This window comes from Macaca thibetana, chromosome 11 (genome assembly GCF_024542745.1).
Source record: "Macaca thibetana thibetana isolate TM-01 chromosome 11, ASM2454274v1, whole genome shotgun sequence".
NCBI classification, from domain to species: Eukaryota; Metazoa; Chordata; class Mammalia; order Primates; family Cercopithecidae; genus Macaca; species Macaca thibetana.
In genome coordinates, this window is record NC_065588.1 from 87,386,499 (window position 1) to 87,458,587 (window position 72,089).

General features: G+C 35.2%; 2 protein-coding genes across 2 annotated transcripts; both read right to left on the minus strand.

Moving 5' to 3' along the window:
• Window positions 1–8,399: 8,399 nt before the first annotated feature.
• On the minus strand, window positions 8,400–15,914 carry KERA (keratocan). The gene is made up of 3 exons (XM_050746567.1): window positions 15,634–15,914; window positions 13,295–14,188; window positions 8,400–9,427 (listed from the first exon to the last, which is right to left on the minus strand). The coding sequence occupies exons 2-3, from the start codon at window positions 14,178–14,180 to the stop codon at window positions 9,255–9,257; spliced, it is 1,059 nt and encodes a 352-aa protein (XP_050602524.1). The 5' UTR covers window positions 14,181–14,188; window positions 15,634–15,914; the 3' UTR covers window positions 8,400–9,254.
• Window positions 15,915–57,513: 41,599 nt separating this feature from the next.
• LUM (lumican) lies at window positions 57,514–65,906 on the minus strand. Its single transcript, XM_050746569.1, has 3 exons — window positions 65,473–65,906; window positions 62,190–63,072; window positions 57,514–58,288 (listed from the first exon to the last, which is right to left on the minus strand). Exons 2-3 carry the CDS (start codon window positions 63,049–63,051, stop codon window positions 58,134–58,136), a joined length of 1,017 nt encoding a protein of 338 aa, XP_050602526.1. The 5' UTR covers window positions 63,052–63,072; window positions 65,473–65,906; the 3' UTR covers window positions 57,514–58,133.
• Between the last annotated feature and the right edge of the window lie 6,183 nt (window positions 65,907–72,089).

Consider the following 72,089-nt stretch of genomic DNA (forward strand, 5'->3'; position numbering starts at 1 on the left):
TATAAGGAATAAATCCATTACTGCAAAGAAAATTGAAGGGGAGGTCAACTGTGGATGACAGATTTCAACATCTCTTTGGATGATAATGGAAACAAGGTGGAAATGTGTTAATTGGTTAATTAGAGAGGACAAGGCTTCAGTTTAATGTCTGCTAAGCGACGAACACAGAAAAGGGATTCAATCTCCTATTGGAACCCAGGGAAAAAAGAATAATATTTAAATACTCATACTGTGACTGTCCTTTTTTAAATCTTTCACATTTTAGAATCAGTTTATAGGATATACATTGCAAGCCTAGTTTATGCTTTAAGACAGTATACATTTGAACAACTTTGACCATGAAAATAAAGGTATATCTGACAAAAGATGATGACAAAGTAGACAGGATGGTTAGAAAATTAACTCCTCTCACAAAGAGAACAATTGAGATGGCCTTGTAGAGTTGTTGCAACTGGAAATAGAAGTATAAGAGTTTTTTTCCTCTCAAAGTTTATTAACTAAGTTAAGAAATTCAAGTATTAACACAGCTATCAAAATATAGGAAGAAGGGAGTATATAAGTATACGAGTGCTAAATGATCTTCCATAACAGAATCAACACAGGTTGCTTAAAGCTGCCAAATCAAGAAAGATAAGAACATATTATTAGCAGTATGTAGATAACTTCACAAAAACAGTAAATACTAAGAACTGTTATTTCTAGGGAGTAAGACCGGGTTAGAAAAGATGGGGCAGTAAATTACTGTTCTCACTGGAAGCTTAGCTATTTGACTTTTACAAAGCTCATGCATCATTTAGAGACAAATTTAACCTTAAATTGGAAATGCTGTACTAATTTCATAGCATTAGGTTGTCAGAATTTATCAATTCCTGTCACTAAAAAGATATGCAAAATATGAATGAATTATTCATGGTAGACTGTTACGATGTAATGACATATACTACAAAATTAACTGGCTTAATAGCCCCCCTCCAACAAAAGTTAATTTCTCTCATGTGGTATGCGTTCTTGTATCAGTCAGCAGAGCAGGTCTGCCTTATGTAATCTCTCAGGCAGCCAGACGAATAGAATGGCAGACCTTCTGCCATCTGTCACCTGAAACGTGCAGACTTTCCCTCTCTCCACAGCAGTGGAAAGGAAAAGAGAGTTGCACCTGAGCAATGCAATTCTTTGACCCGGAAGTAATATCTGTCACTCCTAGTTACTGCACAGTGACCAGAAATATTCTTATGGTTTCTTTGTTTTCTTTCAAGGAGATGAGAAAGTTTAATTCCACTTTGTGTCCTGAAAGAGAGAAAGATGGTCTGTGTAAACACTGGACAGCTTCATTAAAATAAATAATTTTGCATTTAAAGATTTTAGGTAAGTATGGTATCATGATCAGTATTTTGAAACCTGTACAAACCACTAGTATATTATAAGGGAAAATAACTAATACATTATTAAGTCTTTTTCTCCCTCTCTATATATTTTTTTGGCCAAACTTTTATTATAAAACCTTTCAGGCAACAAACTTGAAAGAATTTTGCAATGAATACCTATATACCAAGCACCTAGACTCTAATATTAGCATTTAACTATTCTAACTCTGTCACATGTTGTTCCAGGTATATTGCCATCTAAAATCTCTTTGGTGCATCTTTGTTTAAGAAATTCAAATGATAATAATACCAATAACACTAATGATAATAATCTTGTTTATCAGCACGTAGTATATTTAGGTATCTTAACTACACTATTACTCTAAGAGGACTCTCAGACAAAGCATATTATTCTTTGCCTACTATAATTAAATAACCAATGTTGCAAGCATTTAAGTAACTTGCTCAGTTCCTTTAGCAGATAGAGAATTCAAACTCATTTGTATCTGAGTCAACAGTCTCTATGCTCTTCCTAATATACCTCACCACCCTTGCTTTTTGATACACTGGTGTACTAAGTAACTCAAAACATTTTGTCTTTTTCCTTCTAACTATATAAAGACCTTATATATGATCTTACTATGCAGAAGTAGCTTATCTTGTGTAGAAATCTTGTTTGTTCCATGTCTGTTTCCATTTCTCTGAAGGCAGAGTCTCTACCTTTGAGCCTGAATCATATGCTTGGTTTATACTCCCATTAACCAACAGCTTTGTTATGTCATTTTTAATGCAAGTGAGAGGCCAGAAAATTGAATATATGGCAGAACTCTTGCCCTATTGGAAACAAATCCTGGCACCATAATATACACAATGGATAGCTTTTCAGATGACTTTTGCAAAGCATAGTTCTGCTAGTCGTTTTACGGTTCTGATCTTTTTCCAGGACAACTTTAACTTGTCTTAAGAAACCGTTAAGAACTCGAGACAATGAATCTTTTACTACACTTGAATTTTGTTTGCTCAGCTGAATGTCACAAAGAAAGTAATATTTTTGAGAGGTATAAAAATAAATACAAATTTAAAGATAATAATTCTGTGATTTGCCAAATCATGTTATATTTGCTTCACAGTTTTTTCTACAGTGTGCTCATATATTATTTGCTTTCTTTTCCCAGTATAGAAATATTCTCGGCAAAATGTCCTGAGATCTGTCACAGCTGCATAAAGAACATAAATTTCTTAGAGTTTTTGGTAAATATGACATTTCACTGTTTTTGCTAAGTCATAAATCATGTTCATTATGTGCAGTGCTGCAGACGCTGTGCAAACTATCATTCAATGGGACAAATAATTTTTAAACAAGTGTTTTAATAATCAATTTCTATGTATTTATATGTATTATTCTATAATAATCCTTTAACTTTTTTTTCAGTTATAATGACATATTTTATCATTAGAATTAGTATAACATAGTGGTCAAAAGTAGGGCCTCTGAAGCCAGACTGCTTAGGTATGAAATCCAGTATCTGCCTTTCAGCAGCTATGTGACACTGAACAAGACGTTCAAACTATTTGTTTTCAATAGTTCAAAATTTTCATCATTTTGTTCTCTCTTCTTTCCTGGGTTCTAAAGTAAATCATGATCACTTGCAGCAGAGATTTCTACCAAATCTGAATTCCTTGATCTTTTGACTTGGTGACTTACTTCCTCTTAATTTTGGGAATTCCATCCCCTGACCACACCCAGAATCTTTTCATCTCTCAACATTGAGCCTCTTAAGATATCTTAAGCTGTAGGCTCCCAGGCTCAGGTTACTCTCTTTCTTCCAGCTTATATATGCCCTAATGCCTCTCATACCTGTACTTCAACCTACTGAGCCTTCAGTATTTTTCTCCCAATTGTCTGTCCCCTCCTGATCTTATTATTTTTTTCACTATCCAACTTCAACTTCATAGTTCACTAACCCCATTCAATCACCCTCAACTTCACTTGACTGTTACCCATGCATTGCATGAAAATTTAAAGCCTTTGACGTGGATGAGTTTACCATTTATTTTTCTCAGTTTTTTACTCATAAAATGGTCTGATCTGGTGGAGAAAGTCTATGCAATTGTATGTATCAGAGTCTCTCCTAATAATAAAATTCCAACCTATCATTTATTGGGTATTTTCTATGTGTCAGATGAAAAAAAGTTTTATATCTGTTCTCTCTTAATTCTCACAGTAACTGCGTAAGATAGATGATATTGTTCCTTATTTTACAGATGAGGATCCAATGCTTAGAAATTTTAAGACATTTATCAAAAATCGAAGAGTTAGTAACAGTACAGGGTGAATTTGAAACTTGATCTTTTCCCTCCATAGCACAAGTTCTTAACCACTGTACATGTAATTACCAATATATGTAGGTTGAAATGTACAGTTTTACAATGTGCTTTCTACTTTTTTTTTAACTTTCTCTTCTTCCCTTCTTTTGGATTCCACAAGTAACTTTTCACTCTTTTTTTTCCATTGTATTAGTTTGACAGTTATACATTTTCTACCTACATACTGTGGTTAACTTTGAACAAAAAATGCATCCATCCTTTATAACATATAACCTAACCATAACCAATAAACTTTACACTCCTCCTAGGCAATGCACCATTCTTAGAGCACCGTAAATTTTAAGTATCTTTATCTACCCATCAATCTACCAAATACCCATATTATGATAAGAAATATTAGTGCATGTATGTGTATATGTTTATGTGTTTGTGCATATATATACATATACACACATATATACACACATACACACACACACAATCACAATAATGAATAACATTTAGTACTAACCATGTGTCAGTTGCTGTTCAAGGCATTGCGTATTCCAATTCATTTTATATACACACACACACACATATATATATAGAGAGAGAGATATTAATGTTATTAATGTCATGGCCCTTGGTTTCCAGATATAGAACTTCTAAAACTCTTGTAGATGGGAGCACTAGGCTAATCTTTTGTTCTAATATTTGGTTTTTGATCCCAGTTATTGACACAGCTCTCAAGACTCTGTAATTTTCTTTTGTCTTTCTTTTTTTTTTTTTTTTTTTTTTTTGTTTGAGATGGAGTCTCTCTCTGTCACCCAGGCTGGAGTGCAGTGGCCCAACCTCGGCTCACTGCAAGCTCTGCCTCCCAGATACAGGCCATCCTCCTGCCTCAGCCTCCTGAGTAGCTGGGACTACAGCGCCTGCCACCGTGCCCAGCTAATTTTTTGTATTTTTAGTAGAGACGGGGTTTCACCATGTTAGCCAGGATGGTCTTGATCTCCTGACCTCGTGATCCGCCCGCCTCGGCCTCCCAAAGTGCTGTGATTGCAGGCATGAGCCACCGCACCCAGTCTGTAATTTTCTGAATGATACGAACACCTGATACAGAGCTCCTAAATCCTTTGATATATCCTGGGTGATTGAAGCATCTTTTGTTCTAATGAGGCAACTCCTTGGTAGCCTCTGGATGGAGGCTAGTTGCCCAGGAAACAACTGGTTTGCAAGAGTTTAAACTTTCATCTGCCACGACCATTGGTGAGGAAAGAGAGGCTTAAGGTTGAGTTGACCACTAATGGCCAGTGATGCAATCAATTATGCCAACATAATGAAGACACCATAAAAACCCTTAAGCACGCAGTCCCAGAGCTTCCAGTTTGCTGAGCACCTGGAGGTGTCATGAGGCTCCATGCCCCTTTTTATATACTTATCCTATGCATCTCTCCCATCTGGCTATTCATCTGTATCCTTTGTAATATCTTTTATAATAAATCTATAAAAGTAAGTAAAGTGTTTCCCTTACTCTGTGAGCTACCCTAGCAAATTAATCAAACCTGATGAGGGGCTTGTGGAAACTCCAATTTATAGCTGGTTGGTCAGACGTGTAGGTGAAAATCTATTTGCCTTTGACATCTGAAGTTGGGAACTGGGGCAGCTTTGTGGGACTAAACCCTTAACCTGTGAGATCTGACACTGTCTCCAGGTAGGTAGTTCCAGAGTTGAATTGAATTATGGAACACCTAGTTTCTGTCTTCTAGAGAATTAGTTTTTGGTGGGTGGGGAGAAATTCCCTCACATTTTGGTGACCAGAGGTAAAGTGTTCTTTTGAGTGTGTGAGAGTAGGAGAAACACTTATTTCTTCCCACCTCTTACACACACACACACACATATTTTACGCTCAATTATTTTGATGATTTACTGAATTCTTTGACACCAGTCTTATCAAAGATGTCATCTGGAATTTTTTTCCACCATACCATTTGTCCTATCTAGGTTTTTCTTAAGGGTATTTGGAGAAGTTAAATAAAATGACTCTGTTGCAATACTTTTACCACCAAAAATCTATCTTAATTTTTTAAAATATCTTTTGCAAATAAATTGCTCAGTCTATCCTTGTATATTTCTTTTCTTCTATCTGTGCCCTTTTTGCTTGCTTATGAATTAAATTTATGATATTTACATGGAAAGATTATAGATAATATTTTGTTTTGTTTTGTTTTGTATTTTAAGTAGGTCCATTAAATGATGGATTGAACATTTATGAGAGCCATAATTTACAAAATGGCTCCAACTTAGCTCCTAGTTATTACTCCTGAGTTTTAAGAATGATAGTCACATTGTATGTAACATCAAGAAAGAGAACAGCATATCATTTGAAAGCTTCAGGGAAACTATAGTAGCTTTGTACGTATGTCAAAAAATTGTATGAAGAAAGTGATTCCATTACCCTTAACTTCACTTGTCAATACTCAGAATGATGTCTGTATTCTCCTAATCTGTTCCCTGTCCCTGACCAGTCTTACCTCATGGGAGTATTAATGTTTAAGTGCAACATTCTTCCAAATTATTGAATAGATTAACAAAATCTAGAAAATTGTATCTACATGTTTATATATTCATCCAGATCTCATTCAAGAACTTATATGACATCTTCTTCTGGATGAATCTAAATGCTTTCTAAATGTGTCTCTACTAGAAAGTACACTGCCATCTATTCTGTCATGCAAGCCAGAAACTTTAATACCCTCGTTCCTCTCACTCCCCTTTGTACAATCTGCCACCAAGTCTTGACAATTTTACCTCCTAATACTCTCACATTTGTCCACTTCTCTCTAATTCCACCAGAACCTTGTAATCCAAACTTCCTTTTTATATTTTTCTAGCTTGTACTCTAAGACTGAAATTCTAACCAATCTCTGAACATCTAGTTTTGGTTCCCTCCAAACTGTTCTACTCACAGTGCCAAGGAGAAACATACATATGCACACAACAATAATAATAAATAACACTTACTTAGTATTTACCATGGGTCAAGTGCTGTTCAAGGGACTTTACGTCTTCCAACTCATTTAATCCACACCATATGGTAGGTGCCATTACCTGTCTCCGTTTTACGGACAAGGGAACACTGAAGCATACATAATTTATAGGTTCTGTCCAGGATATGAAGCCAGTAAGTGGCAAAGCTGGGATTTGAACTCAGCAACTTTAGCTTCAGTGTTAGTGTTCTTTACTACAGCATGATGTTACTCTACAATGAAAATAATCCCTTATGATTTAAAACTCTTCAGTGACTTTCAAATTGTTCTTAAGGACTAGAATCTTTAAATTCTGTGTGGAATATTCTTCCCTTCTACCTTGTGCTGCTAAATACTTTTAATCTTTTATATGTTTCCTTAATCATTATTTCTTTAGGGAATCCTTCTCTCACATCACTATTATTAATTCCTTTGTAGCATGCAGCTCTCTGTTAATAATATTTATCACATATGAAATTGTATATTTTTTTTTGTGATTTTCAGTTAATTTGTGTCTCACTGTAGAATAAACCATAAACAGTATTATTTCATCTGTATGTAGTACAGTCATATATATGGTACTCAATAAATACTTAAATTTAAAGAAGGAGGGAATGTAGTAAATTCTTAAGAGTTGAAAATTTCTTGGAGAAACATTTCACGACAATGTTGCTTCCACATTAGGATTCTATTTTATACTCTTCCTCTTGAATTATCACTTATTCACTGTTTGAAGAATTCCAGAGGTGGGTAACTCTACCTCAAGAAAAGTTAATTCCATTGCCGGGTGACTTGGAACAACTATTAGAAAATTCTTTCTTAACTAGAGCCAAAATATGGCTTCTTATCAATTTTACTCCTATGTTCTACTCTTCATTTTGGGACTTCTTGGCATATGTTCTGGGCCCTTTTCAAATGGCATATTCGCAAATATTTAAAGTTATGTTCCCCTTTACATATTTTTTTCTCAGTCTAATGATATCTGCTTACTTCTATTTTATGACATAATTTTTATAATTTTATTTATGTGCTTTGAGGTCATTTAAAACATTTTTCTTTTTGTTAATGTCCATTGAATTGATTTATTACTTTCAGCCAGCATTTTAAAAACTATGTTCAAAGTTTGTTGATTGGTTCTCCTTCCTCACTCTCAATTAAGTTTTGGTGTAAAAATAAGTAATAAGTTTGGTATAAGTCTATAGCAAGGATTGGTTCTTCCTCACCCTCAAATAAGTTTGGTATAAAAACATAGTTGCATATTATATTATTTTCTTGGAAATTTACATTATAAAAGAGCATATTAAGTTTCTGAGAGGCTTTGAAGTAAACTATTGGACATTTTTAACCTAGTGTTTTACAAATATATATAATCATTTTTCTGTGGAAACGTGCCAGATTTGTAGAATTTTTAAGAATATTGTTAGAAAAATATATATAAAGGCATACATTTGTCTTTATATACAGATTGCTTATAGCATGTGCTTGCAAAGTCAGAAGGCTAATGTAAAGAACATGGCACTTTGTTGCTTCAAGAAATTCTGTTTTTTTTTTTTTTTTTTAACTTCACAAAAATCGAAATATTATGTGAAGTGATTAGAATAACATTTTTTTGTGTTTTCTGGAAGAAAAAGAAAATGAAGGTAGGAGTAAACATTTTTGCATATATTTATGCCAGAAAGTGAAAATAATTTTTTACTATAACACATTTTTATTAAAACATGTTCTTCAGTTAAGCTTGCTGTCTTTGAAATATTCTGTTTTGTTAGAAAGCACTCAATATTTTTATTTAGAAAATCCAAAAACCACAATGAAATATGAAGAACAATTTGCAATTTAAATGGATTTCAAATGTTAAAACACTAAGATTCCACAAGAAATGCATTATAATAAACATAGAATTTAGAACTTATAAGAATACAGTGGACTATATCTAAAAACAACAGCTACAAGAAATCGTAATGAACTAGAAATGACTACTGTTTCATTATTTGATATTAAATAACAAGAATTATTTAGTGATTAAGTATTTGATTCATTCCATACCCATCCTCAAGCTAAATATCAAACTTGTACTGCCGAAAGTTACTGAGCAATCTGCAATTATTTTATTATGATTACAATTAAGAAATATCTTATTTTCTCATTTTCTTCAGGTCATTCTCCTCCTGTTTGATTATTAATTTATACTGTAAATTATGGTATCTGCATAAGTAATTTTAAAGATACACAAATATGTCCTTTTTATTATATAAGAATATAATTGTGTTATTTAGTGTTAATAAGCTATGGAAGAGACCAAAATACAACTATCTTTGAGTTGATAAGCTATCTTAACTCTGTGTCTGTTTTATTAATTAAAAGAAAAGCAAATTAATGCAGACTGTGCTGCATGTAACTGGCAAAAGCATCTTTGAATAGAAAAAAATACACTGCACAAATGAAAATGGTGGCCGAGAGCAATGGGGAATATGACTTGTGTCCTAAGCCTACTAATGGTAACCACATTTCATGTCAGAAACATTAGCTCATTAAACTAATTTTAGATTTGGTGAGAATGTGTTTAAATAATGACAGCCTGCAGAAGTCTGAAGCAGGTCATTAAAGCCATTGGGACTGGTGGTTTGATTTCATTTCCATCCAGACGGAGGTAGCGAAGATGAGGTCCATAACTGAAGGAATCTCGTTCTGCAGGCAGTGTGGATGGGCTGGGACATATTACAGAGACATTCACACCTACAGAGACAAAGAGCATAGGTGAATGAATTGGAACACAGGAGAAACTAACAGTGGGAAGACCAAAAAACTAATGCCATGGTCCTATGGAGGGCTTAGTGGCCTAATACTTGAAAATGGTGGTTATACAAAACATTTGCATCAGTGAGAGATTGTGCCTGTTTCATAAAAATAACCCCAAACAAATGTTCAGCAAACTTACAGTCATCTCAGTCCATGTTCTGCTACTTAGTATAGAGCACTAGTAAGGAAATACTGTTAAGATCTGTGATAGAAACAAAGGGGTATAAGACATCACTTGTTTTCTAAACTTGCAGGTAAGATAAAGCACATTTAGATTGCTGTAGGTAGGATTGAGGGCATCAGAGGTGGAGACAACAATTCAGATTTGGGACTGAAAGAATGGGTAAGTACAAAAGTGGATGGATGGATCCTGGATGGGTAAGTAGAAAATCAATCTAATATAAAAGAAAATGCTTGAAAATTACCTTAAAAGATGCAAAATAGTGTACATAACATGATTTTAAAAGTACAATTAACATAACGTTACATAAGCAATACAGAAAACAAACTTGAATCTTCATCTTCAAGTTTACTTAATTGGAAACAAAAATTTTGCCAAGAATTGAATTGACAAAGAAGTCAAGCCAGAAAATATCCCAGCAGCCTTTTCACATGGTTAGGATGGGAGTAATTGTGCACCTGCCTTGGATCAAAGCCCTTGGCACCAATGACTAGGCTGAGAGTTAGGAACATCCAGTAGAGAAGGCCAGTTAAACTAGCAAAATTCAGGGAAGTCTGTAAAAGCTGATTTCAACCATGAATCCATATATTGCCTTTAAATTCCTTTTCAAAACCATTCCAAACAAGAGATCTTCCCTGATTAGACCCACTGAACTTGGGCAATGCCCTTCCTCTATGGTCTATTGTTTTATACAGACTCATATTGTAGTGAAAAATTTTATGTTTCCAGCAAGATTGCTTTGCTTTGAATTTATGCCATTTTGTAAAATGAATTTAATAAAAATAATGACTCATTTGAATAGCAGTTGAGTTGTTAAAAAGTCAGGTTCTCTTTTTTTACATACATTCACGTATTACCTGATCATCTCACAGGCTTTATCAGGCAATAGTATCATTCTCCCTACCTGGGCATTTGTGGGAATTCTGGTTTGGAGAAATAAGGAAATGTACACAATGTACTTCAGCAAGTAAGTGGCAGAGCTGAGACCTGGCCTATTCTTTCTATTTCTACCATGGGTCTCTTGCCCAAGAGAATATGTCACTTTCAATGTGCAATCCCCTTATCCTCATCAAGCTCATGTCCCATAATCAGTGTATGTCTGAACAAATGAATATAAAAAAGAAGTATTCTAAATTTAATTACATTTTCATAAATCACACTGTTTCTCAGGGAACACCAGAAAGCAATGTAGTCGAGTAAATAACATTTTTACCTAATCTTAAATCCCTGAAAGTTTTCAGAAGAATAAATATTTCCATCATATTGCTTGAGACAAGTTCACTGTCTTATAAATTTTGATGACTTTTCATAGAAGAGGTATGTTTCTTGGAGAATACTTTGTTACAGCCAGAGTAGATTATGTGGCAAGAAGAAGCAAGTACTTAAACAGTTTTGACACAGTGTGATTTTATTATGTCAATAATTCCCTCCAGGGAAACTCTTATATTTATATTCTTAAATATTGAAATAACAAAATTTGATATCTACATTAAAAAGTAAATAACTAGATTTCTCTTTGTTGCTGTTCTACTGATAGAATTTTTTTTAATTTTGCATTCCTGACACTGAAGGAAAGTATTGTTATTATACTGTATGAGTGAAAACAAAAAAACACTTTAGGCTCAGGTTTTGGCTATTGCATTTACCCTTTGTCCTTGGGCAAATATCCTCCCCTAGCTGATGTTCAGTTTCTCTTTCTTCAGAAATTCCTAATAATATCACACAAGTTTCTTGCAAGGATTAAATAGTAGTTCTCAAATCGTGAGCCAGCAACATGAATACTATTAATACCTGGGGACTAAACTGTGAGGCCCAATCTCTGACCTAGCAAGTCAGAAATTCTGGGGGTGGGAAACAGCAGCCTGAGTTTACAAGATCTCCAGGTGATTCTGATGCACACTAAGATTTGAGAATGATAGAAATATATGATAAAACACTTTGATAAAACTCTAAAAGGTGGGTCTATACTACAGACGTAACACTCTATAAACTAAAGTCTTATACTTCTCAACTGTGTTTTAAATGTTGCTACCTCACTCTTAAACACCCTAATTCACAAATGCTCAGGATGAAATGCCTAATTCGTAAGCAAGGGCTCTATGTGGAGTCACTTGAAGTTTACTTCCCACATCAATTGTACGTGGGGCTTTTAAGGAACGTACCTGTAATATACCTGTAGAAGCACAGAACACTCGTCAGGAAAAATTATGTATTTAGGATAATATTGTCGTTTTTCTGATTCAGTTAAACAGATTTGTCTCTTAACTTTTTTTTTCTGTTGCATCTTTTGTTTTTGACTACAGGATTAAACAATACATTTCATCACCATGGAAAAATAACCGCTGTGGTGGCAAGCTGCCATTTAATTCCTGGATTGTAGGCTCAAGTACACTGTTATTTAACTCCCCCCACCAAATAAAAAAAAAAGTATTAAATAACTGAGCAGTACCCAGTGGAAAAATAGTCTGTTCCTATAAATTGTATGTTTATGTGATTATTTGCTTAAAAAGCTTTAGTGAGTAATACCCAGGCAGCACAACCTTTTGAGAAACTATCTTTGTTATTCTCTTACAAACTATCCTGACTGAACCTCACTTTTGGAATGCATTTTCTTAGGTTGTCCTGGAGAAATCTCCCCAAAGTTATTTTTAAAGGGTCTACTCTGAAGTTGAAGATGCATAGATAAATGTCAGGCTAGGTATCGTACCCCTGTGGCTGGACCCATTTTTACACCAAATCCAGCCTGGTCTCATGCATAATTGTGAAGAAGCCAAGTTTGTCTCTAATGTGCCCAACATCTGCTTTCTATAATCACTTCTTCTCTTGATGATGCCTCTGCCTCCAAAAACTTTGCATTCATCTGTCACTCTCTTATGAAAAATTCTTTCCAGGAAAGAAGAGAGTATTCCACCTGTCTAATGCCTATAAGTCCTAAGGAGTTGCCAGCTACCAGGGAAATTTCTTTCCATTTTAATTAATAAAGCCTTAAACTATAGTAGTAGTTCTCAATGTGTAGTTCCCAGAATATCAACTGGAAGGCTGTTAGAGATGAAAATTCTCAAGTCTCACTCTAGGTCTACTGAATCAGAAATCCTGGGGGTGGAGTCACCAGCCTTTACACACTTTTTTGAGACTCCCAATGTAATTAGGGGAGTTTAAGTAGAGATTCCAATTAGGAGAGTTTCAGGCATCAGCTGTCATATAGTGTTCAGGACAGAGATGCCTTCCTAATGCCTCTTAAGTCATATTTTCTTTATTACTAGTTGTGAGGTTGTTTGTGCCTGATATGGTTTCTTAAATAAACCTCCCCAATGGGGCAGAAATATTGGAATCTCCTGGAGTAAAAGAAGATAGAGGCATTTGGTTTCTCTAATGGATAAGAGTCCTCTGTAGATGACTCAAGTCCACTTTTTAGTCTTCAGTTTGAAGATTTGGACTTCTTGGTTCATTAAGACTCTCTGTGTATAGACAAAAATTTAATACTGAAAATTGAAAACACACTAAAAATCTAAAGGAACATTAGTGGGGGAGGGGGCAACACACTTGCTCTTTTTAGTGAAGATAAAGATACATTTAATGACCATGAGCCCTTTAGTCAAAGACATACTCTGCAGGTTACTCACTTTTAATTTTGTTATGATCAAGGTGAAGGTGCTGCAGATGAGCACTGATTCGGGGAACTTTTGTGAGTTGATTGTGTGACAGTTGAAGATCTAGAATTGATGATACATCAAATCCTCTTGATGGGAGACCCTTATCTGATAATTTGTTGTGATTTAGTCTCAAAAAGGCCACTTTGGGAATCACATTAAAATAATTTTCTGGTATTCCTTCAATGGAATTGTTGTCTAAAAACAATTGCATTGTATTGGCTGGTAATCTTGGAGGCATATTCCTCAGGGCATTCTTGGCCATGTTTAGCTGCATGAGGTTCTTGAGTCCTTTAAAAGTGTCTCTTTGAAAGGCATTGTCCACTAATTTATTGTTCTGTAGGTCAAGAAGGGTCAGGTTCTCCAGATTGCTAAAAGTCCCTTGAGGAATTCTGGACACCTTATTTCTAGCTAATTGTAATTGCTCTAAACTTCTTGGCAATGGAGAAGGTACCTCCTCTAGCTCATTATCTTCCAGAAATAAGAAGAGCAACTTCTTCAGCTGGCTTAGGGCTCCTTTTTCAATTCCATAGTTGGTTATTTTGTTCTTGTTTAGATTTATCCATCTTAACTGGGTGGCATTCTCAAATGGCTTTTCAGGAATGGTTTCTATCAGGTTGTTTTGAAGATAAAGATACCAAATTCTTGAAGGAATAGCAGGAATTTCTTTGAGCCCTCTATTTTCACAATACAAAGCAGTAGGAAAACTGGGTGGGCAGAAACATTCCACGGGACACTCGAAGTCATGAATAGTCCAATCATCTGAATCGTGTACTTCATAGACCTGCCTCACACTTCTAGTCCACACAGTGTCTGTTACGAATAACACCCACAAGATGAAACAGATTGTGCCTGCCATTATAGCACCTACAGAAAAAGGAACACAACCGTTAGATATTTGACGATCTTGACCTTTAGATAATTTTATACATCAAAATGATCAGGAAACATTGCTTCTTCAGGGAAGAGGTGAAAATACGTCAATATGTCATACACAGATCTTAATTAATATATATTAATTAGTAGGCACCATATGCAAAGCATTTTGCAAACATTGAGAATAATTCACCAACTTGTAGCTTTCTGGTTGTAACCCAATCACAATAAAAGCTGAGAAATGGAAAGAAAATTTTAGCAGCTCTAAGTGTTTTTCCATTTCAAGCTATTCAATTTAAAGAACTGAACTGAAACCAGTAGTTGAATACGAGAGTACAAAAAAGTGATCTTTTTAAAACTCAAACTGGGAATCCGTGTTGTTCCTGAGAGGAAGGCATATGCTTTTACTTTTACTCCTAAATGAGGAGAACATCTGGATGAGATTCCCTAGGCCTTTTGGCCCTTGAACCAAAGGAATGAAGAGATCAAAGAACATTTTAGCACTTTATGGTGAAGGAAGGTTCTAGGATCTGAATAAAAGTGTGATTAATCTGTTATTCTGTAGCTCAACTTCTTAGGTAAGTTTTTTGAGGGTGGGGGCAGATGTCTGTAATTTTAAGCACACAATTAAGCTGTTCAGCCAAGCTACCGAATTATCAATTCTCTCTCTCTCTCCACTCACTCTCAGAGAATATATATATTCTGTCTCTACATGTGTGTACATATGTATATATAGAGATAGAGTTTATTATATAGAGGTGAATACATTGTGATGTATAGCACAAGTACTTGAGTATTGTATTCAACTATGGCATTATTGTGGTTGATAAGAAACAAAAACAACCAAAAAACGTATTTAGGATACAGGTAGAGAATTTCTTTATATTCACATTATCAGTGTGGATAATAGAAAGTAGGTTAGCATTTACTAATATTTGGTACATTTAAAACACATAAACCCTCCCCACTGATCATCAAAGATTATTGGTACAAATAATTATTTTTAACAGGAAATATACATATATAATATATTTTAACCATTTATTTATAGCATAAATATGTTACATATATATATTTTTATATATATATCAGTAACATTCTGACCAATGTACATTTATTGAACTGATTGATAATAGGACAAAATAAATTTTACTGATTCCTTAGGAAAAGATAAAGTCAACTTCATTTATGAAATGCTGATCATTCAATTTTGCCATTAAATTGCACAAAACAAGTGCAGAGCTGCTTCTGCAAGCTGTCAAATTTTCTAGGATTGCAGAACGCTGCTCTGGCCATGTTCCAACAAAGAAACATTATTTTTTTTCTTTTTCAGAATAGGGTTTTGGTTTAGTTATTGAAATTGTAACCCTGCATCTGTTGAATAAGTACTTTGCATGCTTAACTTTAAGAGTTTTGAAAAGTGCAAAATAGTTTACCTTGCCTTCCAGGAATACACCGTTGAGTCCTGTGTCTGAGTCTGAAGTTTGCTAAAAATCACTTAAGAGAAAAAAAAAATCTTTGACGAAAATAATTTGTTTTTACTTTAAGCTGTCAAGCCTGCTATGAGAAACAGTGAAACCTACTCGTACCATTCACCATGAACACCTTTGATCTATTGTTTCCACTTTGACAGGGCTTCAGAAGACTGCTTACCTCAGCCTTCTTGGATCTTCTTCTTCCTTTTCTATTGGTTACTGCTTGTACATGGTAATGGATTGACCCAGGCTCCACTGTCGTGTTTTTATGAATCCTCTGTAATATATATGCACTAGTATATCCAAATTTAACCCCTCCAACAACCACAGAATCCCAGTGCCTACACAAGCCAGCAAAGGAAATTCTTACTTTAATCCTAAGAACCCATAAAAAAATTCTAGACAATTTTCATTGCTAATTCGCAGTTCAGTTCATCAGTACATGTTGTTATGTACTGATATCCAGACCTTATTTACCAACAGGCAGCTGAAGGCAGTTTTAATTTCAAGTATAACAAAAAGATATTTTAAAAGATTTTAAAACATTTTCCCTAGATGATCATTTCTTAAAAATTGAATACAAATAATTAAAAGCCAATGTCTTCTGTTTATATGGACATATTTTATCTGTTTCTGATATAAAATAGATGCTGTAAAGTGTTTGATTAAGGGAAAAATAAATAAATATTTGTATTTGAAAAATTTAAACGTGGTATCTGGAAAGTGCTATCTAATTTTGTTGCTAGTCTTGGTATTATGCTTTGTTTCAGAGAAATAATTTTTGTATCCCTAATTGTTAAAAGAAGTAACAATTTATTCCAAGTACCTGCTAAGATGGGATAATTTTTTTATTCATTATAATATAACACATATTTTGCATATAGTCCCTTATGAGACATTCTGTTACACTGCTACTTTTTTCTTTAACACATATCTAAACTAGTGTGTCCTCCACTTCTGATATTTGATGAAAAAAAAATTATGCTTCTTGAGAAAAGATGCAAACAAAAAAATATCTCATTTAGGTATTATTCTGTGGATTGATTGTTATGCTTTTGTTTTTCAAAATCTGTCTTATTCTAGCTTCAGTGAATGCTATATGACTCATTTAACAGCTCACATGAGTATTGTCAAAGAGCACGGTGAAGAGGAGTAAGCATTGGATTCAGAAGACCTTTTGTGAACCACCTCTTTCCTCTCTCCTAATCATAGGAGGGTCAATTAGAGTTCAGTTTTGTCATCTATAAAACAGTAATGGATTGCCTCACAGGTTTAGGTCTAGTTTGTTATAAACGATTACAGAAATAATCGCCTTACTTTGGAATTAGCCCTACACTCTCAACTGGAAAATGCCTTCATATTTAAGGGCTTTTGTAGATTAAGATCCTATTTTGACATGATTTTTTACTACTCCTATAGGTATGTAGGTGTGCTCACATCACATTTTAAGAAGACAACCAAGTGTTATTTACTTTCTCATAACAATTGTCTCCTCTCTCTGTTGCATTTCTTCTCCCTCTCTTTTCTTTTCCTAAATCCTCGCGATTTAAACAACAGATGATCTTCAAATCTGCATACCCCTCTTCTAGCTATTGTCTTACTGTTAATTTTTTGAGCCAAATTGATTTTAGTCATTTTATAATTTTCTTACACAAATGTTGCTACATGTTCATTGTAGGAAAATTAGAGTAATATACTGGCTGCCTCTAATCTGTTTCCTCTTCACCATTCCACTCATGATCTGCCAACCAAAATATGACTTCTAATTCTGCTTCCCTAAAATGGTTCTGACAAAAAATCAGCAATGATCTTCACATTTACTAATCTGTTGAAGTCTTTTAGTGTTAAGCACACTTGGCCTTGGACCATACTGACCCATCCCCTTTTATTAAATGTTTGTCTTAGTTGTTCTGACATCACTCTTTCCTAGTTTTTCCTCCCATTTTCTGGTGACTTCTCTCTGTCTATATTCCAAAGCTCTAGTTCCTCTTTGTAACATTATTTAAGATTGTTTCTAGCATTTGGAAGCCTTTGAGATTCTGTCCTCTGCTTTACGCTTTTCTTGCTCTATACACATTTCCTGCATGATTCTATGGTTCCAACCATCTCCTCCATCATGTTAACTCCTGAGTCTGTATCTGCAACCCAGCCTCTAGAATAAGACCTGCTTTCCAATGTGTGTGCATATCTGCTTTCTAGATATCTCCTATTGCATGTCTCAAGGGCGTATATGTAAAATGAAATTCTCTGTCTCCTTTTACTTCTAACTGCTCATGTCATTTTCTACTTTTGAGACTTCTGTCATATTCAGTCTCCCAAACCACAAATCTGGAAATCATTCTTAAGTCTTCTCTTTCATTCTGCGCACATATGATAGCAATCACATTTTAAATACTTTGGGAGACATGATACAAATAAAAATGATCATCTACAATGCTTGCCGAGTTTGAACATCATTGTCTCCAGACTAAAAACATAGAATTGTTTTCAGTGTCAGGGTAATCACTATCTGTGTCTTGATTTTTTCTATAACATTCTAATCTACTTTTCTTTGATTATTGATTCCTGAAGAGTGGGTACTTTAGCTCTTCTCCTGAACTGTTTAAGTTTAATAAATTTCAGAAGTTAGTAAGAATGTCTGAGTCATATGAACTGATATAAAAATTAATAAAAGACTCTGGCTAGTCCTATCTGATATTGCGAAAAGGTAGAAAGGAATCCTAAAGTTTAATAATGTGGCTATGGCACTATCTAGTGACGGTTTGATATTTTTAAAGTCTATGAGGCTTTGCACATGGCAAGTAGTCAACAAATGTTTACTGAAGGAATAAATAAGCAAATAAACATATAAGACACTTGCATCACTTTTTTAGCCATGAGTTTTTGATCAGCATAATTGTGTAAGTAGGAACATAATGGAAAGCCTTAGATATGTGGTTTTTTTTTAAATGTGAGTTTGAATTTTCCTTTTGTAACTTAGTAGTTGCTTGGCCTTGCATAGGCCATTTCACTGTCATGAGCCTAAGTCTCCCCATGATATACTTGTCCTGAGAAGTGCTCGAGGTCATCTGAAGATCAAATAAGATAATGAAGGTGAACATGTTGGATAAGTATAGACAACTTTCATAGTGAAAAAATTCAAAGCTCCCGGGATCTTACAAATCATTTCTTCAAACTCTTTCCTTTCACATATGAGGAAATGATGCTAGAAATTTATTTCAGAAGAGAATGTGCCTTGCAGAGATAAATCCTTCCAGAAATTGGAGAGGAAATAAAGCTGCTGTTCTTGTATTTTTTGTAACTTCCTTTCTTTCTTTCTTTTTTTTTTTTTTTAGCATTTTTTGTTTCAAATTTACTTATGTTGCTTCTACTTCTTCCTACTAAAAAGGAAGACACTTTGCTAAACTGTCTCTCACTAAGGAATTAAGCTTGTCACGTTCTTGAAGATTATTGACATTTAAAAGAGAAGATAATGCATGAGGGGATAAAAGACATGAAATTTCAAATTTGCTGGCACTTGTGTCTGACACATCTGTTTTCAGCGATGGTTGGATGGACTCCTTAGGTGCTCCTGGGAGCATTGTTTCTTTAGAATTGATTGAACTTATGCTAAGAAAAATAATTTTCTCTTAATAAATCAATTGCAGCTTTGTTTGACTAAACTTTGTTATATAATTTTTTAATATAAAAGGAATCCACTAAAATAGATATCTAACACACTTATACACACATATATATAAAATCTTAAAAGGTCAAAGTAAGACATTTAAAATGCTGTAATGATACATTTAAAAAGTCAAGACTACCATAATACTCATAATGAAGATAACAATTACCAACCCCATTGACTTTAGTGTAAGTCCTGCTCCCAAGAGGTCATTATTTTTTCCTTTATTCTGAAGTTTTTTTTAGTATTTGTTTAACATTCTGGCATATTATTTTTTAATTGATCAATGTAACCTTTTTAATTAAATTAACATTTAACACGCTTGCTCAGTCCCATATATGCATATCACAAAATTTTATTAAATATTTAGTGCATACTTTTTTATACAATATAAACATTGTCTACCAATAAAACATTGCAAAAGTACTATAGTTTCTTTATTGTAGCACATTTATTTGCTTTCTCTCTGTATATGTAACTGTACATAATACATTACATATACAAATATTTCATTCACATTTTCCAAAATCTCAAACAGAATTGTAAAATTACTTGAAAAATTTGTTTCCACTCAGTGAACAGAGGCAAATGGCATGGTGGTTAAAGTCAGATCTGCTTGAGTTTGAATACATCTCTGCCATTTAGTAGCTGTGAGACCTTAGACAATTATATTTCTAATTTTTCTCTGCCTTAGTCTCCTCATCTTTAAATTAACAATAATAATAATAATGATACTAATATGTAACTCAGAAAGTTGTGGTGAAGATTAAATGAGTCAATATTTCGAAACGACTTAGAACATTTTACAAGTGTTGATGTTAAAAAACAGACATATTAGATTCATTTTTTTTTTTCCTGGGAGATAGTATTTCTCCTGGGATGTTCTAATTTCTTACTTCAATGTGATTTCCTTGCTGTTGCAAAGTAACCTAAGCCAATTTGATAAATCACAGTCATTAGGTTCTTTATGTGACATTTCAGTTGCCTTATACTTATCAAAGCCTATAAGAATCCTCTCTTACAACCTACGTGGAGGTGCTTTGATAAAAGTAAGTGCAACTCAATTGTATGTCATGTAATAGACATATACTTGCAGCAGGCATTAAAATAATTCATGTAGTAGGTCTTCATTATAAGCTTTCTTCCAATGTTAAGTAAGCTTCCCTAAGGTATAAATTAAAATTCACACAAAAATAAATCACACTGTTTCTCTTGAATTACTGCCTTTTAAAGTGAATGTATGGATATTACAAACCTCACTCTCTGGGTCTGTCGGGGACGGTTATGGTCTTGGGTTTCCCTTCACCCAGCTCCTGTGTTGGATTCCTTGTTGCTTCCACCATGTTGTGTTTTCTTGGTTAACTCCACAATATTGGCAGATTCCATCCTCTAATCGCTTCACTTCCTGTTACCTAGGATATGTTTTTGCTTTCTTTTCTTTTTTTTTTTTTTTGGATAATTCACGTTTTAAAATGTGTTTATTCAGCCTACCCTCCTACTTGGTATTTTAACTAAATAGAATTTTAATTTAAAATAGTGTTCCTTCAAAAGTTTGACAATATTCAAAGAAGCGATTGTCTTGGAACTTTTGGAGTTGAGATTGAAAACGTTGATAAAATGATGACCTGAGTCTTCAGAATGTGACCCCTTTCCCTCTCTGAAAACCCTTAGGATTTTTTTTTTAATCTTCACTTTCTGTAATTTTATAATAGTGTGCTGTGAGAGGGTGTATTTTACTCACTAATAGTGTATTCAAAGAATTCTTCCAACCTGGAAGTTCATGTTCATATAGTCGATCAATTTTTTTCTATTCTCTTTTTCTAAGGCTTAAAGTAAACCTGGTTAGATTGTCTAATTCTATCAAGTCGTTTCTAATTCCCTTCTCAAAATTGTTTATGATTTCTGACAGATTTCATTTTCTGATTTTTAAAATTTTCTATATCATATATTATACATTTACTCTTAGGATACATCATCTTGTTCTCTGATTTTTTTTTTACCAAAGCATTCTTTTGTTTCATGTACTTACTATCTCTATTATCTCACTTAGGGTTTTAATTAAAGAGTTTTGGTGGCAGTGTGAGGTTTTTCGTCTTCCTGCAATAATTTTGTTTTCTTTGACTTTTTTCTTGGTTTTACTTAACCTCTAGAGATCTTTTATATTAGAGTTTTTCCTCATATGTCTGTTAGTGCTTTGCTGAACATAGATTCATATTTAAAAAGAAAGTCCTTATTAAAATATCTGTGAGAATTGATAGCACCTATCAGCTTTACTCTAGAATGAGTAGGTATGGACTTTGCTATTTTATTGGGGCGAACCAGTCCCCAACTCAATATCTATATATCTTTTTTTTGTGACTATTCAATTTCTCTAGAAAAACGTTCTTCTCTTCCGCTACACACACACACACATACACACACAATGTATATACATGCTTATATACATACATACACATGTATATTGTGCAATCGTACACACATATATGCATGTGGGGGTCTGCATATACTGAATATAAATTGACAAAGAAATGTCAATACTTTGCCTTTCAGTGCACTTTCTATCACTATGATTTTTTATTAATACTGATAATAAGAAATTTTTCTGTCATTATGAATAAATAGTAAATAACCTTCTGTTTACAGCTTAGTCTTTGTGTCTAAACCATCCTGAGGCTATGCTGATTCAAAAACTATTATTAAACTAGTTATAAACTCTGCCACTTCTAAGCTAGTTATATTTTGATTCAACGTGTATATTTATAACTCTCTTGTGGCCTTCAGCAGATATTACCACAGGAGGCTAGCAGCTTAGATGCCAATCAGTTTAAATCTCATCTCTAAAGCATCTCAGATGAGCTCTCTTACGGGACACAATGTCTTCAGAATGCTGAAAAACATATACTATTAGATTCGTATCTCCAATAATGCTGAGGAGATTTCACTGAATCCCAGATGCATTCTTGTATATCCTTATCCTTGTTATGTTAACATCTTAACATCTTAAAAAACTGCCCTTCCAAGCCATCCAAAATCAGAGCTATATTTTTACAATCGGTTCCTGCATATTATATCCTATCAACTATCATCTGATGGTATTTATACTCTTTTAAGTAGTAGAGAAAGCCTCTATAAGGTCATAAGTGTGATTTATCAGAAAGGCAGCAGAACCATAGGACTAGAATCCATTTGGTTTCATTCCCATTTATATCATGTACTTGCTGCATCAGCACTGCTGGGCAATTCAGATTGGGCTAGATAGACCAGACAATACTGAGTTTATGGGCAGTTAACATCAAATTATTGTTCAGTCTCTCCTAAGGTCCAGTTTCTCAAAAGGATAATAATTACTTACTAAAGATAGCATGCTTTTATTTTGGAAAGCTGGAGGCTGAATCCTCCTATTAAGGCTTACCACTGGCTGCATCGAGCTGCCATATACTCTTCGAATATCGTTTAATCAGATGGGTGATAACCAGTAGGATCACTGTGACCTCATCTCTCTGGAGAACTACTTATTGTCATGGGACAAACTGAAAGCTTATACTTTCTCAGTAGTGGACTGGCATGTGGTTATATGTGGCCTCCACAATTCAAAGAGACTCTCCGTGTTTCTAGTGGTAATGGATGTAGGGTTCAACAAAATGTCTCCACTGTGAAGAGATAGCTCAACTTGCCCCAGACCCTAAGCCTCTATAATAAATCAATGACTTGGCCACTTATAGCCTTCTATTTTATTTATCTCCAACGTTTCTGACATTCAAGTGTCTTACCAAAGTATCTAGCTAGTACAGTTTATCTGGTTGTTTGTGTCACGTGATGTCCTGTAAGACAGTATTTCTACAGACTAAAATATGGCACAAAGTCAAGGAATTAACATAATCCAGAAATAGTATAGCAGAATTATATTGCTGTTCTTGTCTGGTAAAAGAAAGCATACTGCTTCTGGTCATTTTGTTTATTGGAATAGAAGGAACCGACATTACTCAGATCATTTGCTTCATACAAGGCACTAAGAGCTGTAATGATTTAGACCACATATGGTACAGCAGTTGCAACAGGAGTTGCCATGTAATTAAACTTTGGAAAATTCATTTTTATGCTCTAAGACTATTTGTCTGCTGTACTGCCAGGCACTAGTTTAAATGGAAATCTGCTGGGAATCATTAATTCTGCATTTTTAAGTCTTTGAAGGTGGCACTGATATGTCTATTTTTTTACAGACATGATCTTGCTGACAAGAAACCACTGTCTCTAAATAAGAAAGAAGCTCCTGCCTGGCACTAAATCTGTCAGCACCTTAACTTTGGACTTTTCAGCCTCCCGAGCTACACAAAAATAAATATTGACATAATCCAATATTTTTATAGAAGTGGGGAGCTCTGACATATTTGACTTTTTTTTCAATCAGAATGGTCCTTCGTTTATGGCTAACAGAGTCAGTATGAGAAATCTATCGATTTCAAAGCTCATTTATTTTAATTATACATATAACGACTTGGGAAATATAAATATGAAAAGGGTATAAGCTAGAACAAGATAAATTATTAACTTGTCCCATCTTAACACCAAACAACCCTTATAAAGTGACTGATGACCCCAGGAATTAGTTTTGCCTGAAAGCCATATTTTCCTCTTCAGGAACTAGGTTTTAAAATATATATAGTAGCAAACACCTGTGATATTACAAAATACATATTTAAGACAAAATGCTCTATCCTTAATTCTGGCATTTCTAGGTCCATGATTTGACTGAGGTTTAAAAATTCAGTGAAGGGCAGAAAGTCTGCCTCATATATTATAATGACTCAATTCAGGGCTTTGATGAGCGGTTCTGGAGTTTTGCAAATCAAATAGCATGATGGCAAATTTCACTTCTCCTTCATTGCTAGAAATCTAATTTGCAATTGGCCATTATTAAGTTCTCTTTGTGACAGGTGATTCTAATTTCATGCTGATCCTAATACCTATAAGTAAAAAATATACTTATTTTGCTCATTGCCCGTCACGTGACACTACTTGGTCTTTTCCACGTCTGGTTTGCTCCTTCTTCACTGAAATAAGGGGACCAATTTTCACGGCTCTGCCTTCTACCTGCACTATGGTCTGAATTTTTGTGTCCCTTGGAAATTTATATGTTGAAATCTTAACCCCCAAACTGATGGTACTATGAGGTGGGGCCTTTGGGAGGTAATTAGGGCATGACAACAGATAAATTGGGTTAGACCCTTACAAAAGAGGCCTGAAAGATTCCCCCATCTCTTCCGCCTCGTGAGGACACGGCAAGAAACCACCATCTATAAATAAGAAAGAAGCTCCTCGCTGGCACTAAATCTGTCAGCACCTTAACTTTGCGCTTTTCAGCCTCCAGAGCTACCAAAAAAAAAAAAGAAAATGAATTTCTATGGTTTATAAGTCACCCTGTGTAGAATACTTTGTCATGGCATCTCAAATGAACTGAGACAACCAGCAACCCATGGACATCACTAAAGTCTTTTAAAAGATGCTGGTACTCCCATCTCTAATATCTGTGTCAATGCTTGGTGAAGGTATAATAAATCTACAAAATTTCATTTTGAGAAAGTTCTGATTTTGCGCCTTTATGATCTACCAAAGGATCAACTTCATTTAATGTATGACTCCATTGAGTTCCATTTTGTGATAAGTGGTGCACAAAACTATCAGACTCCCATCTACTTAAACTAATGTAATAAATCCAGAACCTATAATATAATAAATAAGGAACCAGAACCTATAAGTATGCTCTTATAACAAAAGCTAGTCTGCTCTATTTTTATTACTCTCCCTCCTTGGTTGAGTATCCTAAAGATATATAGATCTTTCCTAATGTGTAGCTAGTATAGATTAGAAAATCCTTATAGTTCATTTAGAATAATGTTTTCATCCCTAGATTTTACTTTTTAATTGATACCCTCTCATACTGGGTTTTATTAATTGCTGCCTCTCATACTGAAGATTAAGGGGATGGGGCATTAAAAGAATTATGTTTCCCCTAAAGCGAATGCGTGCCTGAGTTGAGGAAACAGTGTCTGAACAAGTAGAAATTGCTTTACAACTCAAGAAGAGTGGGGCTTTCCAGCAAGCAAAGGAGTCTCAGTGAGGACTGGGGAATCCTTGGCACACCATTGTATCTGAATCTTATTGTATAATCCCTATTCCTTTTCTTGGGAGGGAGGCTGTGTTTCCAGATCAATGCTCTAACTTTTTATAAAGAGAGAAGTCGAATAGTGCATTCATTGCAATTCAGAATAGGCTTTTTGATTTTTAGCTCTCTCATCCTGCAATGGCTGAAAATAAAGCCTTTACAGTTTAAAAATAATTTTACAACCTCCTAGATTTATAAAATCCTTAGATAAAGCTCTTCCAGGACTTCCTCTCTACCATTATTTACAAATTCACTGCTACAACCTTATAAAGCATTTTGCAATTTTCTGAACTTGAGCTGAGAACATAGGTATCTGAGTTTACCATTCTCTTTTTTTTCCAGCGGTTCCATGGGCCTTTAAGCAACTTCTCTACCTATTAATTATTTCATGCCCTTCATCTTTTTCTGTGACTATAGATATATTGTTCCTCAAAGCCTTACCTTTAGGAGTTGTGTCTTTCGTGTAACTACAGGCTATATGTTCCAATTTTATGAATCACTGTCTTCCAGACTTTCATTCCTGAGTAATTTCAGGGTTTTAACCATCTTTTACCCAAGCTATGCAGATAACCAATGTTGAAGTCCCTACATTGGCCAACAATCTGATGTATTAGACTATTCTTGTATTGCCATAAATAAATACCTGCAGTGGGATAATTTATAAGAGGTTTAATTGGCTCATTGTTCTGAAGGTGGAAGGTGAATCAGAATCTTGCACATCACATGGCAAAAGAAGGAACGAGAGAGAGGTGGTGGGAAGAGGCGCCACACACTTAAGACAACCAGATCTCACAAGAAATCACTATCATAAACACAGAACTAAGTCATGAGGGATCCTCCCCTATGACCTAATCACCTCCCACCAGGCCCCACCTTCAACGTTGGAGAATACAATTCAACCTGAGGTTTCCTGGGGACACAGATTCAAATCATATCAGACGTCAATAATCAATTTCTGTTAATGATATCCTTGTTAAACAGGCTTCTAGAATATAAACACCAGAGGGTAACTCAATGTTTTCATCTAAAAATGAATTTCTTTGAAGGAGATTAGTGGAATTGAATAAGTGAAAGCCTTTCCCAATACAGTCTTTCCAGATACAGTCTTTCTTTCCAAATGAAAGTCTTTCCAAATACAGTCTTCCAGCCGGAAGGTGGAAGGTGACAAAGAGACTCTTGACAAAGAGAGATAATCTGACCAGGCAGTCAGTCATCACTACTAAACATCACTGAGACTAGAAGCTCCCACTGACACAGTCTTCACTGGGGGCCACTTCAGATGAATCCTAAACCAAAAGCAAGCATCTGCCGCAAGGTTTCACCCTGGATTTACAGGGATCAAGACAGGAGAAATACTTGTGGGCTACTGAGTCCCAATAAGACTGCAAGCAAGGTCGGTTCAGTATGCATAGAAAGAGTCTGAAGCTGAGACAGGTAAAGAAGTGATGGTCTTCTACCCAGAAATATATAAAGACCCGATTAAAAAATAATCATAATAAACAAGACTTCTTTTTTTGTGTATACAGGAATCTTCTCCTTGTTTGCCCCTCCAGGGCTCTTTCCTGCTCACAACTACAGGTCTCCTGCTGCAACCTTATCAAATTTTTTGCAGTTTTCTGAATTTACTGGTATGTCCTCGGCCCCAAGCCTTGGCTGCAATGAAAGTTCTGCCAGAAATTCTCTTACCACCCATCTGTCCACAAAACACATATTTGATATAGCAATACTTTTGCCATGAAGGTTTCCAATATTTTCTGTCCTCCGCTTATAGAAATAAGCACATACTCCTTTCAAAAAATACTGTAAACTAAACTAATTCCAACTAAAACAATTTGCAGTTCTTTCCACATATGTCTCCTAGATTGCAAGCTCCTTAAAGTCAGGCTTTATCTTTTAACTTTTTTTTTCTTTCAATGACTAGCACTGTGCTGCCCTGTCATAGGTGCTTATGTAATGAGGAAGAAGAATTAAATTTGGCAATAACACATAGCCCTGGTCAACCTTTACATTCCCCCAACAAAATAACTAAGTTGTCTGTCCTCTTGAATTTTAAGTATCTAGTTTCTAACTCTTTCCTCTGTTGTGAGAATTGGATGTAAAAAATAAAATTATTTAATACTATTAATATTTAGCATACTTATTCTTTATTCCAGTAAGAATTTGCAGTTCCACCGATTACAACTACTCTTTGAAGCTGAATATTCTAATTAATTTATTCTCTATAATTAGGTTTTCTTTCTTTCTTTGGGCTAAGTATATATATTTCTTCTTTCTTAAAAATTTTAACACAGATCTCACCTCTGAATAGCGACTTTTTGTATTTTCCTCAATAATTTAAAATATATTTGGGCAACTTTGTTTTAAATAAAAATATTTATGTACTAGTTTCCTCACTCATGGATAAGATAATTAATTTTTTTTTTTAAAGACAAGTAGCTAAAGATACTCTACAATTGAATATTTAACACTTACTTCAGCTATACACAGAATTTCAGTGGGGGCTGAAGTCTAAAAGTTAAAGCAGGTATCCAGAATCAGATGGGTAATAAGCTTGTGACCTTGGATAATTCACCTAATCTTCTTTGTTAGTAAAATAAGGACAATGATGACACTTACCTCATTGGATCATTTTTAAGATTAGGTATAATTCAACATTTAACATGTTTAGAACATAGGCCATCATCAAAGGTTAGCTTTTATTATTACTACTCTCAGAAGGAATAAGCAAGCAGATTGCTAGGGAAAGTAAAACCTCTAACTGGAGTTGTGATGAGAATTTGTCTCAAGATACATCCCTTAAAACATACCTTAATGAAAGCTGTTTTTCACGTTCGTTTATCTAGACATAACTCAGGCATAGATGATTGTGATAATTTTCCATACAAAGCTCCTCTTTTGTTTTAATGATGTTTTGCATTTTTAAACATTCTTTTTTTATTTTATGCCTCTCCTCTCCTCATGCACAATACTTTAAGTATATTTAAATACATCTTTTTGTTTATGTAGGTTCCTGTAAAACATTTATTTTAAAAAATATATATGTAAATTTTTATATTTTAAATTTATATAAATATTGTTGTTTATTTCTCATTGGTTTTGCTTTCAACCAGAATTTATTTTTATGTTTGAGCCTTGCAATGTGTCCATCTGGTCCATTACCTCTCATTGAGAACCTGATTTTTCATGGAAGTATCTTTGAGAAATAGCTACAATATTGCATAGTAATTTTCTTTTCAGTTTCTTGTTGGAATAGTCATTCATATTGCTGGCTAAAGATCACATCCATATTTTCCATATTCATAATTTTGGATAAGACATGATTTTTTTTTCTATTAAAGGGATACCCTTCTTAATTGAGGCATTAAGAAAGATGTCATCTAAAAAACTACAAAGAAAAAATGTTTGGTGCTGTTGTATTACCACAGTAACTAAAGATGCTGAAGAAGTATATAACACAAATCTGCTTTTCTTGTGTGTAATTCTTGAATAGAACCAAGCAAAGTATGTGTTTGTTATTCTGTGTTTGGTGCCAGTGGATAGTAATGGAAATTCCAGAAACCACTGTGAATTTCATTTGTTGAATCTGAAGAAATAAACTGCACTGATGGTAACACAGCCAAGTTTTCTTCGCTCTCTATCTCCTAAATTAGAGAAGCAGAAGTAAAGTGATTACAATTATATTGTAAACACCTGAATCTGATGCCTTTTGTTCTGTATACAATTTTTTAAAAAGACATTTGATAGTAGAATGAAGGAAAAGTTATCAGCTACTTTTTTGTTCACTTAAATTATCTCATTACTAATATTTACTTCTCTTAGGATGAAACTAATTTCTATAATCTTATATATAGTGTAATTTTTTTCTGTTGAAAATACAAATAAATTAGTATATAAATGAATAAAAGAATAAAATCAGGACAAAAAACTGTGCAATTCAGGGATTCAAGAAAAGAATAATTTTCAGTATAGGCACCTATCTGTGTTTAACACTTCAGAAAGTTCAAGGAGAATAACAACCTTGAAATAGTTGTTGTCATTGGTCATTTACTTTGCTCATAAGTAATTTATCACTTGATGGTAAGTGATGGACTTAAAATTGTTATTTAGCAAAGAAAAGCAATGTGAAGGATTATGGTAATTTAAATAGCAAGAAATTTGCGGGGATTATGTGGATAACTGAAACATGTTTGTAAGAAGGCAAATTTGACAGTATTTTCATTCTAGATCAATATGAACTGAAGTCAATGATCATTTACAAAAAGCTATTATATACCTTTGTAAGTGCTATAAAAGGTGGTCATATAGAAGAGATGGCCTACTATAGAGTTCATAAAAATTCAATTAGGTGTCAAATTACTCCTCCATCCATTTGTCAATTGATTTGATCTCTCGAAAAATAATTTGTTGTAATACACTCACTCAAATCTCTGTGTTGTAATTTGCATTTAAGGCTATGATGAAATAGTTACATGCATTAGTACAAACGGTGTGCTAGTATATTAGATAACTTGGAAAAAATCTTATGTGAGACTATTCTTACATTTTATAACCTCGAAATGTCACACAATCAAAACTTCCCCCAAATGTACTTCAAACATTTGGATTTTTTAATATTTAATTTTTATACTATGAAGATTCCATGGAATTTTATCTATTACATTGTTTTAACTGTGTCTATCAGTTCTGAAGATCTTATTTCTAGAATCCTTAACATTGCAGTTTTTGTGTGTATATGCTATTGCTATTACTAAAAATAGGTTTCACTTACTGAACAAGAAGGAAAAAACCAATATCAAATTAAAATTTTATGCAAGTTTACTTTGTAATTCTGTCTAGGGAAACATGATCCACTAGGTCCCTGAGATTGCACAGTATCAAATGACCATCTGAAACTCTTTGAAATATGCTTTGCACAATGAAATCAACCACAACACCTTAACTAAAGGACCGCTAGAGAGGGTTTTTAAAAGATATGTTTTCTTGCTTCCAAAAACCACGAAATACTTTCTTCATATCAGTTGAAATTTTGTAGTGAGCTCAAACTTTTGTTTATAGAGGTCTGTATCCAAAATGACACAACCTTTATTTTCACCTTGTGTATTTTCTATTATAGTTGAAGTTATTGTTATATCTGCTTAAAATTTGACTAAAGATTATTAAGTTTTAGAAGGAAAAAAGGAGGGAGGGAAATTGAACAAGAATGCACATTTTATAGAAAAGAATTCTTGTAAAGTAAAGCTGTTGGATTCTAAAGTGATTTGGCCAGGAATTTACACCACTAAGCACTTTTTCCCTCATGTAGAAAACTGCAGATTTTATTTCAAGTATTTGAAAGCTAGAAAGAATTGGCCACATAATATGCTATACATTTTACAAATTTCTCCAAAGCCAGCAACTTAATTCTAAACATTGTTTTCAGCCAAAGGGCAATAAATTTCTTCACTGTTAAATTTATTTTCAACCGCTGAAAATGGCCTTAACCTGTTGGCTTCAAAAGTTGAAAACTCACTCTCTACACTCATTTCTAGGATTTCTGTTCAACTCTATAAACTTCATGCAAGACTATTTTAATTCTTTGGCTTTTTAAGTCATTTAATAGCCCACTAATTGTATTACCTTTAACATATTCACTCTCTTAATGTTGAACAGTGTCCCAAAGTAATTTTCACCATATTCTTTACCCTTTTCTGAATCCTTAGAAGACAAGAACAATAATCTAAACCCAGATTTCAAAAACAATGTCTTCTATTAATAATCCCCACAACAAAAAGAAGCCAATTTTTAAATTAGGGTTCCTTCTAGAATATTTTAATATCCTTTCACTGCCCTTATCTAAGGATTTCTTAAAATTTAGAATCATTCTGACAGCTTGTCAAAATTTCATGTTGCTGAGTCCTAATTTCAGAGGTTCTGACTTAGCAGGCTTGAGAGGGAGCCCAGAAATCTACACTTTTATCATGGCTCCAGGGGGTTGCAGATTCAAATTGGCTAAGCATAACACTCTGAGCAAATCTGCTCTACATTTTTCACTAAATTATGATTTCTGATCTCAACTCTTTTTCCCACTGCTTCTTGGGAGAGCGGATCCTAGGGCAGAAGTATTCAAAGCTGTTCTTTCTGCTATATTACGATATGTTAGGAAGGAGTTACTTGAGCTTGAAGTGGAGGGCAGGGAATAGAATTTCACTCTGTCACCTCTGAAATACAGCCTTGTTGTCTTTTAAAATTTAGAACTTTCCATAGTCTATGAGATGAGAGAGAAAAAAATAAAGAAACTCCAAATTTACTCTGCTGCCAATTGGCTGCTATGCCAATGTGAGGACGGTGATGAAAAACCCGTGTTGTTTTCTTGCCATTTTCTCCAGATGGACTCCATTGTAACAATCCATTTTTTTAGAAAAGCCCCTAAGGGTGGGTGGGGTGAGTCGTAGACAAACTGTCAGCTCCAGTGTTGACAGGATCCTTATTTCTGGAGTTGCATTTCTCTCTTGGAAAACTTATAACCACTGTTGCAAAAGCTATTAATTAACCTTTACTATTAATTCGTTACACTCATTTATTTGTTAACATGAGCTTATTCCCAGGGCATAGAGAAAGGAAACTTTATTCTTCTCCCAACTGGTCTAAGGTAACAGATGCCTTAGCACATTTAGCAGACTTGAATTGCAGGTAGGAAACCACTTTGTGTCCCCCAGACCTAGCACACTTTTGGCAAAAGTCTTCTCCTCGGTGATCATTTGAATGAATGGAAGATAAACACCACTTCCATAAAACTCATATTCTAAATGGGTGAATAAGAGATGTGTAAACAAACTTAACATAAGGTACAAAGGGAAATGTGGCATGAAGCAGGGGTAAATATAGAGTTCAGATAAAAGAAAAGAAGAAAGAGAGAGAGGAGAGAGAGTGCAGGAAAAGGGAGGGAAGGGAAGGGAAAGGAAAAGAAGGGGATGAAAAGGGAAGAGAAGAAGTTCAGGACAAGGGAAGGTCATTTGATTTCATAATGGGAGACAATAATGACTTCATGGAAAAAGTGGTGTGGAAAGCGATCCTAACGTGTTGGTACAAGGGCCTGGGAAAGTGGGAAATATTAAAAGTGATGAATGGTCAGACTGGGTCTTTAAAGGAGTATAGTTAGAATTATTGCTAATAAACACCTCACCAGATCCTGTATTTGGTTAATCTGTATTTAGTCAAATAGAGGTTCTCTAGGGCATGGAAATGGCTTTATTGGGCTGAAGGGAGCCAGAGAGTATTTAAAACAAAACAAAACAGTTTGCAACAAGCACCTTGAGAGTTTGTTATAAAAGATAAACTTCGGAGGGCGGAGCAAGATGGCCGAATAGGAACAGCTCCAGTCTCCAACTCCCAGCCCGAGCGACACAGAAGACCGGTGATTTCTGCATTTTCAACTGAGGTACTGGGTTCATCTCACTGGGGAGTGCCGGAGGATCGGTGCTGGTCAGCTGCTGCAGCCCGACCAGCGAGAGCTGAAGCAGGGCGAGGCATTGCCTCACCTGGGAAGCGCAAGGGGGAAGGGAATCCCTTTTCCTAGCCAGGGGAACTGAGACACACAACACCTGGAAAATCGGGTAACTCCCACCCCAATACTGCACTTTAAGCAAACAGGCACACCAGGAGATCATATCCCACACCTGGCTGGGAGGGTCCCACACCCACGGAGCCTCCCTCATTGCTAGCACAGCAGTCTGTGATCTACCAGCAAGGCAACAGCGAGGCTGGGGGAGGGGCGCCCGCCATTGCTGAGGCTTAAGTAGGTAAACAAAGCCGCTGGGAAGCTGGAACTGGGTGGAGCTCACAGCAGCTCAAGGAAACCTGCCTGTCTCTGTAAACTCCACCTCTGGGGACAGGGCACAGTAAACTAAGACACACAGACACCTCTGCACAGACGCAAACGACTCTGTCTGACAGCTTTGAAGAGAGCAGTGGATCTCCCAACACGGAGGCTGAGATCTGAGAAGGGACAGACTCCCTGCTCAAGTGGGTCCCTGACCCCTGAGCAGCCTAACTGGGAGACATCCCCCACTAGGGGCAGTCTGACACCCCACACCTCACAGGGTGGAGTACACCCCTGAGAGGAAGCTTCCAAAGCAAGAATCAGACAGGTACACTCGCTGTTCAGAAATATTCTATCTTCTGCTGCCTCTGCTGCTGATACCCAGGCAAACAGGGTCTGGAGTGGACCTCAAGCAATCTCCAACAGACCTACAGCTGAGGGTCCTGACTGTTAGAAGGAAAACTATCAAACAGGAAGGACACCTACACCAAAACCCCATCAGTACATCACCATCATCAAAGACCAGAGGCAGATAAAACCACAAAGATGGGGAAAAAGCAGGGCAGAAAAGCTGGAAATTCAAAAAATAAGAGCGCATCTCCCCCGGCAAAGGAGCGCAGCTCATCGCCAGCAACGGATCAAAGCTGGACGGAGAATGACTTTGACGAGATGAGAGAAGAAGGCTTCAGTCCATCAAATTTCTCAGAGCTAAAGGAGGAATTACGTACCCAGCACAAAGAAACTAAAAATCTTGAAAAAAAAGTGGAAGAATTGATGGCTAGAGTAATTAATGCAGAGAAGGTCATAAACGAAATGAAAGAGATGAAAACCATGACACGAGAAATACGTGACAAATGCACAAGCGTCAGTAACTGACTCGATCAACTGGAAGAAAGAGTATCAGCGATTGAGGATCAAATGAATGAAATGAAGCGAGAAGAGAAACCAAAAGAAAAAAGAAGAAAAAGAAATGAACAAAGCCTGCAAGAAGTATGGGATTATGTAAAAAGACCAAATCTACGTCTGATTGGGGTGCCTGAAAGTGAGGGGGAAAATGGAACCAAGTTGGAAAACACTCTACAGGATATCATCCAGGAGAACTTCCCCAACCTAGTAGGGCAGGCCAACATTCAAATCCAGGAAATACAGAGAACGCCACAAAGATACTCCTCGAGAAGAGCAACTCCAAGACACATAATTGCCAGATTCACCAAAGTTGAAATGAAGGAAAAAATCTTAAGGGCAGCCAGAGAGAAAGGTCGGGTTACCCACAAAGGGAAGCCCATCAGACTAACAGCAGATCTGTCAGCAGAAACTCTCCAAGCCAGAAGAGAGTGGGGGCCAATATTCAACATTCTTAAAGAAAAGAATTTTCAACCCAGAATTTCATATCCAGCCAAACTAAGTTTCATAAGTGAAGGGGAAATAAAATCCTTTACAGATAAGCAAATGCTTAGAGATTTTGTCACCACTAGGCCTGCCTTACAAGAGACCCTGAAGGAAGCACTAAACATGGAAAGGAACAACCGGTACCAGCCATTGCAAAAACATGCCAAAATGTAAAGACCATCGAGGCTAGGAAGAAACTGCATCAACTAACAAGCAAAATAACCAGTTAATATCATAATGGCAGGATCAAGTTCACACATAACAATATTAACCTTAAATGTAAATGGACTAAATGCTCCAATTAAAAGACACAGACTGGCAAACTGGATAAAGAGTCAAGACCCATCAGTCTGCTGTATTCAGGAGACCCATCTCACACGCAGAGACATACATAGGCTCAAAATAAAGGGATGGAGGAAGATTTACCAAGCAAATGGAGAACAAAAAAAAGCGGGGGTTGCAATACTAGTCTCTGATAAAACAGACTTTAAACCATCAAAGATCAAAAGAGACAAAGAAGGCCATTACATAATGGTAAAGGGATCAATTCAACAGGAAGAGCTAACTATCCTAAATATATATGCACCCAATACAGGAGCATCCAGATTCATAAAGCAAGTCCTTAGAGACTTACAAAGAGACTTAGACTCCCATACAATAATAATGGGAGACTTCAACACTCCACTGTCAACATTAGACAGATCAACGAGACAGAAAGTTAACAAGGATATCCAGGAATTGAACTCATCTCTGCAGCAAGCAGACCTAATAGACATCTATAGAACTCTCCACCCCAAATCAACAGAATATACATTCTTCTCAGCACCACATCGTACTTACTCCAAAATCAACCACGTAATTGGAAGTAAAGCACTCCTCAGCAAATGTAAAAGAACAGAAATTATAACAAACTGTCTCTCAGACCACAGTGCAATCAAACTAGAACTCAGGACTAAGAAACTCAATCAAAACCGCTCAACTACATGGAAACTGAACAACCTGCTCCTGAATGACTACTGGGTACATAACGAAATGAAGGCAGAAATAAAGATGTTCTTTGAAACCAATGAGAACAAAGATACAACATACCAGAATCTCTGGGACACATTTAAAGCAGTGTGTAGAGGGAAATTTATAGCACTAAATGCCCACAAGAGAAAGCAGGAAAGATCTAAAATTGACACTCTAACGTCACAATTAAAAGAACTAGAGAAGCAAGAGCAAACACATTCGAAAGCTAGCAGAAGGCTAGAAATAACTAAGATCAGAGCAGAACTGAAGGAGATAGAGACACAAAAAACCCTCCAAAAAATCAATGAATCCAGGAGTTGGTTTTTTGAAAAGATCAACAAAATTGACAGACCCCTAGCAAGACTAATAAAGAAGAAAAGAGAGAAGAATCAAATCGACGCAATTAAAAATGATAAAGGGGATATCACCACCGACCCCACAGAAATACAAACTACCATCAGAGAATACTATAAACACCTCTACGCAAATAAACTGGAAAATCTAGAAGAAATGGATAATTTCCTGGACACTTACACTCTTCCAAGACTAAACCAGGAAGAAGTTGAATCCCTGAATAGACCAATAGCAGGCTCTGAAATTGAGGCAATAATTAATAGCCTACCAACCAAAAAAAGTCCAGGACCAGATGGATTCACAGCTGAATTCTACCAGAGGTACAAGGAGGAGTTGGTACCATTCCTTCTGAAACTATTCCAATCAATAGAAAAAGAGGGAATCCTCCCTAACTCATCATTTTATGAGGCCAACATCATCCTGATACCAAAGCCTGGCAGAGACACAACAAAAAAAGAGAATTTTAGACCAATATCCCTGATGAACATCGATGCAAAGATCCTCAATAAAATACTGGCAAACCGGATTCAGCAACACATCAAAAAGCTTATCCACCATGATCAAGTGGGCTTCATCCCTGGGATGCAAGGCTGGTTCAACATTCGCAAATCAATAAACATAATCCAGCATATAAACAGAACCAAAGACAAGAACCACATGATTATCTCAATAGATGCAGAAAAGGCTTTTGACAAAATTCAACAGCCCTTCATGCTAAAAACGCTCAATAAATTTGGTATTGATGGAACGTACCTCAAAATAATAACAGCTATTTATGACAAACCCACAGCCAATATCATACTGAATGGGCAAAAACTGGAAAAATTCCCTTTGAAAACTGGCACAAGACAGGGATGCCCTCTCTCACCACTCCTATTCAACATAGTGTTGGAAGTTCTGGCTAGGGCAATTAGGCAAGAGAAAGAAATCAAGGGTATTCAGTTAGGAAAAGAAGAAGTCAAATTGTCCCTGTTTGCAGATGACATGATTGTATATTTAGAAAACCCCATTGTCTCAGCCCAAAATCTCCTTAAGCTGATAAGCAACTTCAGCAAAGTCTCAGGATACAAAATTAATGTGCAAAAATCACAAGCATTCTTATACACCAGTAACAGACAAACAGAGAGCCAAATCAGGAATGAACTTCCATTCACAATTGCTTCAAAGAGAATCAAATACCTAGGAATCCAACTTACAAGGGATGTAAAGGACCTCTTCAAGGAGAACTACAAACCACTGCTCAGTGAAATCAAAGAGGACACAAACAAATGGAAGAACATACCATGCTCATGGATAGGAAGAATCAATATCGTGAAAATGGCCATACTGCCCAAGGTAATTTATAGATTCAATGCCATCCCCATCAAGCTACCAATGAGTTTCTTCACAGAATTGGAAAAAACTGCTTTAAAGTTCATATGGAACCAAAAAAGAGCCCGCATCTCCAAGACAATCCTAAGTCAAAAGAACAAAGCTGGAGGCATCACGCTACCTGACTTCAAACTATACTACAAGGCTACAGTAACCAAAACAGCATGGTACTGGTACCAAAACAGAGATATAGACCAATGGAACAGAACAGAGTCCTCAGAAATAATACCACACATCTACAGCCATCTGATCTTTGACAAACCTGAGAGAAACAAGAAATGGGGAAAGGATTCCCTATTTAATAAATGGTGCTGGGAAAATTGGCTAGCCATAAGTAGAAAGCTGAAACTGGATCCTTTCCTTACTCCTTATACGAAAATTAATTCAAGATGGATTAGAGACTTAAATGTTAGACCTAATACCATAAAAATCCTAGAGGAAAACCTAGGTAGTACCATTCAGGACATAGGCATGGGCAAAGACTTCATGTCTAAAACACCAAAAGCAATGGCAGCAAAAGCCAAAATTGACAAATGGGATCTCATTAAATTAAAGAGCTTCTGCACAGCAAAAGAAACTACCATCAGAGTGAACAGGCAACCTACAGAATGGGAGAAAATTTTTGCAATCTACTCATCTGACAAAGGGCTAATATCCAGAACCTACAAAGAACTCAAACAAATTTACAAGAAAAAAACAAACAACCCCATCAAAAAGTGGGCAAAGGATATGAACAGACATTTCTCAAAAGAAGACATTCATACAGCCAACAGACACATGAAAAAATGCTCATCATCACTGGCCATCAGAGAAATGCAAATCAAAACCACAATGAGATACCATCTCACACCAGTTAGAATGGCGATCATTAAAAAGTCAGGAAACAACAGGTGCTGGAGAGGATGTGGAGAAATAGGAACACTTTTACACTGTTGGTGGGATTGTAAACTAGTTCAACCATTATGGAAAACAGTATGGCGATTCCTCAAGGATCTAGAACTAGATGTACCATATGACCCAGCCATCCCATTACTGGGTATACACCCAAAGGATTATAAATTATGCTGCTATAAAGACACATGCACACGTATGTTTATTGCAGCACTATTCACAATAGCAAAGACTTGGAATCAACCCAAATGTCCATCAGTGACAGATTGGATTAAGAAAATGTGGCACATATACACCATGGAATACTATGCAGCCATCAAAAAGGATGAGTTTGCATCCTTTATAGGGACATGGATGCAGCTGGAAACCATCATTCTTAGCAAACTATCACAAGAACAGAAAACCAAACACCGCATGTTCTCACTCATAGGTGGGAACTGAACAATGAGATCACTTGGACTCAGGAAGGGGAACATCACACACAGGGGCCTATCATGGGGAGGGGGGAGGGGGGAGGGATTGCATTGGGAGTTATACCTGATGGAAATGATGATTTGATGGGTGCAGCACACCAACATACAAGTATACATATGTAACAAACCTGCACGTTATGCACATGTACCCTACAACTTAAAGTACAATAATAATAAATAAATTTAAAAAAAAAAAAAGAAAAAAAAAAAAAGATAAACTTCTCTTATTTCACCTACCTAATCATTTAAGAGACCGAGTGAAAAGTTTTCTTTACTTTCTACTCAGAAGCAAAAAAGCAGGCCAAGGTCATCCCTAAAAAACAAATCAAAGGTTTTTTTAAAAAGTCTTGCAAGTATTACATTTTCCCTCTCTTCTTGGTGTGTTTCAGCTTCTAGGAAAAGAATACATACCTTGGTAAAATTATCTTAACTATCACAACTTATTGATACTATTGTAGTTCCTGTAAGAAGAAAAAAATTGCATAGGTTCTCCTCAAACAAACACAAAGTTTTGTGTCATTTTCTAGAATTTGTACACATTTAATTTATGCACAAATAAATTTTATTTATTGTATTTATTTTTATTTTACTTTATTTCTTTTGATAGACCTTCCTTGCATGCTTTTTCAATAATGCAAGAAAACACATGGAATAAGGAATCTGGCCTCTATCAAATTATTTCTGTTTATTGTAGATTTTTAACATTTGCTTTTCCTTTTAAGTTTTCAATTTCCTGTATCCAAGGAGAAAAAGATATTGAATGATGGCCACAACCAAGGGATCATCCTGTCTTTATTTTGTCCTGCATTCCACTCCTCTTCTTCACTCCAGGAATTTGGAGAATAAATGCACAGAAGTCAAGAGCATACAAATACACATTTTTGAGACCTTTTTTCCCCCCCCAGTGTTCCTCAGTACCAATGTTGACCTACAAAGAAGGCACCCTTTTCCTAGGTTATAGGCAGGCATCAGAGGCCAATAACCCTAAAGGCAGCCTTAACTTTTCCCAAAGACCACACCTAAATGTTACTTTTCTATTTTATATTATTATAAAGGTGAAAATGGTGAGCCCTAGACAAAGGTCTGGAAGGGAAAATTTCAACCTGTGCCATCCCACTGAGTTGTCAACTTATAAGAAGGCAAACTAGCAAGCAAATGTAGCTTTTGTGAGAAAGAGAAAGAGAGAGACAGGAGACAGAGAAGATAGACGATGAGGAGAGAAGAGGAGGGAAGGGAAGTGCAGGAGAGAAGTGGAGGTGAAGGAGAAGGGAGGGAAAAGGAGGAGAAAGGAAGAGGAGGATGAGAGAGGAGGAGAGAGGAGGAGGCAGGAAAGGGAGGATGAGGGGACAGGAGAGTAGAGGAGAAAGAGTTCCTTAAGAGATTAGAAATCCTGAGAGATATAAATCATATCTCAGTACATGTAGTACCATAAATGTCTACAAATCTAACAAATAACTCCTAAGTGAGTTACAGAAACTATTCTAGACCCTGAATATATAGCATTGAGAATAACAGACTAAAATTTCTGCTTCCATAGAACTTATATTCTATTAGGAGTAATGCAATAATAAGAGAATGTAAGTAAATAAAATGTTTATGTTAGATGGTGACAAGTGCAGGGCAGTGAAGCAGAGTGTGAAGGGGTTTAAAATTTAGTTAAAGAAGTCCAATTAGGGTGATATTTTGTAATTATACGAATGAGGCAAACTACCGAATCAATTTAAGTTTTGAGGGGATACTACCAAAATCAACTCTAAACACAGAGGGAGGTTTATTAGGAAGATACTGAGGTCACTCAGTGAGGAAGTAAGGAAGATAAATCAAAAAAGCAAACATGTAAGACACAAATACAAATTAAACAATTAAAAAATGTTCACAGTTGTAGAAGAAACCACCAAAGAGACATCTGCAGACTTCTACCCCGAGACTTGCTGGACTTAGTTTGCTGCTTTGGAATGGCTTTCATCTCTGTGTCTCCTATGGAGTTTTATATTTTTAGAAGCAAGAATATTACTGACTCGTTTCAGGTCATAAGAAAATCAGTTACAACCAAGAGAGACCTAGAAAGTCTTTTACTGGGGTGAGGAGGTTCTGCAGGGATGAGGTCACTGAAAAAGGGTAAGTAATGTGCACTAGGCCGCTGAAATAAGGATGGATAGAAACCAATTTGTACCTGCAACACTGAGTTATGTGTTTCTTTTTCAAAAGACGGAGAGGGGAGAAGAGGGTTATTTTCTGCCTAGGGTGTCTTTCTTGGATCTCTAAGCAGCCTTCAGGTAGGAAGGATAAACTTAACTAGAGTTTGAGCAGACAAGTCTGGAAGCTATAGAGAGAGACACTAAAAGGGGACACGCCCCATGACACGTAAAAAGGAAGTCAGGAGTCTAGCACTGTTCTGCAATTGCCTGGGTTACCTCTGTCTCTGTTTCCTGCTTATCAATGGAGAAAGACAATCAAGATATCTGGTGATCTCAATATCTATCTCTGTAGCCTCGAATACACTAAAGAGCATTGACTCTTAGAACCCAAAGGAATGTAGGATCTAGTCCAATCTTTTTAACTTATGGATGCGGAAACCAAAGTTCACAGAGGTAATCAGTCATGAACATAGTGGTAAAACTGTGACTATAATCCAGTTCTGTTTATTCCTCACTTCATCTTCCTGCCACTCTGAAACCACCTGCTAAGCCAGGAAACCCTGCTTCATTTTATTTTGTTTCAAAAAATGTGTACTAATGTCTGTGGAACAGTTCATAGTCTTTTGGATGAGATTGAGCTGGGTTTAAGTCTCAGCTGCAAAACTTACCATCTGTGTGGAATATGACTGATTTAACTCTTCTGAGCCTCAAAATTCTGGTTTGTAAAGTGAAGATGAGATCTATCTCATAAAACTTGTGTGATTATTTAAGGAAATAATCATATGAAGGTTTTGAGGAAAAGTGTTAATGGTTGAGAAAAAAACTTCTTTGGGTTGTTTGGTATAAACTGAATTATTTGTTTTGTCAATATTGTTTATGTTTATTGTCATATCTAATATAGTCCTTGATAAAGCTGAAGGCAAAGATGAAGATGAAGAAAAAGGAGAGGAAGAAAAGGAGGAGGAGGAGAAGAAGGGAGAGGAGGAGGAAAAGGAGGAAGAGGAGGAGAATAAGAATAAGAATACAATGAAGAAGCAGCCATCATCATCAAAGCTCACACTTTAGATAAACAATTAAACCTTTAAGCTTTGTCCTCACTCTAAACTTGAGATGGAAAAGGTATGAATGAAAGAGCATTTTTCTATCTTAAGCTAAACATTTTCATCTTCTCGGGAGGGAGACCTGGACTCAGGGAACTGGAATTTGCTTATCAGCTCAGCAGGTGCTAAATGGGTTTACTTGGGAAACAAAGAAAGCATTTAACTTCTACAGTAAAAGAATTATTTGGAACCTGACAGACTGCTGCCTGATATTTCATCTCTGAAGTAAGAATTAGATACAGTTTAGGAAAAAAAATTCAAAAATGAAAGACTTCTCTGGAGCCAAATGTAGAAGAATCTATCATGGTTACAAATAGCACTGAAGTGTATCTCCAATAGCTTTTTCAAGGTCTCAGTGAAATCTAATTCCACTTGTTTCTTATTTCTGGGGAAAGATAAAGAGACTAGAGATAAAGGCAAACTCAAAATGGTTGTCTTGTTTGAAATTGAGAATATTTCAAAATATATCTATTGCATAAAGGTAAGCTAATGCTCTCAACTTATTTTCTGGCATGTGTTAGTCTTATTTTTAGGTACTCTTTAATGTGATTACCTTTTAGCTTAATAACCCAAATAATGAAATGAGGTTAGTAGAAAAAAACACAGTAAATGTGCTTTTTGATGTGTTTTATTTTGTCTTTTTGGAGGGAAAATACAACCAAGAAATAGCTAAGAAGGCTACCAATACTTCAGAAATATCTGGCCTTACATAAAAATAATATAATGGACTTTGGGCACTGGGTGAGGCAAGAGGGGGAGGGGGAAGAATGGGAGGGGGCTGAGGGATAAAAGACTACACATTCAAAAAAAATTTAGAAAAAGAATAAATATTAGGTACCTAGGAATATATCTAATAAAAAGTATGTAAGACATTTACATAGACAAGTATAAAATATTGCATAGACAAGTATAAAATAATGAAATGTTTAAAAGTCTAAATAAAAAGAGGAATATACCATGAGAAAATAAAAAATAAAAGTCTGGCCTTAGCAAGAGCTGAACCATCAATGAAAATGGTCTTGTATTGGGAGAAAGAGGTAATTTTCAAGAATGTAGTCTTTGAGAAACTCTCCTGCAAGACTCTTTTAAGATATATATCTGGAAAATATTTCAAATGGGTATATAAGTTTCTGAGAGTGTGGCAATTTATTTGTACCTATGATAGTCTTTCTTGTTAAATTTAAAATGTGTATTTACTGGGCAATGTCCCTCACTCATATGATCTGATTTATGGCATCTAAGCCATGACTAGTAAGTCTAGCAAATGGCATTCGATTTCCTGTGTTTTTTTTTTTTTTTAATTAAAAAAATCCTTTTTAAGCAAGTCTTGGCCAAGAATTTAGGCAACACGTTGACATTTCAAGAATGGGCATCTGAACTCCGCTTCATACATCCCAATAGCCATGAAGTCATAGTTTTTCTGGTTTCCACCTTTGACAAATAAAGTAATTGTTTTCTCAGCACAACAGAGGTTTAATAATAAACTTAGTATTAAGAGGTTTTTACTCAGAATTCCAAGCCATTAAAAAAATATGAAATAAAATTTTTATCCCAGATTTTTTCTGGGAAACTGCCAAGGAATAAAAGTGGGATGACATACGGAATTTTTGTTTGTATTTGTTTTATGCCAATGAGTTGATAAATCTGAAAAGTAACTGCAAATCTTGGAAAACTTCAGTCTGACCTAATCTAGGAGAAAATAAGACATGTTCCTATCAACAAAATGCTCAGGTTGCATAAGAATGGTCCAGGTTTTCTGTCTGTGTACTTGTCTGCAAGAGTAAAACTACTCAATAGAATAATACTGGTCAAATGTAACCAGCGAAACAAATGATCTCTTCAGTCCTCCCAATCATCTTCTTACAGCAATATGTAAGACCAAACTGATGTAGAGCAGGAATCTACATGACACCTAAAAGAGAGTGAAATGCCTCATGATCTGGTCATTTCAAGCCAGGGCTCTGTTGGTGTATGAGGGACTTTAGAAGGAAAGGTTCCTTGGGTAGTGCCCAACCCAAATATGCCAGTATTGCTAAGCATTGGTCCATGAAATAAAACAACTCACCCAAGATCTTGTTAAGGAACAGAACTAACTCTGGGAAACTGATAGGGACAGTGTACAAGTGGTCGAGAATATAGGTGTTGAATCCTGTCATTACAGAGGCCTCCAAATAAAGTCGTTCTGAGGTTCTGGAACTCAGGACTTCAACACGTGAATATATGAGGACATAATTCAACTCATAATATGGATGAAGAGAAGAAACAAAGAGACTTCAAAAACGTTGAGGTCATTCATGTCAGATTAACTGAAGGTTGCATTGGAAAGGTGCATTAGCCTATTCTCACACTGTTATAAATAACTGCTTGAGACGGGGTAATTTATAAAGAAAAGAGATTTAATTGACTCAAGTTCTGCATGGTTGGGGAGGCCACGGCAGAAGGGGAAGCAGGCATGTCTTACATGTGTGATGGAAGTGAAGGGGGAAGAGCCCCTTATAAAACCATCAGATCTCCTGAGATCTCACTCAATATCACGAGAACAACATGGAGGAAACCACCCCCATAATCGAATCACTTTCCACCAGGTCTCTCTCTCAACACCTGGGGATTACAATTCAAGATGAGATTTGGGTGGGGACATAAAACCAAACCACATCAGGAGGTAACAATGGAGATGGGGAGAAATAAATAGACAAACTTGGGATCTATTTTGGTGACACATTCATTAGAAATTGCTAATGAAATGGATGTGAGGTATGAGAGAAAGAGAAGAATCAAGGATGCCTGCTAGTTGTTTTCAGCAACTATTGAATGCCATGTATTAGCTGCACAACTCTAGACAAGTTACCTCATCTCTTTGTTCCTCAAATCATCATTTGTAACTTGCTGATAACAGCATATATAATGCATGGGGATGTTGTGAGAATTAAATCTGCTAATGTATGTATAAAGTGGTAAAATATGTATTTGTATTAGATATTATTTTCTATTGATTTATGATGCATAATATAAATTCATTATTTAAAAAAAATATAATAGCACTCATGGGTTCAACATTCAATTCCAGAAACAGAACGTTGCAAGTAACTTCCATCTGCCTATTTCCATCTCCTTATGGCATCGTTCTGCTGTCCATTCTCATTATGAAAATATTACCTTAATTTAGTGTTTGTTGTGGTTTTGGTTTTGTTTTCATAATTGCATCCTTAGTAAAGGAAATAAAATTTCTTTCTTTCTCGTTTTAGGTTCATGAAAGGGGCCTCTATAGTAAAAGAGAGATTAACAAGAGAAAAGCTTACAAATGTATTTAATATAAATTTTACATGACAAGGGAGCCTTCGTAAGGAAACGAAGACCTTAAGAAACAGATAAACCTGTGTATTTTTGTGTGTGTGCTAGGTTTGAGGAAAAGGAGAAAGTACTGGAGATATATTATTAGAGAATGAAAATGTAGGATCTAATGGTAATAAACTGGGGAAACTTATAAAGTCCTATTTGTTCAGGTTCCTCATGGTATCTATATGTCTTTAGCTCTTTTCCTTCAGGTATAGGGAGAGCACCTCTTGAATAACTGTCTTATGGCTTACTTCATGTGAAGATCAGAAAATTCTTCCTGGATTTTATGACCTGCTTCAGGGAAGAAGGGTGACCTTCCTGCTTGTGCTGTTTTCTCAAATGCCAAAGTGCCAAGGTGTCAAGGTTCTATATTGTCCTGAACCTCATCATACCTATACTTATGCATAAATAAATATGTCTTAATTTGTTTAATGCTGAACTTTGCAAAAAGTGTATATCTTCTTTTATCTTTCAATTTTCTTGTAGTGTCTTCCCTGACATATACCTGCTGGCAAAGGCATCGAGGAATAATAGTTTGCAAAGTTCCATGTCCAACGTCACAGAATATAAAGATACAGATTTTAATCTGAGGTTCTATAGATAAGTAAATGGCACTTTCATTTATTATTTCTAACACTGCTTTCATAGAGTCTATTGTGTTGTTTATGTAGACAATCATAAAATTGTCAACATTTGCAATAATTCTTTTCTTTTAATTCTTTATTTTATTTATTTACTTATTTATTTTTATTATACTTTAAGTTCTAGGGTACACGTGCACAACGTGCAGGTTTGTTACATAAGTATACATGTGCCATGTTGGTGTGCTGCATCCATTAACTCGTCATTTACAATAGGTATCTTACTTAATGCCATCCCTCCCCGCTCCCCCCACCCCACGACAGGCCCCAGTGTGTGATGTTCCCCACAGTGTATCCAAGTGTTCTCATTCAATTCCCACCTATGAGTGACAATATGCAGTGTTTGGTTGATGTAGTCCATTTACAGTCATTCACCATAATATCAACAGCAGACTGTATAGAAGCTTAATAACACAGCACTTGATATTAACATTGCAGATCAGTAGGAAAGTAGGGAAAATGACTGATATTCAGTAATGATACTGAGACATTTGGTTTACCATTTGAAAAAATACATATTATATACATATAAATAAAAATATATAACATCTAGGTTAATGTAAGTACACTCTATGATGTTCACAAAACAATAAAGTTGTCTAATGACGTTTCTCAAAACATATTCCTATCTAAGCAATGCATGAATGAATTTTTCTTTTCAAATTGTGTTGCCAAATTCCACCAATAAACCATTGAATAGAAGTGGTGATAGTGAGTCTTTTCTTTATTTCATATTTTTTTTATAATATTTCAAGTTCTAGGGTACATGTGCAGAACAACCTCACCAGCATCTGTTGTTTTTTGACTTTTTAATAATAGCAATTCTGACTGATGTGAGATGACACCTCACTGTGGTTTTGATTTGTAGTTTTCTAATGATTATTGATGTTGAGCTTTTTTTCCATAGGTATGTTGGCCACATGTATGTCTTCTTTCAAGAAGTTTGTGTTCATGTCCTTTGCCCACTTTTTAATGGGGTTGTTATTACAACGTGCAGGTTCGTTACATGTGTATACATGTGCCATGTTGGTGTACTACACCCATTAACTCATCATTTACATTAGATATATCTCCTAATGCTACCCCTCCTCCCTCCCCCGACCCCACAACAGGCCCTGGTGTGTGATGTTCCCCTTCCTGTGTCCAAGTGAACTCATTGTTCAGTTCCCACCTATGAGTGAGAACATGTGGTTTTAGTAGATAAATCTACTGTCATTCTAAATGATTTTTTGTAAGTAGTTTTTTCCTGGATTAATAAATTTATATTTTTACCAACTGTGAAAAATTGCTATATCTTTAGATATTTCCTCTTCTGCATTATTTCATTTATTTCTTTATAGTTCTTCACTTAGAGCTATATCAAAAATACTCGGTCTAGTTTTCTATGTCTTAATCCTTTTTTGTTTTTGTCTCCTTATCTCCTTTAGCAGAGCGCTGCATAACATTTCTGTTTAAATATCTTGTAAGTCATTAATTTTCTTTCTAACTGTAGTTAATCTGCTCTTAATATATAGAGTCGTTTTAAGTCATATTATTAGTGAACAGAGATAATTTGACTTCCTCTTTTCTAATTTGTTTGTCTTTTATTTCTTTCTCTTGTGTGATTGTACTGGCTAGGACTTCCAGTATTATATTGAATAGACGTGGTAAAAGTGGGCATCATTGTCTTGTTTCAGTTATTAGAAGGATTGCCTTCACCTTTTCCCCCATTTAGTAAGATGTTGGCTATGGATTTGTAGTACATGGTTGATGAACATAGATGCAAAAATCGTCACCAAAATACTATCAAACTAAATACAACAGCACATCAAAAAGGAAATATGCCATAATCAAATGGATTTTATTCCAGAGATGTGAGGATGGTTCAACATATGCAATAAATATGATTCATCACATACACAGAATTAAGGAAAAAACACATGATGTTCTTAATAGATGCAGAAAAGGCATTTGATAAAATTTAGTATCACTTCTTAAAAACCAAAACTCAAAAAATTAGGCAGAGAAGGAACATAATTCCAAATATTCAATCTATTTTAAATCACCAAGTATTAGTAGCAAGTGCACTGCTTTTATTTAGAAACCCTAACAACAAAAGAATTAAGAGTGGGCTTCATTTCTGCATCTCAGTGGTTACATCATGTTAGCAGATTATTTTCTCTCCTCAGTTTCAATTTTAAAGTTGTGATGATTCATACTGGATCGTCAAAGATGAAATGAACACATATAGGTGAAACTATTCCACAAAGTATAAAGTGCCACATAAATCAAAGATTAATTTTTTATCCAACAAAATGTTTTGAGACCCTACTGTGTGCAGGCATACTTCTGAGCACTCTGGATTGATCTTGTGGGGAGGAAAAGCATTTGCTTTACTTGTGTGGAATTTTCTTTGGATTGTGACAATATGAATAATATACACACAAACACACTGTACACAAAACTATGTCAGATCCTAATGAATACTAAAGCAAACAAAGAAACAGAACTAAAGCAGGGTAAAGGGTAGAGATCAACATGGGGTGCTTTTTTATATGAAGTGATTAGCGAAGAACTCTATTTTGAAGAGAGATCATAATTAAGTGAGGAAATGAACTGTATCACTAGCTGGGGAACAGGCATAGATAAATGCACAAAAACCTGGAACAAGGATATATATTTGGAATTTTCAAGAAACCAGGAGACCCGTGTGATTGGAGAGGAGTGGGCAAGAAGTGTGATAAGGGAACGTGACCTTGGAAGTTATGATAAAGGCTTTTAAGTTTGATGAGAAGACATTTCAGGTATTTAAGATGAGACAGAGCATGAACTGATTTGTATTTTCCAAGACTCACCCTGAGTTTTGTTTGAAAATTAACTGTAAGATTCCATGCTTGAATATTTTCTGAAATCAATTTGGAGGCTACTATATTAGTACAGAATAGAGGTAATAGTAGATTGGACCAATAGTGGTGAGTAGTAAGATTTGTGATATATTTTTAAGATACAGCCCAAAAATTTGTTGATGAATGCTGTGGTTTAAGTGTGTCTCTCAGAGTTCTTGCATTGAAAATTTGATCTCAAATGTGAAGGTGTTAAGAAATGGGGCCCAGTAGGATGTGTGTGGGTCATGAGGTCATCACCCTCTTGAAAGAATTAATGCTGTTGTTTCGGGAGTGGTTTCCTTATAAAAGAATGAGTTTGGTCTCCTTTTGTCTCTCTCACCCTCTGTTTCCCCATCTACTATGTGATGATACAAAACAAACAAACAAAAAAGGTCCTTAAAAAATGCCAGCCCCTAAATCTTGGAAGTCCCAGCTTCCAGAACTGTGAGCCAATAAAGGTCTGCTTATTATAATTACCTAGTCTCTGGTATTCTGTTAGAGCAGCACAAAATTGGGCTGAGACAATAGATTAGATATGAGTAAATCAATTCATATGAATTAATATGTCTCTATTCAGTATCCCAAGCTATGAGGGTAGACAATATTCTCTGAAAAAAAAGATAGAATGCTAACATCACAGTTAATGGTTAAAAGCTGAAAGCTTTCCTTCGAAGATAACAGACAAGATAAGTATGCCCATTCTCACCAGTTCTGTTCAATGTAGTACTGGATATCCTAACCAGAGCAATTAGACAAGAAAAATAGATAAAAGGCATCCAAACTGGGGAAAAGGAAGTAACATTGTCTCTGTTTACAGATGGTGTTTTATACAGAAAACCCTAAACATTCCACTAAAATAAGTGTTAGAATTAATAAACAAATTCAATAAAGTTGCAGGATACAAAATCAACACACAAAAATTAGTAGGACTTCTATACACTAAAAATGAATGATCCAAAAAAAGGTATCAAGAAAACAATGCCATGTATAATAGCTTCAAAAATACTTAGCAATTGACTGGGAACGGTGGCTCATGCCTGTAATCCCAGCACTTTGGGAGGCCAAGGCTGGCAGATCACGAGGTCAGGAGATCAAGACCATCCTGGCCAAAATGGTGAAACCCCATCTCTACTAAAAATCCAAAAATTTAGCTGGGCGTGATGGTGCACATCTGTAGTCCTAGCTACTTGGGAGGCTGAGGCAGGAGAATCACTTGAACCCAGGAGACAGGTTTCAGTGAACCAAGATTGCGCCATGGCACTCCACACTGGCAATAGGGCAAGACTCCATCTCAAACAAAACAAAACAAAACAAACAAACAAAAAACAAACAAACAAACAAACTTGGCAATTAATTTAACCAAAGAAGAGAAAGGTCTGTACATTGAAAACTGTAAAACATTAGTGAAACAAAATTAAGACACAAATATATTAACAGATATCCTGCATTCATAGGGAAAAAATTTAATGTTGTTACAATGTCTGTACCACCTATTTTAGTCCTGTTTTGTGCTGCTATAACAAAATACTTGAAACTGTGTAATTATAAAAATTTATATATATTTATTTATGTATTTTATATATTTATAAATTTTATTGGTAATAAATTATTTATTGCCACAAATGAATAAATTTATAAAAATGTAATTATAAATTAAAATAAGTATGTCAATTTTATTTCTTACAGTCCTGAAGACTGGAAAGTTTAAAGTCAAGGAGCTCACATCTAGTGAGGGCCTTCTTGCTGTGTTATCTCATGTTGGAAGGGCGGGAGAACACATGCACATGTGCAAGATAAGCCAAATTCACCTTTATAACAAAACTATTTCTTCCAATAATGGCATTAATTCATTAATTTGGACGGAGCCCTCATGACCGAATCACCTCTTATTAGGTCCCATCTCCCAACATTATTGGATTGAGGGTTAAGTTTTCAACATATGAAATTTGGGGGATGCACTTAAACCATAGTACTACCCAAAAACAATACAACACAATCCATATGAAAATTACAATAACATTTTTTACAGAAATAGAAAATAATTTCTAAAATTTGCATAGAACTAATCAAGATCGCAAATAGTCAAAGCAATGTCGAGCAAAAAGTTAGAGGTCTCACGCTATTTGACTTCAAATCTACAGTAACCAAAAGAAAGTGGACTGGCATAAAAATATACACGTAGGGCAAGGAAGCTGAATAGAGAGCCCCAAAGTAAATCCATGATTTTATGGTCAATTAATTTTCAACAAAGTTGCCATGAACACACAATGGGGAAAGAAGACTCTTCTCAACAAATAGTGTTGAGGAAACTGGATATTCACATATAGAAGAATGAGATTAGATCCTTAGTTCATACCATATACAAAAATCAACTCAGAAGTGGATTGAAGATTTAAACGTAAAACCTGAACTTATAAATCTACTAGAAGCACACACAGGAGAAAAATTCCTTGACATTGGTCTTCGCGAATATTTTTTGGATATGAACTTAAAAGCACTGGTAATAAAAGCAAAAATAGGCAATAGACATTACATCAAATTAAAAACTTTCAGCCCAACAAAGGAAACAATCAACAGTGTGAAGAGAAAACTTATGAAATGGGAGAAAATATGTCCAAACCATACATCTTAAAAGGACTTATCCAAAATATAATGTATAATACAATAGCAAGGAAACACATAACCCAATTAAAAAATGGGCAACGAATCTGAACAGACATTTCTGAAACAAAGACATACAAATGACCAGCAGATGTATTAAAAAATGCTTAAAATCACTAATTATCAGAGGATTGCAAAGTAAAACTACAATGAGATATTGCCTCGTGCCTGTTACAATGGCTATTATCGAAAAGTTGAAAGATAAGTGTTTGTAAAGATGTGGAGAAAAGGGAACTCTTATACACTGTTGGTGAGAATGTAAGCTACCACAGTCATGACAGAAAACAGTAAGAGGCTCCTAAAAAATTAAAAGTAGAGCTACCATATGACCTAGCAATACCACTTCTGGGTATATACCAAAGGAATTGAAATTAGTATGTCACAGAGTTATCTGCACTCCCCTGTTCATTGCAGCATCATTCAAAACAGCCAAGATATGGAATCAATGTAAGTGTTCATTCATGTATAAATGGATACAAAATGTGGTATATATACAGATGGTCCTCAACTTAGAATAGTTCAGTTTATGATTTTTTGAGTTTATGATGGTGCAAAGGTGATGTACATTCAGTAGAAACTATATTTTGAGTATACGTTCAACCACTCAATTTTTAACTTTCAGTACAGTATTCAATAAATTACATGAGATATTCAATAGTTTATTATAAAATAGGCTTTGTGTTAGATGATTTTGTCTATCTGTAGCTAATGTGAGTGCTCTGAGCATATTTAAGATAAGTTGTGCTAGATACGATGTTCCATAGGTTAGGTGTATTCAATGCATTTTTGACATATGATATTTTCAACTCACGACAAGTTAACTGGGACGTAACACCATCATACATCAGGGAACATCTGCATATACACAATGGGGAATACAGTAGAACACTATTCAACCATAAAAAGAAAGAGGTCCTATTTTGGGAATAACAGATGAAACTGGAGAACATTCTGTTAAGTGAAATAAAGCAAGCACAAAAAGAAATATACTGCATGATGTCACTTATATGTGGAATCTAAAACAAGTGAAACTCATAGAAGCAGAAAGAGTAGAATGGTGGTTGCTAGGGGCTGAGGGTGAGGGCTTGGTAATTGGGAAAATGTTGGTTAAAGGGTACAATGTTTCAATTAGGCAGGATAAATAAGCATGGGAGATCTACAGTATATGGTAACTACAATTAATAATAGTGTATTGTATACTTGAATGTTGCTAATAAAAGCAGATCTTAAATGTCCTCACAATAGAAAATTATAGGAATGAGGGGTAATGTGCTTGTTAATTAGCTTTATTTAACCATTTCACAATGGATACACATATCAAAGCATCATGTTGTCTACTGTAAATATATACAATTTTTTTTGTCAAGTGCTCTTTAATGAAAAAATATATTTAATAGATAGATGTTGGTAGATAATCCCATGAATTAAAGTAAATTGCAATATTTTGTGTGATGTTAAAGGGAGTAAAGCAGAAGCAATTGTACTGGAGCTCACCAAGAGAGACCCGCCTCAAGACTGACCTTTGTAACTTGTTCCTTCCGACCACAGCTTCATTCCATTAATGCTACTCAGCAACCATGTCTGGAAAACTTACTGCTAGTCCCTGAGTTTTGTCAGGGCTAAGATGAGGAAATTTACAAACACACATATAAACACATCTAAGCCCTGCTTAATGCCATGGAGCTTACTGAGTTATACACTCTGAGAACAGAGATCTGGTCTCAAATGAGAGTTACAACACTTCAATTCGTGTCTGATCCTACATCCCGGTTTTTCTCCCTGTCTTAGTAGGAATGTACCTTATACCTATTATTTGAGCTAAAATAATACATAAAGAACATTCCTTGAATAATCTAATGTATCATAACATTTACATTAATGTCCAAATATATATTATAATTACAATTAGGTCTGCTCCCCAAAATTTTCCCTTATCACCCAAAAAAATCACCACTCCCTCCATTTCTTCATAGTCTTTCAGGTCATTTATTTCTTCAGAGCACTTATTGCTACTGTTGCCATTTCATAGACTGTGTGTTTATCTGCTGATTGAATCCCCTATAAATGTCAACTTTGTTAGGATAAGGATTTGTCGGTCTTGTTCACTGCTGTGTCTCCAGCACCTAAGCCATTTCTGGAGTATAGTAGAAGCTTGATTTTAAAAAAAGTTGAATGAATTAATGGAAAAGGTACAGATGGATGCACAATGAATGAAGGGAGTTGTTTAAAAAAAACACACACACACTTTGATAAATGATTTTTATTTTTTAGTAGATGTTCTTTTTATAATACAGGATATTAATTCTATATGAGAAAGTTCAGAGGAGATATTCTGCTGAAGGGTTAGAGTAGCTTAAGGCGAGTCTAAAGAGATGTTTATGAGTTTCCAAGTGAAAGGGGCATGAGGGGATTCCAGGAAGAAAGGCGTTTTCATAGACACCAGAGCAAATGCAGCTGCAAATTAGTAAGTATGGTTGAAACAATTCAAGCAATTTAATGTATTGCATGATGAGGTCTGACAAAACCTGGTAACAGATGAGTTTAGAGAAGTAACTAAGGACCAAATTGCAAAGGACCCTTGGTGTCCTGGAATGCCTTTTGTGCTGCTCTGAGGAGCCTGGATCACATCCTGAAAGCAATGGTGCATCACTGAACAGTTTTAAACAGAGAAATAATATGGGACCAGGTATATATGTCAGAAAACTTTCTATAATAATACACTTGATTATTAAGTTAGGCAAAACATGAGAATTTTCAGAAATCTAAGTGAAAATTCAGGAAGTCTTGAGATACAGACTTGACAGTGAGGCTAGAGAGGGGCTTATTTGAAATGCAATCCGTAGGGTAAGGTTACTACTAAGGCTCTTGAATATTTTTAGAACATACTTTTTAAAAAATAGAACATCAGGTGCATTGCAATGGGACAAGACACAAATATAGATGATTCTCTTTGGGCCAATCAAAATTTTAAAGCTACTAGTAGAAGTGACATTTTAGAGCTCTCAAAGTGAGATTAGGATGAATGCATGAGACCTCACTTATTTATGTTGCTTACATTTCTATTTTTTTTCATGTGTTGTAGTGCAATTTTTTATATCTTATCTGGAAACAAAATCTATTGAATATATGAGTAAAAACTAAATATAATTTGCTAGATATTTTTAATGCATTTCGATTCATTTCATGTATTTACAAGTCTGTTTTATAACATTGTCTCATATATGTGTGTGTGTATATATATGTGTGTATATATGTATATATACTTCTGGTAGTAAAATTACTTTGCAGTTCCCTTTAAATAAAATGAGAACTTCCTTTTACTTGTGAGTAAATGTTAAGTATTTATGATGGTTGCAAAATCCAACCAAAGAAAAGTCTAAGGCTATCATTATGATAAAATTACAACTATAGAAAAACCGGAATCCAAACTTAAAAGATCACAAGGGAAAAAAAAAACTCATAGTCTTTTTGAAAACCAACCTTTTAAACTCTTCAGAATTTCAAAAAACATAGCTATTACGAGTTGGAGAACTTTTAACTGAGAAATCAACATTCTTCTTGCTCATTTAGTGGTCTATTATTCATCTGTATTTTTTGTACTTATTAGGGCATGATAATTCCTCACAAACCTCAAAGCCTGAGTACATTATAGCTCTCCTTCCCCATAAAGGCACCAGTTAGCCCTAATTTTTAAATGGAGGTCTTGAGAACAAAAAGGAACTTTCCTTATTTTTCCATTTTTTTTTTTTTTCCCCACGATAAGGGATTACAGTTAAGGTTCTAATGCATCAGTCTTGGGAAAGAAAGAATTGATATGCATTATTTCTTTAATCCACTCATGGAGGACTTTATCCAAAAGGAGATAAAATCAGGATCACTGTTGTTAGTGAGACAGTTGAGAGAATTCCTGTTTTAAATTCAACCTGCTGTTGACATTCCCCATGGGTACCTTCTTAAAAATTTCATTGAAGTGAACCCTTAGCCATTTCTCTTGATGGAATACCAGTTGGACAACTCTGAAGGGAAAAGAAACTTAGGCGGGTAAGAAGTGTTATAAAGCCAACTCTCAAGCAAGTTTCATGGAAGAAGTGTCTCATACTATCTTAATGAAAGCAGCATCTGCATTCCTTGCTTACGGATGAAGAAATAGAGGGCTGGAGAGCTTAAATTAGTTAGAATATGGAAAACATAATATTTATTATCATATATAGATAGATAGATATGCTGTGAAAAGCAGACTACTTTCTATTCTGCCTCCCTAGAAAAGAGTACTTTTCTGCTTTTCAATTATTTGTGATTTCAGTAACTTAATCAGAGTATCACACTAAGTCGGTGTTTTTAAAAATATGCAACACTGGCCACTGGTATAAGAATCACCCGTGGATGCACTTTAAAAATGCAAAATCCTGTGTTGCCCAATTCATTAGGTCTGTATATCTGGGGCATGTCTGGTAACCTGGTTGTAGAAATACACCCTAACATGCTGGTTTTATATTTACAATTTTGAAAAACACTACCCTAAATAGGGTGGGGATGGAGAGAGGAGGAGAAAGCTGATAAAAGTTTTGCCAGATTTTCTTGCCTCGACACCTCACTAGGACTGCCTAGTGAGTGAAGGAGCAGGTGGGAATCTTCTGTTCTCCAGCTCTGCCCTGAAAAGATGAAGTCTTCTCTCTGAAAAGAGGGGTTTGTCCCTAAACAGGATATATTCCTTTCCCAGATGCTTCCACAACAAAGTGTCACTATGTGCTTAACTTGGTCTTTGTCACCCAACATTAACTACAAAGGGAACTGCTGTTTTAAAAATCATAGTTTTGCTTTTTAGGCATGAGAATAACATAGGACTTGGATAGAGAGAAATCAAAGGCTTTTAAAGATGCAGACAGACTGTCAGCTGAGATCTTTTCTCTAAGTAGTATAGAGATAAAGCTCATTTAATTCCATCACATTCTTTCAAAAAGAGAATTTATGGCACATTATCTACCCTCTACTTGAGAATAGGTTTCCAAGGCTTGATAGTGACTTTTGTAAACAGGGAAGAGAAAATTCATTTTCAATTCATCTACATTATAGTTTTATCGAGAAAAAAGTAGATTTTAAGTTTACACTAACAAATAAACTGAGGCTGCTATCACACTCTAAGGAATTTACCTTAATGTAGAAAACTCATGAAAATCAAAAATACACATTGTACCTAATGTAATATCCATCACACACATCTGCCAGTCAACTCAGTCTCAATGATGATCCTTTGATGAAAGGCCACTGTACCATAAGATAGAGTTCACTAAAAGTGGTGTGTTAAAACAAGTTATGCTAAGCTTAGAGATACAATTCCTTTATATTAGACACATATTTGACTACATATGCACTGGTATGGGATGAATAGAGCTTTGTCTGCATAACATTTGGCTCCAAACATAGGCTTTATTGTTAGCTAGGTAAAACAGAAGTTATTTTTGTAAATTATATGCATAGTATTTATCATTGTATAGAATTGTATATACTCATAGAAAACTGAAAGCTGTTATTACTGGATTATAAACTCAAAACCTATGATCCAGACACACTGGCTTCAAGCCAAAATGATTTTTTAAATATCATTTTCAGAAAATTTTATGTTAATTCAACATCTTTAATCCTGTGAGTTATCCACCATTTCTCGACAACCAAGGAGTGAGTGCTGAGATCACATAGCAGCTTCTTATCTAATAGAATACCATTGTATATGAATCAGTAAAAACACCAGGAATGGGAATAATGACAAATATCTAAGTAAGTTGTGAAATCTCACTACCTATTATAGGTATTTTTAAGAACTCTTTGTAAGCGGATGCTAGAAGTAGACAAATTATTTAGTGTAAAATCCTATGTTCACATCAGTAAAATATTGCAGGCTAGAGATATCTTTTGATTTCTAATCTACTGTTTTATGTATTTTATATACAAAATATATAAATTTCACAATAAATCAAACACAGTGATGCCATTTGCTATGTTTTATTTTGCTAGTAGCTTATTAAACATAACATGCAAATAACCAAAGAGAAACATACATGACTTAGAGTGAAAAATAATTCTAGAAAAGTTTCACTAGGTAAGTATGCAAATTCGTAATACTAAAAATACTTCTTTAAGTGCATGAGGCTTCATGTATTTTGCAAAATTCTTGGCCTCAAAATCTACCACCTATTTTTTAACCAGACAAATTTGAATGTATCAAGATAATTTGGTTCAAGACAGTAAACATCCAGATGTATTTAATCCAGGCTTTGGGGCACATTAAGATTTAAGGATTATAAAACTTGTCTGATTTCCATGCCACCAGTAAAAGGCTTTGCACATCATTTGACAGTAGAAATAAAAAAACACTGAATTTACAAATAAAGCATTGAGTTTTATGTCTATTCGTGTATATGTGTGTGTTCTTGTGATGAAATAGGCCTGCATTTCATCTTTTCTTTAAAAAAAAATAAATGTTTACAAAACATTTCTATCAGATTTTAAAATTCATGGAAGTAATAAACAGTAATAAAATACGGATACTATGAAAACTGACACACAGGAAAACATAACCATAAAATATTGTTCCAGGATACAGATATTAATTAAGAGTGATTTCATTTGCAACACGTAGACATTCATACATATCCGGTGGAAGGCTAGTTTCTGAGATGCGATTACCATCCAAACGCAAATGCTTGATCTTGGAGTAGGATAATGGCCCCAGGATCTTGCAGAAGCTCTTTACGTCAAACTCTAAAATTTAAAGAACAGAAAACATTAATCACTTTTCGGTACACTGGCTCAAAACAATAAAAAATTTATGTTTAAAATAGTATAAAATAGGACCTCTTCCCTTTTAGAAAAGTCATAATATAGTATATATTTGAATTTGAAACCATTAAAGGCATATTTCAGGCTACCAAAACGGCACAGCAACATTTAGTAAAGAGTAATCATGGTAGATCAAGATATTCAGTATAATATTTTAAAGAACAGAACTTATTTATTATTAGAAGTTGTTTTTGAAAAGGCATTCAGTAAGCGTGTCATATTATCTAACAACTTTTTAAAAATAGTCTAACCTGAAGAAATATAAATGGATCCTGTTGCTGTATGAACAGTCTCAATGTAAGTACTCTTTGGTTTTGCATCTAAAAATAAGAGGGGTTAACTAGATGATCTATAAAGAATTTTCTAGCAACCACACACCATGACCATGATAAACTTCCAAGGCAAAAACCAAATCATTCCAGCAATCACACACCATAACAATGATCAAAATTCTAAGGCAAAAACCTAATCATGGCATGTCCACCATCTGAACCCATGTTTTTTGTTTGTTTGTTTGTTTATTTTTGTCCATGGTCAAAAAGCTGCCACAAGTGAAACACTGATTTACTTTGTAATAGAAACCAAGAGTGTTACTGAATTGGCTGACCTGTGTATACACAGAAACTATGTTTGCCTATATCTATTTTAGAGTAACATTTTCAAGTCCTTTATCTTGTTTTCGTTTTCAAACTCTAGTTAACAAAGACTTCAGCGGAACCCCAAACACACATGCTTTTTAAAATAACTCATCAGTCAATTCCAGGGATTTTTCTATGGTACCAACATGTGAGAAAGTGAGGAAAAATGGAAAGAAGATGCGAATAATCTCATCTTGGAATTCTACCTCTGCCACTTACCCACGTGGGCAACACTGGAACACTTATCTGATCTCCTTGTTAGAAATACATCTATCTTACCGTGTTGCATGAAGATTAGATTAAGGTGTGTAGAGCACTTCACACAATACTAGTACATAGTATGTCCTAAATAATGACTAATATCCTTTTAATTTTGCTGTCTTTCCAAATTACTCTACATTAGGAAGATCTCTGATTAGGCTAATGCTTAGAGTTGCAAATTTGAAATAGAAAACAGTTTATTTTCGCTATCTATTCCCTAATATTAGAAAAAAATTAAGGGGAACTTTCTGTATTAAGTAAATGTGAAATGTTGATATAGATGATTATTATCTGGCAAAATAACCTAAACTGAGGTGATGAATGAAACTGAGGTGATGCAATGAGAATACCAAACCAAATGTAGAAAGATAAGGAAGAAAGGAAGGAAACTATTATGTTACCTTTTCAAATGACCACTATGTACTGGGCACTGTGGTTTCTATCTCAGCTTGGCACTGACAGGCTATTGACCTTTCTCCCATAGATCTCTCTTCCCATCTTCCACACCAGCCCTTCCATCCTTTACTAATACAATGTCTACCTTCAAATGTGCCTGTATCTGTATCCTTCTTTGTTTCAGAGAAAGTAGCAGCCCTGCTCTTGCAAATAATTTCTACCCACCAAATCTAATGTATTCCATCATCCCTCAAACATCATAAATTCCTTTAGCATTTTGGTCTGTCAGAGAGTATCCTTGCTCCTGACCGCACATGTTTAAAATGAGGAATCTTATATTGCCACATAGTGAATTTTCCACTGGAAACAACAAGAGTGGTTTAGCTGTGTTAGCCTGACTGTGTATTGTGTGACAGTCAAACAGCACCAACCCTTACCTTGGCTGCTTTTCAGAAAAAACAAAGAGCATGTGGAGCTTCAGGGTTGGCAAGCATGGTCTTCTTTATGAGAATGTTTAACCCTACTAGGGGTTATATGAAACTGGCAGAATTAACAAATGTCATATGTATAAAGTATATTGTAATATTTTCTGACAGCAATACCTTTATTCAGTATGGCCAGAAAACCAATTTTCATCATGTAGAGATGTTCAAATTCAATAGGCTCGTTTGCAGACATTATTACTTTATATGTGAATCAGTGTTTCCTGCTTGATTTTTCATTTAGAAAGTCTTATCTGTGAATCATGGTCTTTCTCTTCTGCCAAGCTCTGCCAAAGATTAATGGCAGAGTTACCCTGGTGGGAAATGGTGGATTTCAATTTCCCATTGGAATCTATACTGCTTAAGTTGAGGAATGTCCCTGAAGACCAGATAAATGCATAAACAATCCAAATGCATCAGATCAAACTTCATCCAGAAGATAAATGAAAAATAAAGAGAGGGGAAAAAGAAAGTTTGGAAATATCAAATGAGTTGCAGGATTGTACCTAAGAAAAAAAAAGCTCTGTAATACAATTTTTTTTTCCTAAGGAAAAAAAAAAAAAAAGATGTTAGACTCTCCCATCATATTTCTTTTTCTCTTTTTCTCTTTAATCTTCTTCACAGTCTCCCAGAGCACTGTGATGGCCACACACCACAACAGAGATAACAGAGGCAGATGATGATCATGACAGCAGAGTAACATGTTGAGTCTCAACTAGTTGATGTCAGGAAAGACCATGAGACAATATGGGACCAGGCACAATGGCTCACACCTGTAATCCCAGTACTTTGGGAGGCCAAGGCGGATGGATCAATTAAAGTCGGGAGGTCGAGAAAGCCTGGTTAACATGATGAAACCGCCATCTCTACTAAAAACACAAAAATTAGCCTGGTGGTGGTGGTGGCCTGAGGCGGGAGAATCGCCTGAGCCTGGGAGGTGGAGGTTGCGATGAGCCGAGATTGCACCACCGCATTCCAGTCTGGGCGACAGAGTAAGACCCTGTCACAAAAAGAAGGAAGGAAAGAAGGAAGGAAGGAAGGAAGGAAGGAAGGAAGGAAGGAAGGAAGGAAGGAAGGAAGGAAGGAAGGAAGGAAGGAAGGAAGGAAGGGAGGGAGGGAGGGAGGGAGGGAGGGAGGGAGGGAGGGAGGGAGGGAGAGAGGAAGGAAGGAAGGGAGGGAGGAAGGAAGGAAGGAAGGAAGGAAGGAAGGAAGAAAGAAAGAAAGGAAGGAAGGAAGAAAGGGACTATATGGGCTTCTTTTTTTTTTTTTTTTTTTTTTTTTTGGAGACGGAGTCTCGCTCTGTCTATATGGGCTTCTTTGTGGCTGTGGAGTTTACCAACTGTGCCACTTTTGAACTCATTTCTTCCTCCCTCATTTAGATCTTGTCAAAAAATAACTGTAGGACACAAATCTAAGCCATAAAGGAGAAAAATAATAAGAGATAGATATGAGGAGGTAACACAGTAGGATAAATTGGTCTGCAATTTTTAATTTGAAGACTTATATATTGAATTCTGTGACCTCAATTGTTCCTTATCTGGATACACCAAAGAAAGGCTGGATATTGGATATATGATTGAGCTAGAATGATTCTTTGTTTGAAGTAGAGGGACATTTTGTTGCCTTTTTTTTTTTTTTTTTTTTTTTTCTTTCCCCAAGACAGCCTTGCTCTGTCGTCCAGGCTGGAGTGCAGTAGCACGATCTCTGCTCATTGCAACCTCCATCTCCCGGGTTCAAGCAATTCTCCTGGCTCAGCCTCCCAAGTAGCTGGGATTACAGGAGTGCGCCACCAGACCTGGCTAATTTTTGTATTTTTAGTAGAGATGGGGTTTCATCATGTTGGCCAGGCTGGTCTCAACTCCTGACCTGGTGATCGGCCCACTTCGGCCTCCCGAAATGCTGGGATTACAAGCGAGACCCCCCCGCACCCGGCCGACATTTTATTTTTTTAATGGAGCCAGATGCAATATTTGTGTTGCGCAGCTCAGGTATTTAAACACTTGAGGAAACATCAAACACATCAAACAGGAACAGCTTTTTACTTACTCTCAAGTTGATTGACCTCCAGGTAATAGTTTTCAAGGTTTTCATTGACGGTTGGTATGTTTTTAAGCTTGTTATAGGACAGATCCAGCTCAACCAGGGATGACACATTGAAAGAATTTCCAGGTATTCCACTATCAGCCAGTTCATTGTGAGACAAACGCAGATACTGCAATGCATTAAAACGCTTGAAATACTCATCAGGGATGTTGCTGATCTTATTGTTGTCTAAGTAGAGAGTTAGAAGAGAGACAGGGAGACCAGAAGGCAGTTTGGCTATCTGATTGAAGCTCAAGTCAAGGTATTCGAGTGATTTAAGACCTCTTAAAGCAGCTGAAACAGCATCCTCTTTCAGCCGATTGTGTTGGAGATGGATGAAGGTCAGGTTTACCAGTCCTTCAAAAGAGCCCAGCTTTGTGATCTTGTTATGAGTAAGCTGCAGATCCTCCAGAGATTTGGGAAGTGGGCCCACAGACTCTGTCAGGTTGTTGTAGTTTATATGCAGCTTCTTCAGTTGTTTCAACTTAGAGAAAACTCTCCCTTTTATCTTGGAGTTTTCTAGAAGGTTGTGATCTAGAATGAGCCACTGCAGATCAGTTACATTCTCAAAGGCCTTTTCATCAATATGGTCAATCTGGTTATTCCTAAGGTAAAGATACTTGATTCCAGGAGGCACCATTGGTACACTTTTCAATTTCAGCTCATCACAGTACATGGCACTTGGGTAGCTTTCAGGGCAGTTACATTCTGGTGCACAGTTTGGTGATGATTGCCCATAAATTGATAGGGGAAAATCATAATCATAGTACTGGCCACTGGTACCACCAATCAATGCCAGGAAGAGAGTAAATGCACTTAGACTCATTTTTGGCAAATGGTTTGAATCCTAAATAAAGTTGAAACATTTATTAATAAAAAATATATACTTTCAAGAAAAGGATATTCAACTTACAACATTAAATGCATTATAAAATGTGCATTTTGTTATTCTTATAGCTATTTTTAGTGCATCTAACGGCGTCTCTTCAATTTTTATTTAGGTATGAGGACAAAGGTGTATGTTTACAACTGTGTGGTGAGCAGGTTTCAGGTTAGATTGCGTACACGTGCGCCCCCTTCTGGGAGAGCCAGGCCTAATTGTTCCAGTCAATCTCTTTAGGCTCTTCCTTAATGAAATGCCTGCCTGTAAGAGGTTTCTGGGTGGTGTTCATTGACCACCGAATTAGACTACTGCTTCAGATCATCTCTCAGAAAACGAGAATGAGAAGACAGTTGTTAACTGTATACTCTACTCTACCATTCGACATCATTAAAATGACTCATGAAGAAGATCCTTACGGGAATATGGGCAACCTGAGGTTTTGCTTGTATGTGGGAGGGAAATGGAAGGCACATTCCTTTAAAAGTATCCGGTTATTGTTGGTTCTGAGGAAGGAGAACAGAATTCTTGGTGCTGGTGTGCGTGCATACTAGTGCACGTTGTGCTTGACATTCCACACTTTTTAAAGCACACTGCAAAACTGTGTTCTGAAACTAATATTTCATAAATTAGCTATTTACTAAATTAAATATTAGTAATATTTAAGAATTACTAATATTTATCAGGAAAATGTCACATTCTAAGGGTTTCTCTATCTGGAAAGAGATTCAACAGGTAGAGAAAGATAGTATTTTCCAAGTTTTCAATTAGAATTATAGTCTCTCTCAATTACTCACAAGTTCTCTACTTTCTTCATGCCAAAATCAAAGATGCCATGATTTGCATGTATCTGGCTTTTAGTGACCTCACAGAATGGAGGTGGGAGAGAGGTGGGACGTTTTTAAAGTTTGGATTTAATACTGGTATTAGAACTATCTAGTAAATTATTCCATTGAGAATATGAATTTAAAATAATGTGTAACAGTTATCTTCTCATAGGAACATGTTTCTAAGGTGAGGTTCAAAAAAGTCCATTTCAGTGTCTTAAGGAGGTGCGGCAATTTAGATATGGGAAAATTAGAATATAAGAGTTAGACTTTTATAGAGTGAAGAGTTGTGGCTGAGTTGGTAGCCCTGGGAGATAAATCATTAATGTGAAGAAAGATCTACATTCTAATAGATAACTGAGAATATTGTATCTTCCTATGAAAGTATGATTACAAGCTTTTGGATCAAGGTAGTTTGGGATAAGCAGGATCTCTGGGGTAAGAAACTGAAAACGTCTTTTATTTGTTTTAATTTGAAATTATAAGGCACTTTGTTTCAGATCAGATGGAACGTTATAAAACAGTTGATAGAAATACTTCGATTGCTGACATAATGTAACATGTAGCCAGATTCTCAGTAAATTACTCTCTAAGATTATAATGGGGGGCATTTAATATTGTTGACAGAACTTGCCATAATAAAATTGCATAGCACTAAAAAGAACATGATGACATATTCCCAGAGTTATTTATAAGTTACAGAATGCAAATACTGTAAAGATTTGTCTTGCTTTATTAATAAGCTATTTTAAATTTAGTATATACCAAAATATTTATGGTAACTATAAGGTGAGTATTAAAAAGTAATGAAAAATGCTTCCACATTTTTTGGCAAAGTAAAAACAAGGATGCTGAACTGAAAGAGAGTTTGTGACCATATAATGACTCTACTATGAGACAAAATCACACTCTACTTCCCTCAGTTTTCTCAAATACCTGTGGCTATAGAGAAAATGCTGTTTCCAAAAACTAAATCATTTCCCAGAATTTCTTTAAAAATTCATTCCTTAAGGCATATATCCAAGAAACAATTTTTTAAATTAACAAAACAGAAATAAATAATCCATAAGAGTCTCTAAATCTTTTAGCTCATGTTTTATAACATAGAATGTGTATTGTAAATTATAACAAATTGCCACAATATACTTATTAAAAGATATTTTGAATGCTGATTAAAATGACCTTTCCTTGCTCCAGTATTAGAGTCCAATACTAACATATATAACTAATTAGCATACATAACAAACATTTTAATTTCTATATTTTTTCACTGTGTCTACTTTAACTATTTTCTCAGTCTAACCTTGAAACTTTTTATAACTTCCCTTGCCAAGCAATATAGCATATACTGTATAAAATCTCAAATCTATAAATCATGGAAAACATATTAAACAAAATGTGAAACTAACTGCTCAAAACTGTGGATTTGCTGTGGAATAGCAATTGGCAAAATTGCTCTGGAATTTTTCCTGTTCCTGTTACAAAAAACACTGTCCCAAACAGTTACCATCCCCAGTGCGATAGTTAAAACAGCACTTACCTTACTGTCTTGACACTGCTTTCGTTAATTCTTAAAGCAGATGCACTATGGACAAGAATCCACCAATATATGCTGTAAACTCTGTCAGGACGGAACTGGCTGCCAGATTCTGAGTGATACAAGAGCTGAAGGGGGGTGGGGAGACCCAGCCCAGTCACGCCAGTCTCTAAATGGAGTTATGTCATTGTGGGGATCTTGTGGTGTGGCATGTGAACACTGCTCTCTAACGAAGTGCAGGTGAATGTGGGGAGGAAGGACAGCCCAGCTCATTCCCTATGGAATGGGAGAGAGATACGTGTTTAACTAGCTCAAATACCATAGCTTTTAACCAAGGATTGAGTCCTGCTTCAAATAAGGAAGCTCACTGTGAGAACATTTTTCTTACAAACCTCTTTACATCTGTGGCTGTGGCAACAATTAAGTGCAATGCACTCAGCCAACTATCATGTTTATCTAAAGATCTCATAAATCATAAGCAGGGCAAATAATTTCAGGAAAACACAAATGAACAGACTCAGAGGAATTGAATCCCTTTGCCTATCACTTTTGAAATCAATATAGATTTACTTGGACTAACTTAATTTTTTGGTCATGAGGGTAACTTACATTAGTTTTGAAATGTGAAATATGCTTCATATACTCTTGGATACACATGATAAATATCAGCATTTCGAGTTTACTTCTAATGCTAAGGAGACTCATTTTATGTTACTCAGGTCTGGAACCAATCAGCAAAGTCTTGTCTGTTTCTTATTTTGTGGATTTTGTTTAGGAATTCACCCAAAACCTTACTTGGGGATAGCATTCTATAGCTTAATGCCAAAAAACATAAAATAACAGAGAAAAAAATAAATTTATACTAAAAGTATCACAAGGCAATAATCTTTCATTCTCTCATTGCATGCTATAATTTTTTTTTCAAAGTTAAAAGTTATTCAAAGTTATAATCTCCCAAAGACCTGGCTGGATATATCTTTCATTATCAGCTCCTGATGCATGGTTTCAGCAAATGAGAGGTGTACTTAAATCCTTGTCTATTTCATTTTGTGATTTTATCAGTTATATTTATGTGATTTTTTTCTAAAATGTTTCATTTCCTCATATTTATAAGAACTTTTACAACAAGATATTTTAGTATAAATTGTCACATTGTATTTTTGTCTTTAAAAATAACTATATTACATTTTAGCAGTGAGACTTGTGGAAGATTAACTCCATGACTAATACTGCATTTGCCTGATAAAAGACTATTAGAATAAATGCCTTATTTTTGTAATAGAACTGTTCAAAAACAAAAAGTAATCTTCTTGAAAGTAACTAATGGAATTGTAAGATGATTCATAAGCATACAATTTTTACTAATATTATTTTAAGAAAATTATTGATAGGCATCAGTTTCAACAAAGTAACTGAACAAATTTATAAGGAATTAAGAAAAAAAGACCAATCAAATATAATTAAGTGATCTTGTTATAAGAGTATTCTTAAAACAATGCTAAGTATTAATTTTGAGTGTATCAAATTCTATAATCTGAGCTCTTGTTACAACAATTCCACCTATCCATTCCTTAAGTTTTTTCTGTATAAAGCGACACATGTGTTGTGGTATTTGTAACAGAACTCAAATGCATTACATTGGATTTAGCTCATTGTAAAGTCTTGTCAACATATACTTTTTAATAAAATCAGTTCTGTGAAACCAGTAATTGAATAATTTTGTGCGTTTCAGAGCATATTTTCAGGGTCCATTAGAAAGAAATGAAATGAACATTTATAGTGGATCTAGTATATTCCATGATTTATACTCAGAGTTTTCACATATCTTACTTTAAATTTCATACATTAAAATTCCTATGGTATGATTTACTACTCTATTTTCAGGAGTATAAATGGAGAGTCAGAAAGTCGAATTCATTTGCTAAAAGTCACCTAACATGTAAATCTAAGAATAAAACCACGAACTTCTTCATTCATTGGGAAGAGGGTGAACAGGAGGGAACTGAGACAATGTAGTTCACTCAATCAACTTAAAACACTTTATAGACAATGTTATTATCAGTTGAGAAAAAGCAGAAATATTAAATGGGCAATAGTTGTTTAAAAAGCCAAATGTTAATTAAGCAATAATTTCTTTCCTTTTACCTTACACACTAACACACACATGCCTAGTCACATCCACACCTCAGAACTTTTGGGTAAGGTATAAACATTCCATCCTGACAAATGGTGATTCACATCATTGGTGGTAACATGCATTGAAGGGTGAATGTGTTTCATCATAATACAGGTTAAAATGATGGGAGTTCTCATTGTTCACCTCCCACTTATGAGCGAGAACATGGGGAAGAGTACACACTGGGGCCTGTCGGGGGTTGGTGGGCAAGAGGAGGGAGAGCATTAGGAAAGATATTTAATGCATGTGGGGCTTAAAACCCAGATTGATGGGTCAATAGGGGGAGCAAACCACAATGGCAAATGTATAACTATGCAACAAACCTGCACATTCTGCACATATATCCCGGAACCTAAAGTAAAATTAAAAAGAAAAAAATGATGGAGTTGCCCTCTTCAGCCCAGGGACTGGATTTCCTGTTACCTGAGACTAGCAAGGATGATAAAGTATGTTATGACTATTTCACCCACCGTGTTCTGAACCCAGCCCTGGACTTACAGGGGAAAAGAATAAATTAAGTATTCCCTCCCAGAGATAACTATCTTTTGGTATATCTTCTTAATGTGTGTGTATAAACACAAACACACAGACAATTTGGTTTTCACATATATCATAACATTATGCTTGTAGTGCCAGACCCATTTTCATATAACAGTAAATCACTGATGTTTTTCTATATCATTAAATGTCATTCTCTACTGTCATTTTTATTTGCTACATGAAATTCTGTTATATGGATATACCATAATGTAGTTGTTAGTTTTTAATATTGAACAGTTGATTTCTCTTAAAATTTGCAAAGCACTATCACATAAAATGGAATTTTAATCTTTAAATTGGTTGTACCTGCTTTGTCTACTCTGCTTATCTCAAAAGATACATTTTAAATGACAACATATTTTGAGTAAATGGTTTATGCTTTCAAATCATACAATAGAGTGCTTTTGAATGTTTTATCTTCTCATAACAATCTAATTCCCATTCTTAATTTTAGCACCCTACAAGTCATGAAACTATCTTTTATTTACATAGTCATTATACTCATAGCTGTATGTATTTTTAAACTTACTCTACAATTGCTTTTATTTTTCTTAGTATCTTACATGACAAGTACATTTTTGGAATTATCAATGATATGATTTATTATATGTTTTCATTAATAAGTGTGCATTATAAGAGTAATATGTATACATTGGAACACTATACCAAAACATTAACCAGCATAGCAGTATATAAGGCTAAATGTGAAATAACCCCTAGCTTAACTAACTCTCCAATTTCACTTTCTGTAAGTAATTGTTGTTTAGACTTCATTAATTCAGATGTTTCAGACATGTCTTTTATACACAATAGAATTTTATTCCTTTTTCCTCTTTTGTGGCAGCATATGAGATAACTCAGACAGTTCAGAACTCAGATAACTTCTTCACTTAGGTAAGTGCACAATCATAAATTTGCTTTTGGGAGAAATCACTCTTTTCTCATGATAAGCAACGCTGTATTGAGCTAGTTTTGTGCAAGATAGCTTAAGGAAAATCTCAAAAGTAACTGGGCTTTCTGGAGAACACAAATTTGTACACATATTTAAAAATTTTGTAATTATTACCTAATTACCTCCAAAATGTTGTTCTGCTTATCACTTCCATAAATGGTAGATGAGAATACAGTTTCGCCAGTCATTCATGAAGTTTGAATATGATCAAGCTAAAATACCTATGATCCAGTTGTTAAAGTTTTATTTCCTAAATAATATCTGGTAGTGCCAGTCTCCCTTCTTTATTCCTTAAATGTAGGCTTATCAAACCTTAAAGCACCTGACCATGGCTAAACTCCCTGATGCCATTTTCTTTCCTTCTTCTGTGTTACATTCTTGCCATTTTGACCTTCACTCAGGACCTGATATAGGAGAAGTCTGTTCCTACTCCAGGTCCTTTACCGGCTGTTCTGTTTGACTGAAATGCTCTTCCCCCAGACTAGCGGTTGTCAAACATTTTGCTGACAGGACTCTATATACTTAAAGTTTGTTGATGTTTTGAGGACCCCAAAGATGTATGTGGAGTCCATCTACCAGTATGTGTCACATTCAAAATTAAAACTGAGAAATATTTTAAAGTGAGTAATTTATTACGATAAAAAATAACAAGTCCATGCCATGTTAATGTAAATAACATTTTAATGAAAATACTAACATGGTCCAGGAAAAAAAAATGAGAAAAATTGTATCGCCTTATATATTTGCACACCTATTTCAAGTATGTCTGCATGGAAGTTAGCTGGATTTTCATATCTGCTCCCTTGTTCAATCTGTTGAGATATGTTGCTTTGATTGATGTATATAATGAAAAACTCATCCTACATAAATATTTAATTGAGAAAACAAGCATTATAAGTAGCCTTTTTAGGTAACTTCAAATCAATTTAATTCCATTTAACCTTCAACTCAATTTAATTATCTCAGAAGTAAGCATTGAATTTTACCAAAAGCCATGGGACATGTGACAATGACATTGTTCTGATGGCTAGTAGAATATCTGCTTGTGTGTTCTGATTTTTTCTAGAATTTTCTATAGTCATGATTTTAGAATATAAATGTGTTTTCAATGACTCAGTTTGTTCTTAGTAACACTACTGTATTTCTATTTAGCTTTGTCTATGTCTGCTATTATTTCGGCAATCTAGTTATTGTCCTATAAATCACTATTTTGTAATCTTTATAACCTTGTTTTGGAATACTATTCTTATTTTCTTTCAACTACTCTTCTTTTTGAAGAACAATCAGAACTCAACAAATGGTAGTTTCTCAAAGGTTAGTTGCAATGTGGTATTTAAAACTACATCAAGGAAGGTTTTCTACTATTTCCAAATTCTAATTTTTGCTCGAAAGTTTAAATTTTGCCAACTACTGTCAGTTGCTTTCCTTGAAACGAAAAATGCACTTTATTTTTTGAGAGTATATTTACCAAATACTCTAATCTGACAAACCACACTTCTAATTAAAAATGGGTTCCAGAAAAAAAGTGGCTAGTTCAACCGAGTCAGCTGTAGATTTGTCCATTTGTAAGGCAAAAGTACAATCCACAGATATGGTATTAATTCAGTCTTCATGTCTTGAGTAAATCTTTATTTTGATTAATTACTGTATCATTGGAAAGTAGCTTGCTGTGATTTATTTTGCTCACTTTTTGTTCAGCAGACATTCAGCAATGATTTTGTAGTCTTCAGCATTTGTGCGTACTTCTCAGACCATGCAATTTGCTTTATCTAGTAAAATGGTCCGTGGTTTTGCAATTTCCAGTTTGAAAGCTGTAACAAATACTTTTTGGCTTTTAGAGTCCATTACATCTACAGTTAACTAGTTAGCTCATTTTTCTTTAAAATCTGAACGATTGGTCTCAAAATGTTGCTACAATTCAGTTGCTACCTCAAAAATACTTAAAATGCTTTGTTATATAAGATACAATAAATCAAATTATTAATATATACAATTTAAAGGTAAATATTATTTTATTATTTATTACTAATATGTATTAATATTATTTATTGGTTTTCATTATATTTCTGTTGCTTATTTAAATTTTCACTTACTTTCTTTGCAGAAGGGTGCTCTTTTCCCATAATTCAGATAACTCCTTCATATATGAATTTTGTGAAGTGTAGCTATGGGTTAAGAAAAATGTCTTCTATCTCCCTTTTGGAAGACAATGAATTTTTTTTTTTTTTTTTTTTTTTTTTTTTTTTTTTTTTTTTTTTTTTGAGACTGAGTCTCGCTGTGTCATCCAGGCTGGAGTGCAGTGACGCAATCTCTGCTCACTGCAGCCTCAGCCTCCTGGGTTCAAGCAATTTTCCTGCCTCAGCCTGCCGAGTAGCTGGGACTACAGGTGCCTACTACCACACCTAACTAATTTTTGTATTTTTAGTAGAGACAGGTTTCGCCATGTTGGACAGGCTGTTCTTGAACTCCTGACCTCAGGTGATCTGCCTGCCTCAGCCTCCCAAATTGCTGGGATTACAGGCATGAGTCACTGTGCCTGGCCTCATTTTTTAAATGTAAGAAGAATTTATTATAATTTTTATATTATCATTGAATATAACGTTAAATTCAAAATAAAAATTTTAAATAAACTTTGAACAAATAAAAATATTATAAAACAAGCCTGCAAAGATTACAACAGAATGATTTACTGGATAATAACTAGAGTGCATAAATAATAGTAGAGATAAACAAAGATAAATAGGAATATATAGTGTTACGGGCAACAAACTGAGTTAACCACTGAAAGCACATTTATATTCCAAAATCAGGACTACAGAAAATTCTAGAAAAAATAAGAATACATAAGCAGATATTCTACCAGCCATCAGAACAATAACATCGTCACATGTCACGTGGCTTCTGGAGAACGCTATTGTTCACTTCTGAGATAATTAAAGTGAAAAATACAAA

Excerpts from the sequence above, each read along its gene's own strand:
- KERA (XM_050746567.1), bottom strand. The coding sequence starts at position 14,180 with ATGGCAGGCACAATCTGTTTCATCTTGTGGGTGTTATTCGTAACAGAC. Across the intron at positions 9,428-13,294 it reads TGATCATAACAAAATTAAAA|GTGTGAATGTCTCTGTAATA; the intron begins GTGAGTAACCTG and ends TTGTCTCTGTAG.
- LUM (XM_050746569.1), bottom strand. The coding sequence starts at position 63,051 with ATGAGTCTAAGTGCATTTACTCTCTTCCTGGCATTGATTGGTGGTACC. Across the intron at positions 58,289-62,189 it reads GGAGGTCAATCAACTTGAGA|AGTTTGACGTAAAGAGCTTC; the intron begins GTAAGTAAAAAG and ends TTTAAATTTTAG.